This window comes from Trichomycterus rosablanca, chromosome 1 (genome assembly GCF_030014385.1).
Source record: "Trichomycterus rosablanca isolate fTriRos1 chromosome 1, fTriRos1.hap1, whole genome shotgun sequence".
NCBI lineage: Eukaryota > Metazoa > Chordata > Actinopteri > Siluriformes > Trichomycteridae > Trichomycterus > Trichomycterus rosablanca.
Window position 1 is genome coordinate 80,378,305 of NC_085988.1, and position 64,396 is coordinate 80,442,700.

At 40.3% G+C, this 64,396-nt stretch overlaps 2 protein-coding genes across 2 annotated transcripts; one reads left to right on the forward strand and one right to left on the reverse strand.

Annotated features, from left to right (window-relative positions):
• Window positions 1-1,855: 1,855 nt before the first annotated feature.
• On the forward strand, window positions 1,856-38,275 carry LOC134328965 (beta-1,4-N-acetylgalactosaminyltransferase 3-like). Its single transcript, XM_063010240.1, has 20 exons — window positions 1,856-1,891; window positions 4,575-4,610; window positions 4,709-4,804; window positions 5,647-5,737; window positions 7,033-7,133; window positions 9,005-9,072; window positions 9,242-9,317; window positions 10,185-10,251; window positions 10,896-11,021; window positions 11,649-11,758; window positions 12,847-12,950; window positions 13,034-13,086; window positions 14,475-14,673; window positions 15,720-15,949; window positions 17,972-18,125; window positions 18,507-18,579; window positions 18,663-18,816; window positions 19,140-19,266; window positions 26,555-26,733; window positions 38,203-38,275. Exons 1-19 carry the CDS (start codon window positions 1,856-1,858, stop codon window positions 26,646-26,648), a joined length of 1,995 nt encoding a protein of 664 aa, XP_062866310.1. The 3' UTR covers window positions 26,649-26,733; window positions 38,203-38,275.
• Window positions 38,255-40,682, reverse strand: tnni1d (troponin I, skeletal, slow d). The gene is made up of 4 exons (XM_062996503.1): window positions 40,515-40,682; window positions 40,241-40,330; window positions 38,854-39,036; window positions 38,255-38,356 (listed from the first exon to the last, which is right to left on the reverse strand). The coding sequence occupies exons 1-4, from the start codon at window positions 40,644-40,646 to the stop codon at window positions 38,255-38,257; spliced, it is 507 nt and encodes a 168-aa protein (XP_062852573.1). The 5' UTR covers window positions 40,647-40,682.
• Between the last annotated feature and the right edge of the window lie 23,714 nt (window positions 40,683-64,396).

Genomic DNA, 64,396 nt, shown 5'->3' on the forward strand with positions numbered 1-64,396 from the left:
TAATGATGATAAACATGTTCTGTCTGGACAGAGATTTTGGGCTCTGTGTCTTCACACTGAACATGTACAGTACATGTTATGGTTATAGACCCAGGACCTTTTTGATTTGAGGCGACAGTTAAATATCAGATATATATGAATACGTTTTGTCTAGTAACAATTACATTTTGAACTTAAGATATCTACATTGTAAAGATAGCTAATAATTAATAGCATATACACTATATTGCCAAAAGTATTCACTCACCCACCCAAATCCAAACGAGTCGATCAGGAGTTGGGCTCGGCCCCTTAGTTCCAGTAAAAGGAACTCTTAATGCTTCAGCATATCAAGAGATTTTGGACAATTTCATGCTCCCAACTTTGTGGGAACAGTTTGGGGATGGCCCCTTCCTGTTCCAACATGACTGCGCCCCAGTGCACAAAGCAAGGTCCATAAAGACGTGGATGAGCAAGTTTGGTTTGGAAGAACTTGACTGGCCTGCACCTCAGGTGAGTCCTGACCCCAACCCGATAGAACACCTTTGGGGTGAATTAGAGCTGAGACTGTGAGCCAGGCCTTCTCGTTCAACATCAGTGTCTGACCTCACAAATGCGCTTCTGGAAGAATGTTCAAGAATTCCCATAAACACACTCCTAAACCTTGTGGAAAGCCTTCCCAGAAGAGTTGAAGCTGTTATAGCTGCAAAGGGTGGGACAACATCATATTAAAGTACACAAAGAAGATTAGACAATTAGATAAGATTAGATAATAATTAACTGAAAATTGCTCAAGGTAATAAAAGTAATAGAAATAAAATATAACTACAAATGTTTGTTTGTTTATTAGGATTTTAACGTCATGTTTTACACTTTTGTTACATTCATAACAGTTACTCATTACACAAGATTCATCAGTACACAAGGTTATATCAAACACAGTCATGGACAATTTAGTGTCTCCAATTCACCTCACTTGCATGTCTTTGGACTGTGGGAGGAAACCGGAGCTCCTGGAGGAAACCCACGCAGACACCGGGAGAACATGCAAACTCCACACAGAAAGGACCTGGACCACCCCACCTGGGGATCAAACACAGGACCTTCTTGCTGTGAGGCGACAGTGCTACCCACTTAGCCACCGTGCCACCCAACTACAAATACAAAATACCTAAGACAGGCATTTATAAATAATACAATTTAATGATGAACATTACGGTAGAGAGAAGTGTTTAAGCAGTGTTAAGGTACTTTTTGCCTTCACATGTACTAATGTAAGATATAAAGATAAAATTAGGTCTATTATTAAAAGATTTACAACAATGAATGTGATATTTAGATATTAAGAGAATGTTGACAACATAAATCCCATCTGCATTCAATACCTCACTTTTAACCATTCCAAATAGAATACATTCAATTTTCAATTTAAAATTCTGGTTAATGTTCCTATTAATAAAATTATTTTACTGGATTTAAGTCAATCTAAAAGAGTGAACAGAGAGCTTAACACTGACCCTGCCTGTCCAGCCTGTGTTGCGTCACGGCTGCTGGTGACGCTAAAAGGTGTTAGAATGAATGTTGCGCTGGAATGAATGAATGCGGCTGATGTGTGGATTTGATAGCCGGTGTTTGAGTATTCTGATCACTGTAAACGTGTGTAAATAAGATGGATAAACACCTGAATCATCTGAGAGGATTTTTAAACATCAGAATATTTAGATTAGGCTTTTTGGTCTTAATTTCTCTGATTGTTTTTTTCTATTTTGCTGTTACTCGGAATAGCTTGAAGACGTTTTCGGGTCTTGGTAAGTAGTTATTTGTTTACTGCATTTATTTCATTGTCATGAACTGTTTTATACTGATCGGTGTCGCGATGGGTCCGGTGCCACCGGGAAACACTGTGCGCAAGGTAGGAATACCCTGGACAGAGCGCAATCCATCACTGTGGTAGTTAGTTCTATACTGGACATTCGTCTGACATGCGAGTTTCTTTCTTCTTGTTTTCAGTCAATAAACATTTAAAATAGATTAAAACTTGCATAAACCCACTCTACAGTAAACAAGAAAAAACTACAATCAAATACATTTTCTAAGTTCCCCCGTTAATTTGAGTTAACTCTATTATATTTCCTTTTAAATGCGTTGTTTATGGGGTGAAAAATTAAGGGAGCGTCTGAAAAGTGCGTAAAACGCAAAACTGTTAAAACGCGTTAAAGCTTGTAGTAGTTACCTAATGACATGTACCACCTGCTGTACCTGTATTGCAAAATAAAAGTCCTACCATATGGGCAGAGGTGGAAAGAGTACTAAAATATTGTACTCAAGTAAAATTACTATCACGTTAATGAATTTTTACTTAAGTACGAGTAAAATTACTAGTCTAAAAATCTACTCAAGTAAAAAGTAACTCATTTAAAATGTACTCAGAGTAAACGTTACTTAGTTACTTTTTTAACAGCGGAGGGGGGGGGGTGTATCTTCTGTTTAATGCAAACAGGACAAGTGGATATATCTCACAATAGTTGTTTTTAATTCTATAGATTCTACAGAATTCTATAGACCAGCCTTCTTTTCATCACTAACAAATACCAAACAACACTCATACTGCAAATCTCATAACTTAAAACAAGTCACGGTTACAGGTGTTGTGACTTTCACTAAATGACCCAAAGAAAACCTTCAAAATGTATAAGACAAAACTTTGTAATTCTTTGACATCAGACTATGTTATCAAATAACGAAACATCAAACTCCAAACATGTTAAACTTTTTTAAAATCTCCCTTCCCTCCCTACTCTATACCTAGATTACAGCTCCTTTATTTTAGCACCAGTTTATTTTCCATCGCAGAATTCACCGCAGCAGTTTCCCAGACGCGATTTTTAGCGTTTTTTATTTACTCAGTAACGGATGTTATTTAAAATGTAGTGAATTACAATTTTTAATACAAAACATACTTAAGTAAAAGTAAAATTACTGTTTGTAAAATCTACTTTTAAAAGTACAAGTACACAAAAAAACTACTCAATTACAGTAACGCGAGTAAATGTAATTCGTTACTTTCCACCTCTGCATATGGGTACTTTAAAGTTGTGTGGGGAAAAAAATACATTTTGATATAATGTTTATTTATTTATTTATTAGGATTTTAATGTAATTTTTTTACACTTGGTTACATTCATGACAGGAACGGTTGTCACTCATTACACAAGGTTCATTTTTTCACAAGTTTATATCGAACACAGTCATGGACAATTAAGTGTCTCCAATTCACCTCACTTGCACGTCTTTGGACTGTGGGAGGAAACCGATGCACCCGAAGGAAACCCACGCAGACACGAGGAGAACATGCAAACTCCACACAGAAAGGACCCAGACCGCCCCACCTGGGGATCGAACCCAAGACCTTATTGCTGTGAGGCAACAGTGCTACCCACCGAGCCACCGTGCCTTTTTGAAATAATAAAGTTATAGTCATGTAATGACATATTTTGGTACATTTAATTCACCTGTACATTTTAATATAATAAAGCTATAGTTACATAGTGACATGTACCATTTACTACACCTGTATTACAGAATAAAGGTCCTTCTTTATGGGTACTGTAAAATTATGTGTGGGAGTAAAAGTATATTTCAATATAAGTTATATAAGCTACAGTCACGTAATGACAGGTATCATTTAATTCACCTGCTGTATTACAGAATCAAAGTCCCACATAATGGGTACTGCAAAATTAAGTGTGGAAAAAAATGTAAGTTTTAATATAATAGAGTTATAGTTACATAGTGATGTGTACTATTTATAACACCTGGATTACAAAATAAAAGTCCTACCGTATGGGCACTGTAAAATTATGTGTGGGAAAAACATTTACATTTTAATATAATAAAGTTATAGGTGTGCAGTGACATGTATCATTTACTACACCTGTATTACAGAATAAAAGTCCAACATTATGGGGACTGTAAAATTATGTGTGGAAAAAAAATTACATTTTTATATAATAAAACTATAGTTACATAGTGACATGTATCATTTACTACACCTGTATTACAGAATAAAAGCCCCATACTATGGGTACTGTAAAATTATGTGAGTAAAAAAAATTATATTTTAATATAATAAAATTATAGTCACGTAATGACATGTATCATTTACACCTGTATCACAGAATCAAAGTCCTGCCGTATGGGTACTGTAAAATAATATGTGGAAAATATTTCTAAAATGTATCATTTACTACACATGTATTACAGAAGCTCTACATTATGAGAACAGAAAGCAATTATATTATATATTATATTAATGTATTAAATTATATTGTATTAAATGTTGCAGATCATAGCTTTAGGACCACTGCAGTCTAAACTATTAAGGATTTTGAGATGACTTAGATAACTCTTAATTTCTAATTTCTTTTTTGTTTCAGAGTTCTGGGACGTTGATTGGTTCACACAATCACAGGTAAACTAAACCTGACTGTTAAATAAACGACCTTGTTGGTTAGTGTATAATTATGTATTTATCTACACTGCATTTTTTATCTACACTGCTCTTGTTTTCTACTCTATTATTTTCCTTTACTCAGAAACAAGCAGCTGATCAGCCACAGTGGAAACCTGAGGTAAAAAAAAAACACTAGCTGTTCTTCTATTATTCCAGATGTTTACTGTCAAATATTGAAAAAATGTTATGTTTTTTTTTATTTTATTTTGTGAGCAGTTTATGGGTGAAGTTAATATGCATGTTTTTGAGGACTGGTGTGGAGGATCTGTCGATCATCTAAAAAAGAATGAATTGTTCCCTCTTTTACCCCATGTAAGTTATTCTTTCTGTGCACACACACACACACACACCCACACACAAATGGAAAAAAAACATGGGTGTGCTGGAGCCTATCCCACACAGTAATACCCTGGTTTACCAGACACACACACACATGTACCTATAGGGAAATTCAGTGTCTCCAATTAACCTGACTGCATGTTTTTGGACTGTGGGAGGAAATCCACACAGACACAGGGAGAACATGCAAACTTCACACAGAAAGGACCCAGACCACCCCGCCTGGGGATCGAACCCAGGACTTTCTTGCTGTGAGGCGACAGTGCTACCCACTTAGCCACTGTGCCGCCTGCAGAAAATCCTGCTTCACAAAAATAGGATGTTGAAAATAGAAGCAGTGTATTTTTATTGCTTTTGTAGCGATCTCTGGATATTCTGCCTTGATTTTAGATAGGTGCGTGTCAAACGTGTCAAGAGGAACATACAGATATAAAAATAATACATCTTACAGAGTGTGATTGTCAATAATATATATATATATTCTTTCTGTGCTGTAATAATGGTCCATGGCTTGGTGGTTTGGGACCACTGTTGTAAACAACCCCTTTGGAATTTTGGTTGATGTTGATGTGATTTGTAAGCGGCACATTCATCTGCCATTCTGCTACATCACAAAATCACTCTCTTGAATTCAAATTTGTTGATTGTGGAGGGAACTAAAGTACACTTAAACCCATAATTATAATATTTATAAGTTGTTCTTTATAACATGGCATATTAATCATGCTTACAGTAACAATTCAGAAAGGCTGTGACAATCATATGATGCTCAGTTAGTCTCAGTAACGTGTATGTTATGTGTGTCATGATTTTAGACACGCACCACGATAAAGAAGCTTGCTGTTCATCCCAGACGGAGTAACTATGGACTGAGAATCTTTGGATACATTCATCCATCAGTAAGTGGTGGGTAACACACCTTTAATCACATGTTGGACTGCACTTTACACAAAATACAGACTAAAACTGAAAAAAGGTTGCCAGGTCTAATGTTTTTGGATTGTAGGTGGACGAATGATCCACTGTGCCGATCCCTAACAGGAGACTGTTACAGCTGCACTACAAAGCTAACTTTATAATACTGCCCATGGTTTTAAAATGGGATGTCAGACAGCTGTCCACATACTTATTGGTTATATAGTGCCAGGTTGCCACTGTTGGGTCCTTGAGCTAGACCCTTAACCTTCAATTTCTTGGATAATATGTACTGCCATAGTACTGTAAATTGCTTTGGATAAATGCTGAATATGGAAATGGTTATACAGCGATCAGCCATAACATTAAAACCACCTCCTGGTTTCTACACTCACTGTCCATTTTATCAGCTCCACTTACCATAGAGAAGCACTTTATAGTTTTACAATTATTGACTGTAGTCCATCTGTTTCTCTACTTACTTTTTAACCTCCTTTCACCCTGTTCTTCAATGGTCCGGACCCCACAGGACCACTACAGAGCAGGTATTATTTGGGTGGTGGATCATTCTCAGCACTGCAGTGACACTGACATGGTGGTGGTGTGTTAGTGTGTGTTGTGCTGGTATGAGTGGATCAGACACAGCAGCCCTGCTGGAGTTTTTAAATACCGTGTCCACTCACTGTCCATGCACTCTATTAGACACTCCTACCTAGTTGGTCCACCTTGTAGATGTAAAGTCTTGTAGAGTCGATCGCTCATCTATTGCTGCTGTTTGAGTCGGTCATCTTCTAGACTTTCATCAGTGGTCACAGGACGCTGCCCACGGGGCGCTGTTGGCTGGATATATTTTTGGTTGGTGGACTATTCTCAGTCCAGCAGTGACAGTGAGGTGTTTTAAAACTCCATCAGCATTCCTGTGTCTGATCCACTCATACCAGCACAACACACACTAACACACCACCACCATGTCAGTGTCACTGCAGTGCTGAGAATGATCCACCACCTATATAATACCTGCTCTGTGGTGGTCCTGGGGAGTCCTGATCATTGAAGAACAGGGTGAAAGCAGGCTAACAAAGCATGCAGAGTAACAGATGGACTACAGTCAGTAATTGTAGAACTACAAAGTGCTTCTCTATGGTAAGTGGAGCTGATAAAATGGACAGTGAGTGTAGAAACAGGGAGGTGGTTTTAATGTTATGGCTGATCAGTGTATACTGCATTCTAAATCATATTATACGTTAAATGTTGACCCTGATTTCTTCTGTTTGCTCTTTTAACAGGAGAATATATTTTTGCCATTGCCTCTGATAAAAACTCTGAGTTCTGGCTTAGTGATGATGAAAGCATTAAAAATATCAAACTTCTGGCGTACCTGGGCAAGGTAAGAATTATTATCCTTGTATTTGGTAGGTCTTATGCCAGTACGTTTTAACATTCAATATATGTAGACATTAACATTAAACTGTAATTGTTTCATTGTTTAGTTGCAGTCACATATAAATGCTTTTAGCAGTCTCACATCTGATGTATATTGTAACAAGGACTCGCAGGCGGGTTAGGATTCAAGTGCAGGTTTATTCACTAAATATTTCTATATAAGGTGATTTTAAACACATGGGACTGTGCAATTTTACTAACAATGGGACTGTCAATTTTGGACAATGTTTACAAACTGTGCAAATTTTGGACAAATGTTTACAAAGGGTAATGTGCAATTTTCGGGCAATTTTACAATGTTTACAAACGGTAATGTGCAATTTTCCACCAGCTTGTTACTGAACAGAAAGTCTATTTTTGTGTGTTATTGTGTTATTATTGTTATTGTAAATTCTGTAAATTTTGTGTATGCAAATTTTGGTATTTTTGTAAATTCTAGTTTTTCTTTAAATTTATTGTTTATAACACTAAGGTATTGCACCTTAATTTTGTTATACCTGGTATAATGACAATAAAGATATTCTGATTCTGATTCTATACCAAGCAAATAGTCCAAATAGCACAAATAATGGTCAGGAAACAGGCCGAGATAGATTGATTGACAAGGCTTACAGAAAGAGTCAATATAGAAAATGCTTTGGTCAAAATCACAAGACAAAATCACCTAACAAACATTCAGTACAGGCTCAGGTTCAGGTCTAACACCTCGCACTGGTCTGCAAACAAAAAAGGGGTTTAAATAGGGACTGTGGTAGCCAAGTGGGTAGAGCCATGTGTTACCAACTAGAAGATTGTGGTATTGAATTCCGGCTCTGCCATGCAGCCACTGTTGAGCCCTTGAGCAAGGCCCTTAACCGTCTCGGCTTCAGGGGCGCTGTACAATGGCTGTGCCTGCACTCTGACCCCAGCTTCCTCATACATTCCAGAGTAAATAAGCAAATAAAGAATTTCATTGTACTGTACACATGTATCTACAGTATATATGTGCCAAATAAAGGCGTCCAATCTGCCCTGGATTATTATTATTATTATAAATAAGAAACAAACAAGGATGGCATGGTGGCTCGGTGGGTAGCACTGTCGCCTCACAGCAAGAAAGTCCTGGGTTCGATCCCCAGACGGGGCGGTCTGGGTCCTTTCTGTGCAGAGTTTGCATGTTCTCCCCGTGTCTGCTTGGGTTTCCTCCAGTTCCTCCCACAGTCCAAAAAAAAAACATGCAGTCATGTTAAATGGAGACACTGAATTGCCCTATAGGTGAATATGTGTGTGTGTGTGTGTGTGTGTGTGTGTGTGTGTGTGTGTGTGTCTGCCTTGCGATAGACTGGCTCCCCCATCCAGGGGGTCCTGGTAGGTTGTCACAGGTATCTGGAGCCATGCTGACTGCAGTGCGTCTCACAGCTGCAGGAGGGGGCGTTGGGGAAAATCCATAGAGCAAACACTATAATCGAGGTGGTCCCACAGATGCTCAACTGGGTTCAAGTCTGGGGAATTAGGGGGGCAGGGTAATACTTGGAAGTCTTGGTCATGCTCTTCTAGTCATGTGACATATCGCATTATCTTGCCCATCCGCCCCAGGGAAGATAATTGGTGTGTGTAGGTGTACTTGATCTGCAGAGATTCATACCCAAATTGGGTGAGAGTGCCTTGCACACCTCATATACCCACCAAGTCAGCCCACAAAACAAGACTTCCTTTATGAGCCACACGCCCAGCCGTCGAAAGGAGGAAGTGGGCATAATAATGTGAATATCTGTGTATATCTTAATGATAATAATAAGAAGTATGTTTTTCTACCCTCTGCACACTGTTTGTCAGACTGGAACAGAATGGACCGCTCCAGGAGAGTTTGAGAAATTTGCATCCCAGTTGTCTCAGCCTGTACGGTCAGTCACGTCCTCTCTAAAATCCCCCTGTACAGGTTTTACACTGTATGAATTAATGTGCTATAACTGTAATTATTCTGTCACTATCACTGATATTAAAACCTTTAACATTGTATGAATGGAATGTTATGGCCTGTGACTCTGCATGATTCCAATTCATCTTTTTTAGGCTGGCAGAAGACAAGAGATACTTCTTTGAAATCATCTACAAACAAAGTAAAGGAATGGATCACATGGAAGCTGCTGTATGTTTTTATATTATTTGTACTGTATATTTTACTATATTTGTATTTAATTCTTTGATTTAATAATTATATATTGCATTACTTATGTACACTATGTGACCAAAAGTATGTGGACACTCCTAATTAATGATATTAGTGATTTTAGGCCTCAGTATTTGTGCCTGTTTCTGTAAGGCTGCACCCATGTGCACAAAGTGACACTTTGTGGACAAATTCTACAAAGGAAATAATGCAGTTTAGGGAAGGCTCTTTCCTGTTCCAGCATTACTGTGCCCCAGTGCACAAAGCAAGCTCTATAAAGACATGAAGAAAATTTCAGTTTAAAGAAACTCCAGTGTCCTGCACAAAGCCCTGACCTCAGCACCACTGAACAGCTTTGGAATGAACTGGAACATCAATTGAGCTTTCTTTTTTTCTATTTTATTTATGTATTTTCTCCCAGTTTAGCGTAGTCATTTTGTCTTCTGCTGCTGGGCTTGAACCAGCAACCTTCTGATTACTAGTCCTGTACCTTAACCGCTGTGCTACCACTGCCCTTCAGTTCAGAATCTCGGTGCTGGTGTGCTAGGGGAATATCCCAGTGCGCCATCTGGGCTTTTTTGATCAACACCAATGCCCAGCCATACAAATGCTCTTTTGACTGAATTGGCACAAATTCCCTCATACATACTTTAAAGTCTTGTTAGAAGCCTTCTTGTGAATGTTTTTCTTTTGCAAAAACACATCAAGACATTTCAAAATGTCAACACTGTTAGTAACTAAGACAAGATAATGACATGTGAAAGTAGCATAGCATCCATAGCTTTTAATATAGAAATGAACAAATGAGATTTACAAGCTTTTAAATGTTTAACCCATTTTTTCCAGTGGCGCCTCAACAATGACAGCTGTAGTTTTGAAATTATTTCAGCAAACCACCTGTCACTCTACGCTGGTAAGTTTTTCTCATTAATACATTATACTCTATATGCATTACATTAAAGACTGAGCTGAATTTCTCTTCTTTCTGTTTCTTTTAAAGGTCTTAGGTCTTATGCTTGGTAAAAATATACAGTACATAAAGAATGTACTGATTGATATTCTTGCCATGATCATTCGTTTCTTATAGCCACTAACAAGCTTTAGGCACGAATTAAAGTAGCCCACAACTAAAAGTAGACAGTTTAGTCTGCTTTTACTTAAAAAGGTTAAGGTACACATAAACACACAAACATTTGGTGTCCACAAACTTTAGGGCCCTGACTAACCAAGTGCTACAATAGAGAACAGTGTACTGTCTGATAATAATTTATACTAGATATTGTTGCTGCAAAATAGTCCAATCTGCACCTGGTTTCATAATAAAAGCTGTTTTTAATGGTTGTAAAAATGCCAGTCGTGTTAAAGCTGGAATCTTAATGGATTGGCACCCTGTCCAAGGTTTTTGAGTTGGTTTCTGGGTAGTACTGGACCAACCACGACTCTAAACAGAATAAATCAGTTAATAATCAGTATTTAGAAATAAATAATCTTGTAATTGTTCAGCTATAAACTTGAATTCTTTACAATAAATATAAATAATGACTTTTCTGTTTCCAGATGAGACTTTTCTGTTGTCGGGGAACACTGATCACATCCCCCTAACTGCAGCCAATAAGATCACAGGTTCTGATGTGTCTGAGGTGGACATGATCAAAGAAGATCCTCGAGATCTTATCTTCAAGAGTGAGTACTTTATAAGTTCAAATAATGTTAGAATATGGCAGTTACTCATACAGGGCTGTCTGAAGGCTCAAACAACACTGGTTTCCAGCCTTTACCTTCAAGAACTACAGTTTTTTTAAGGAAATCTTCAACTAAAGTGACAATTTTTCACAAAGTTTGGCAAGTGCTGAGCCACCCATCTTTGTTTAAAAAGGCTGAACCTTTGGTGGATCCACCTTTTATAACCAATCATGATTCATCTGTTACCAATTCAACTGCTAAATGTGGATTTTTCTAAAACGCTGTAACTTAATTATTCTATAAATTATTTTGCTCCTGTCCCAAAGTGTGTTGCAGGAATCAAATAAAAAAATTCTATTTACAAAATACAAAATCTATTTTCTAAATTACACATTCTTCTTTTTACTGTACTTTACAAAATGCCACAAACTTTTTCTATAAATAAGGTTAGTACCTTATTTTTTAAAGCTCTTTTAATAATCTTTCAATGTATTTTTTGGTAATATCTTGTATATTTATGATTATTAATGTATATATTTATTATCTTTTGAAAGAATAATTTTATGTATATATATATTTGATCATTTTTACATAGATAGTTGAAACTCATACTTTTTCTGTTATCAGTTCCCCTGGTGAAGGAATCTGATCTGCAGGGTGTGTTTCCTGAATGCAATTACAAGCCACTTTATTTATTTGACAACCCGACCATCGAGAGATACGACGGTATAAATTATGTGAGTGTGATTGCCACTCGTTCCCAAGTTTACTTCACAATATGAATTTATATTCTTTTCTTTTGAAACATTCCCTTAGGGCACATGTGTCAAACTCAAGGCCCGCGGGCCAGATCCGGCCCGCCATGTCATTTGATGTGGCCCGTGAGAGCTTAAAAGACGTATGATTGTCTTAAAATACACTGTAAAATCGTAAAAATACATAAACCGCATCTCCCACAACGCATGCCGATTTTGTGACCCGCAAAGTGACTGCATCCCGCCACTAGATGGCAGTGTTTCCACATCAGCGTTTAACTGCGGCGGTTTTCCAACAAGTGATGTTGAGAAATATTTACAAATAATCCCTAAATGTACAAGAAGAGAAAACTGAAACAGAATGAAGGTAATTTAATAAAAGATGGGAAAGTGAAAACAAGTTTGTGCTTCAAGAAGAGAAACTGGTACAGCTCTTGTGTTATGAGGCCGTGTCTGTGGTAAATGAGTACAATATAAATTTAGACATACATTATAAATATACAGTATAAATTTGTCATTTTGACACCAAACAGAATTTAACCTCCAAGAAAAACAACAAATTGTCCAAGACTTAAAGATTATTAAAAGAGCTTTAAAAAATAAGGTATGTATAGAAAAAGTTTGTGGCATTTTCCTTTCCTGCAATCGCATCAGGATACGATACAATCGGCCCTTTGAGCGCCACCATAATACAGATGTGGCCCTCGGTGAAAATGAGTTTGACACCCCTGTCTTAGGAGAATCTCTACAGTAAAATGATTTATTCACTTTTCCAAAACAAATTACTGAATATAAATAAATTAATAAATGTATGTTGTGCACAGGGGCCTTTTCCAAAACTGTCACTGCAAAGTGTGCAAAGCATATACTTTATTTTATATAATTATATAATTTATACACCTGTTAGCAATGGTTGTTACTGAACAATAAATAACTACAATAAGGGTCCAAATAATTTTGAGTTAATTATAATGCCCAGCCTTGTAAATATTAACCAAACTATTGTAAAATGTTTTGGCGTGTGGGTAAAAAATGCAAATCACCTGACAGTAATAAATTGTATTTTTAAGGTTCGCTACTCTTCAGTGTATCCCAATGACCATACGAGACTATCCGATGATGACATTGGGGCTCAGCTTTGTTTTTACAAAAAGGATGAAACCTATACAGAGAGGTAATGCTAAAAATAATACTTACAGTTACTTTAGTTATTTATGTGTTTATGTGACATGTTTAAAGTTTTTTCTCACTCTACAGTGGTGGATTTGTTTCATATTTGGACCTCGAAGACAAAAGACAAAGAGAAAAAGGTACATTTGTAATATTATGATTTATTTACATTTCAAGTCGAAACACTCATATTGGATTTGTCTTCTTTTTCTGTGTGACTGAATGATTGGGACAAATGTCCAGGAAATATTCCATCACTTTATTGTGGGTTTTATTAAAATATGTTGAAATCTATTTGAAAGATGCATACATCAACTTATTACCTTGGTCGTGTATTATGTTGTCTGTATGACCTAAAGCTGGGTTACAACATGAATAAACCACTGGGACCTAATAACCAGCCTTAATTTGCTTCAGCTATGATATGTACACCGATCAGCCATAATATTAAAACCACCTCCTTGTTTCTACACTCACTGTCCATTTCATCAGCTCCACTTACCATATAGAAGAACTTTGTAGTTCTACAATTACTGACTGTAGTCCATCTTCTCTGAATACTTTGTTAGCCCCCTTTCATGCTGTTCTTCAATGGTCAGGACTCTCCCAGGACCCCCACAGAGCAGGTATTATTTGGGTGGTGGATCATTCTCAGCACTGCAGTGACACTGACATGGTGGTGGTGTGTTAGTGTGTGTTGTGCTGGTATGAGTGGATAGGACACAGCAGCACTGATGGAGTTTTAAAACACCTCACTGTCACTGCTGGACTGAGAATAGTCCACCAACCAAAAATATCCAGCCAACAGTGCCACATGGGCAGATTCCGGTGACCACTGATGAAAGTCTAGAAGATGACCGACTCAAACAGCAGCAATAGATGAGCGATCATCTCTGACTTTACATCTACAAGGTGGACCAACTAGGTAGGAGTGTCTAATAGAGTGGACAGTGAGTGGACATGGTAATTAAAAACTCCATCAGCGCTGCTGTGTCTGATCCACTCATACCAACACAACACACACTAACACACCACCACCATGTTAGTGTCATTGCAGTGCTGAGAATGATCCACCACCTAAATATGACCTACTCTGTGGGGGTCCTGACCATTGAAGAACAGGGTGAAAGCAGGGTATGTAGAGAAGCAGATGGACTACAGTCAGTAATTGTAGAACTACAAAGTGCTTCTATATGGTAAGTGGAGCTGATAAAATGGACAGTGAGTGTAGAAACAAGGTTTTAATGTTATGGCTGATCAGTGTATATGTAACATATAAAACTTATATTATTATGTTTTATTTTATTGATTTATTTATTTATTTATTTTAATTATTAATTATGTGTTCCAGTCATTCAGCTACAAAAGAACATCTGAAGAAAACAATAAAGATTCTAGTACTTTAATAGCATGTCTTTAACTAGTGTATGTTCTCTTTTGCCCTTTACTGATGATCACTGTCTAGCCTGTAAGTGTTTATAAACGCTTTTTCATGATTAATCTTATGTTAATCAATTTCAAACACTAGGCATTGAACCAGAAACACCCGTAACAGGGAGGCCAGACCTCAAACAGATCTTGAATGTCAGACCCGTGGATTTCCATTCAAAGCAGAATGATTTTGTCATTCATACCTGCAACAGAACTGGAAATATAATCATGCTGAGAAAAGAGGTCATGCCTGTGGTCAAAAGCTTTATGAGACGACTTCAATCAAAGCCTGACAAGTAAATACTCATTCTACACTACTACCTCTGATCATTAATAATGTTTTGGGTTGGGAGGGTGACCAGCAGGCAGAGATGTTCACAAGTCACAAAATACGAGTCCGAGTTGAGTCACGAGTCTTTAGGCTAGAGTCCGAGTCAAGTCACGAGTCTGTAGGCTAGAGTCCGAGTCAAGTCACGAGTCAATATAATTAACACAAAACATATATTGGAAATGTAGCGTAGAAATAAACAAATAATATGTAAGTTCAGATAAAAAAACAACAACAGATTAGCGAGTGTATTTTGCTGTTTTACTTTGTGCCTTTACTTTCCTAGGTACCAGTTAAAAGCTTAAACTGACATTTTGTTTTCATTGCAAATTACGGCACAGCGGCCAAAATGCCAAACACAGCAAAAGATCCATAATACTGCTTACCTTACCTTATGTTCTTTAAGATGCTATTACATTTATAATCGTGTGTCCCATTAGGAATAGAATCCGTTATTTTGTAAATGTGCTTATAATTAAAAACCTCCAAACTTTTCCCAGTTGTGAGTAAAACACGAACTCGTTAGGAAGCCAATCAAGCGTTTCACTGACACATCATCTGTGTGACGCTGCAAACTAAATACATAACAGCATTTCTTACTAACAATTAAAATCAGAAGGTCTGACTGGTTCAGAAAGCGGTTCTTACAATCATCAGTGCCAATTCTGTAGGTGCGTTTCATTCACATTATCTGTTACTGTGAAGTGCACTACGTAGGGTATTCCACCATTTTAAGTAGGGAGCGACGCTTCATCACTACACCGGAAGCTGGCTGGAACATTTACCCATTGGTGCGTTAATTGTCACACGTAACTAATGTTGCTGACTTCTGTTGTCCACAAGTCATTTTTTGTGAGTCACGAGTCATGTCTGAGTCATTTGAAATGAGTCAGAGTCGAGTCTGAAGTCGCTGTGTGTGCAACTTACGTGCGACTCGGACTCAAGTCGCAGACTCGAATCCCCATCTCTGCCAGCAGGTATCAGAACTGAACTGGATTTTCTATGTGTATGCAGTGATCTGATCCTGAAGCGAGTGCTCAATGTGGAAAAGAAGGCGAATTCTACTAAAGGCTACAGTCGCTACCTGCTAGAGCTGGAGATGGAAAACGGACAGGGACAAAACGTTCTGATCTCGAAGTATTTCTACGCTACAAGTCAGAAGACAAATGAGAAGCTGCCAGCTCTGTGCAGCCCGAAAGATTTCTCCTGGAACCCAGAAGCAAAAGTTTCTGTTATTATGGCAGGTGAGAACTGGAGCTTTTGCTCCTAACATGAATCAGATTGTAGTTTTAACCAGCTCATGAAGCGTGGTCATCGTTTTTTTAGGAATACAATGGCCACTTGCCACAGATTTTGATTTTAAAAATCAAAACCAAGAGTCTTCACAAGTCTCAGTTAATAATTAATTTTAATTTTTTTATGGGTCCTTAATTGTATATAATCTTATTTTTACAGAGCCCACTACCCGACTTACATATATGATTAGCAGTGCTCCTATTTTGGTCCACATCTATTGAAGAAAAGGTTAGATTGTATGGAAAATATGAGCAAGATACAGCACAATTAAGCCATAACATTATGACCACCCATTTAATATTCAGGGTGAGTCAAAAGTCGCAGGACTCTTTTATTTCAGAAACGAATCGGAAAATGACATATCTGAATACCCCAGCAAGTAATGGGTGAGGGGGCCTATCTTTTAGGCTATGTCTGGAACATGGCCGCCATCTTGAAAGCCGCCATATTGGATCAAGGGCAAGTTTTTCCAATGGGAAGGTGGTCATGTAGCATATCAATGAAGATCGATTGCCGCAATCATATTTGCAATATCTCTTGTAAAGGTTATGGTGTGGTGTGGAATATGGAGCACCCGTGTAATCGGACTAATTTTCATTGACCAGACCCTAAATGCTCAGCGCAACCTGACAATGCCACAGGAAACAGTGTTCCCATCCATTCTGACCAAAGATGGCAGTTTCCCCTGTTATTTCCAACAGGATGGGGCTCCACCACACTACGGAGCAGGTGTTCGTCAGTGGCTGGATATTCAATTGCCTGGTCATTGGATTGGTCGTCGTGGTCCTGTGGAATGGCCGCCCAGATCACCCGACCTCACACCACTCTGGGGTCATCTCAAACAAATTGTTTATGCTAAGAAAATACGCAACAAACACCACCTTCAGCACTGCATCGTGGAGGCTTGTGACAGCATTTCTTCAGCGATTCTCATGCGGGTTCATAACGATTGGATCCAGCGCCTTCAGCTCTGTGTTCAGCACCAGGGACAACACATTGAACACGTCAAATAACTGTGCATCACAGGGAATGTTCCCGGTTGTTGCAACTTTCTGTGTTGATAATTTTTGAACCACAAGAGATATTGCAATCGATTTCTGAGAAAATTCTGGTTTACTTTGATATGCTACATGACCACCTTCCCATTGGAAAAACTTGCCCTTGATCCAATATGGCTGCTTTTTAGGACATAGCCTAAAAGATAGGCCCCCTCACCCATTACTTGCTGGGATATTCAGATATGACATTTTTTAATTTTGTATCTGAAATAAAAGAGTGTCCTGAGACTTTTGACTCACCCTGTACTGTTAAACTTTTCCAATCAACACTGCACAATAAAACGGTGCACCATTTGAGAGTTCTTGAGTTTGAGAGTCCTCCAAATCTGGCCTTGACTTCCTCATTGACCGTAAATGCCATTTCTTAAGGCCTAACAAGTTTATTAACAGTAGATCAGCAGTTTAAAAAATCTACAAAATGACACCCAGGTGGTGCGGCGGGATATTCTGCTAGCACACTAGCACTGAGATTCTGGCCACTAGTCTGCTGGGCGGACTAAAAAGAAGAAGGGTCTTCGACACTGTGTAAGGACCCTGGTTAGTAGCTTGAGGTGCCTGTACAGAAGTGGAGGAACGCAGAGGTCAGCGTGTGAATCTCCCTGCGTGAGACTGGCCTCATGCGTGAATCCGCCGAAGTAGGGGTGAATTAGAAGGGGTCAGTGGGCTGCACACACATAGGAGGGAGCGTGTTTTAGGAAAAAATGCCCTTCTCTGATGTGATCGGGGCCCCAAGCATTGAAAGAATAATTGGCTACACTAAACTGGAAGAGAATGGATGAGAAAATGCATAAATTAAAATAGTAAAGTTTGTGTACAACTGATTAACCTTCAGTCCTTGAGATTTGGTCCTGATGTCCTTCAGTGTTCCCTGTACGCCCATTTAATAAAAGCTGAATGTGTTTAAATCAACAGTGAAAAACCAGGGGAGATGGGTCAAGCATTTTATTAAAGAGATGGAGAACATATACAGAGCCACAGGAGACAAAAACTTTGATGTCATCATTGTGGACTTCAGCAGCATTGACATCAACGTAGAGGAGGAACTAAAAAAGGCGGATCTGCCAAGGTACAAATTGTGTGTGTGTGTTAAATCTAAAACATATTTTAAACTTTTGATAGAGATGTTTGTTATCTGCCGGCACGGTGGCTCGGTTGGTAGCACGGACCTTACAGCAAGAAGGTCCTGGGTTCATTCCAGGAAGTTCCTTTCTGTGCGGAATTCGCATGTTTTCCTCGTGTCTGCGTGGGTTTCCTCCCACAGTCCAAAAACATACAGTCAGGTTAATTGGAGGCACTGAATTGCCCTATAGGTGAATGGGTGTGTGTGTCTGCCCTGCGATGGACTGGCGCCCCGTCCAGGGTGTTACTGTGTGCCTTGCGGCCATTGAGTGTTTCTTATCTGACTACTTGTTTTTGAGTCTGTTCCTGTTTCTGGTCCCATGCACAGCTACAAGTTTAAGAGACTGCACAGAAACTTTGGTAGATCACCTGGACTTCAAGCAGCAATTGAACTTATTGAAGTACTGCACCTATTTTAATATAAATACAAATATTAAAGGTTGATGATCTGCGCTCACTTTCGATTTGCTATTTCCTCTCCCAGGACGACAACAGTATTTTGTTCTTGTGTGACCTGCACCTCCACTTTCCAGTCTCAATAATAGACAGTGTGCGTAAACACTGCGTACCTGGAAAAATGGTGTTTGCTCCTGTTCTGATGAGACTGAACTGTGGAGCCACAATGCAAGACCCTAAAGGTACTGATCTCATATCACATGAAGTTATTCATAGTGTAAAAAAATATCTGTATGGTTTCTACTGCATGTTATATCTACTAGGGCCCAGCTCATCATATACAACCATCCTCAGCTTAGAAACCTTGTAAAAATGAAACAAAGGTACCTGAGATTGACCAAAACACATTCTGATTTGTTAAGTGTGTGTGTCACTAGATTCAGTCTTTAACAAAGATAAAAAATAAGTTTAATTTCATCGAGTTACTACACGCAAATGGCATCCATTCGGTGGATTGGCCCACTTATTAAGTGCACTATCCTAGCATAACATTTTAATGTTACAGGTTTCTGGGAAACTCAAGGTTATGGTCTGGTGGGAATCTACAAAACAGACATCGACCGAATTGGTGGCATGAACACTAAAGAATTTACAGACAAGTGGGGAGGAGAGGACTGGGAGTTGCTGGACCGGTAAGCACTGCCTAAGCCTCCTGAAATTCATTATCATCAAGCGTAGTCCATATTTCTTTGTTAAATTACACAAAAGTATGTGGACACTGCTTCTAATAATTAGGATTAGATGTTTCAGCCACAACCATTGCAGTTTTTTTTGTTGCTGCTTAACTGTCAATATACACAAATCAATTTTATATGAATAATGGTTTGACAAGTTTGGTGTGAAGGAATCAGGCCATGATACTTACCCCTAATTCTTTTAGGCTATATATACCGATGAGGCATAACATTATGACCACCTTCCTAATATTGTGTTGGTCCTACTTTTGCCGCCAAAACAGCCCTGCAACTGTGATGCTCTGTGTATTCTGACACCTTTCTATCAGAACCAGCATTAACTTCTTCAACAATTTGAGCTACAGTAGCTCATCTGTTGGATCGGACCACACGGGCCAGCCTTCGATCCCCACGTGCATCAATGAGCCTTGGCCACCCATGACCCTGTCGCCGGTTTACCACTGTTCCTTCCTTGGACCACTTTTGATAGGTACTGACCACTGCACCCCACAAGAGCTGCAGTTTTGGAGATGCTCTAAACCAGTCGTCTAGCCATCACAATTTGACCCTTGTCAAACTTTGTCTTGCTTCTAACATCAACTTTGAGGATAAAATGTTCACTTGCTGCCTAGAATATCCCACCCACTAACAGGTGCTGAGATGAAGAGATAATCAGTGTTGTTCACTTCACCTGTCAGTGGTCATAATGTTATGTCTGGTCGGTGTTTAGTTCACTGTGTAATTGCTGTTTCTGTGGTTGTAGGTCATCCTGCAACTCGCTTTTTTAGGTGACCACTGACTTTTACCTTTCTTAAAGTATATCATAGTATAGTACAGTATGTTTGATTGTATTGACATCGATGTACAGTATAATGTTAGGGTTAGATAATAACCCACCAAGGACTAGGGGGGAACCCAAAGGCGAGTGCACAAACAACAAAACCCAGAAGTGATAATACGATATTTATTTAAACAAATAATAAATAAACGACCAAAACAAACAACCAAAAAGATAACAGAAAACGAGAGGGGAGCGGCAGGAGCGGTACTGGAAGCGCCGGGGAACTGCAGGGCGGACTGATGACCAGGAGTGATGAACCGGAATGCAGGATGACCAGGAATGGCAGGAGAACCAGGAATGGCAGGAACGCAGGAGAACCAAGAACGGCAGGAATGCAGGATGACCAGGAACGGCAGGAACACAGGGGAACCAGGAACGGCGGAACGGCAGGAAAACCAGGAACGGCAGGAACACAGGAGAACCAGGAACGGCAGGAACACAGGAGAACCAGGAACGGCAGGAACACAGGAAAACCAGGAATGGCAGGAACACAGGAAAACCAGGAACGGCAGGAACACAGGAGAACCAGGAACGGCAGGAACGCAGGAACGGGGGGAAGGTCTAGGAGGCGATGAAAAACAAAATACGTTAAAGAGGAGAAGGTAAAAGAAGAAGACTCACGGTTTAAGGACACAACGAACGGCCGTCTGTGTACCGTATGGCAAGCAGACAATCTGGCGACGAGTGAGAGAAAAGCCGGCGTTTAAATGCAGGAGTTGATGAGATGAGGAATGAGGCGCAGGTGTGTGAGGGGTCCGCCCTCCAGCGATCTATTGGCTGGTACCGCAGCAACCTCCGAAAACAGTACCGCTCCAGGCCGCTAGGGGGAGAAGGGAGCAAAACGGGAAAACAAACGCAAACCACCACCAAGAACAAAAGCGATCGGGGAAACTAAAGAAAACGGAGAAAAACAAAATACAAACCGGAATAAAAACAAAACGCTGGGAAACCCTGAAAATAAAAGGTAAGTGCTGGCGGATCCTAACAGTACCCCCCCCTCAACGGCCACCTCTAGGTGGCCTACCGGGTCTATCGGGATGTAGACGGTGGAACTCACGGACCAGGTTGGAGTCAAGGATGGCAACCCGGGGAACCCACGACCGCTCCTCAGGCCCATAACCCTCCCAATCTACCAGGTATTGGAGGCCCCGACCACGTCTACGGACATCCAGCAACCGGCGAACCGTGTATGCCGGATGCCCATCGATGAGCCGGGGGGGTGGTGGGGGTTCGGTCGGAGGGTTCAAGGGTGAGGAAACCACGGGCTTGAGCTGGGAGACGTGGAATGTGGGGTGGATCCGCATGTGGCGGGGAAGTTTCAGTCGTACCGACGTGGGGTTGATGATCTTCTCGACGGTGTAGGGGCCGATGAAGCGGGGGGAGAGTTTCCGAGACTCGACACGCAAGGGGATGTGAAGGGTGGACAACCAGACAGCTTGACCAGGAGCATAGGGGGGGGCCGGTCTTCTACGACGATCGGCCGACTGCTGGTTGGCGTCCCGAGTGCGCAGGAGGGTGGTCCTGGTGGAGCGCCAGAGTCTTCGGCACCTGCGAAGGTGGTGCCCAACAGAGGGGACTGCCACATCGGCTTCTTGTTCGGGGAACAGTGGTGGCTGGTAGCCTAAGGAGGCCTCGAAGGGGGACAATCCTGTGGCAGATGACACCAGAGAGTTGTGGGCATACTCGACCCAGGCCAGGTGGGAGCTCCAGGCCTTGGGGTTGCGAGCAGCCATGCACCGTAAGGCCGACTCCAGGCCCTGGTTGGTCCTCTCCGCCTGACCGTTGGACTGTGGGTGGAAGCCGGAGGACAAGCTGACTGTGGCGCCCAGTGCCCTGCAGAAGGCCTTCCAAACCTGGGAGGTGAATTGGGGCCCTCGGTCCGACACAATGTCCAACGGGATACCGTGCACGCGGAAAACTAAATTAACTAAAATTTCTGCTGTTTGGAAGGCTGTGGGAAGCTTCGGCAGAGCGGCAAAGTGCACGGCCTTGGAAAACCGGTCCACAATGGTGAGGATAACTGTGTTCCCGTTGGAGTCCGGAAGGCCCGTGACGAAGTCCAAAGCAATATGGGACCACGGGCGACTCGGGATAGGAAGAGGCTGGAGTAGCCCCGCAGGAGACTGATGGGAAGCTTTGTTGCGTGCACAGATGGTACAGGCCGCCACAAATTCCCTAACATCCTTCTCCAAGGATGGCCACCAGAAATGCCTCTTTAGGAAGGATAAGGTACGACTAGTCCCGGGATGGCAGGCGACGCGGGACTCATGGGCCCATCGAAGGACCGGCGAGCGAGCTGTGGCCGGGACGAAGAGATGGGTTTGGGTTCCTGTCCTGGGGTCTGGTTCCTGGGCCTGGGCTTCGGTGACTAGACGACGAACGTCCCAAGTGAGGAGCCCAACAAGTCGACTCGGCGGGAGGATAGTCTCGGAAGAGGTGAGGGCTTCCTTCGGGGCAAACTGGCGAGAGAGGGCGTCCGGTTTGATGTTCCGGGATCCAGGCCGGTAGGTCAAAGTAAAATCAAAACGGGCGAAGAACAGTGCCCATCTGGCTTGCCTGGCGTTCAGCCTCTTTGCCGTCTGGACGTAAGACAAATTCTTGTGATCCGTCCAGACGACAAAGGGCTGAGCGGCCCCCTCCAGCCAGTGCCTCCACTCCTCCAAGGCCAGTTTCACTGCCAGTAGCTCACGGTCCCCGACATCGTAATTGGCCTCAGCTGAAGAAAGGCGACGTGAAAAAAAAGCACAAGGGTGCAGAGGGTTCTCGGGACTCGCCCGCTGGGAGAGCACAGCCCCTACCCCAGTATCGGATGCATCCACCTCCACCACGAACTGCTTGTCGGGGTCGGGCTGGATGAGGATGGGGGCGGAAGTGAACAAGGTCTTGAGCCGGAGAAAAGCTTCCTCTGCCTCCCGGGGCCAGGTGAAGGAAATCTTAGTCGAGGTGAGGCGAGTGAGGGGTGCTGCCACGTGGCTGTAGTTTCGGATGAATCGTCGGTAGAAGTTAGCGAAACCCAGGAAGCGTTGGAGCTCCTTCCGAGTGGTAGGGGTAGGCCACTCTGTGACCGCTCGGATCTTGTGTGGGTCGGCTCTAACCTGGCCGCTCTCCAGAACGACCCCGAGGAATTCCACAGAGTCGACGTGGAACTCGCACTTCTCGACCTTGACGAACAATCTGTTCTCTAATAACCGAGAGAGGACCCTCCGGACATGCGCTCCGTGTTCTTCCCGGGACTTGGAAAAAATCAAGATGTCGTCAAGGTAGACGAACACGAACCGGTTGAGGAAGTCTCTGAGCACATCGTTGGCCAAGGCTTGGAAGACTGCTGGGGCGTTACAAAGCCCGAAGGGCATCACGAGGTACTCGAAGTGGCCGAGCGGGGTGTTGAACGCCGTCTTCCACTCGTCGCCTTCTCGGATCCGCACCAGGTGATACGCGTTACGTAGGTCCAACTTTGTGAAGATGGTAGCACTGTGCAGGGGTTCAAAGGCCGACGACATCAACGGCAGGGGATACCGGTTCTTGACCGTGATCTGGTTGAGGCCCCGGTAGTCGATGCATGGCCGCAGGGTCTTATCCTTCTTTTCGACAAAAAAGAAACCAGCTCCTAAGGGAGATGATGAGGGGCGGATGATTCCGGCGGCCAGAGACTCCGAGATGTAGCTCTCCATCGTGCTCCTCTCAGCACGAGAGAGGTTATAGAGCCGACTGGTAGGCAGTGGGGCACCAGGCAGCAAGTCGATGGCACAATCGTAGGGTCGGTGAGGGGGTAGAGACTGGGCCCGGTACTTGCTGAACACCTCGCGGAGGAAGTGGTACTCCCGGGGCACCTTGGACAGGTCAGGGGATGCTGCAGAGGGGGTGGTGCTTGTCCCGTTCCCCGGCTGAGGGATGGCGGAGACCAGACAGTTGGCGTGGCAAAAGTCGCTCCAAGCCACAACTTGTCCACGAGCCCAGTCGATGTGGGGGTTGTGACGTGCCAACCAGGGGTAGCCTAGGACCAGGGGGGTCTGAGGAGCTTTGATAACTACGAAGGAGAGGGTCTCCCGGTGGTTTCCTGAGAGGAGCAGGGACAAAGGCGCGGTACGGTGGGTCACCCGGGCAATGATCCGTCCATCCAGGGCTCGCGCAGTGATAGGAGGGTCCAGGGGCTCCAGGGTCCCCCCCAGCTGACTTGCCAGCCCTTCGTCCAACAGGTTGTCCTCCGCACCCGAGTCCACTAAGGCCTGGAGAGGGACCGAGCAGCCATGGCAACAAAGGGTTGCCTGCATGCGGAGGTGGCGTTGCTGGGAGGATTGGGATAGTTGTGGGAGGGGGGATAGCTGAGAGTCGCCCGCCAGTACCCCCACGGCTACTGACGGGCGCCCTCTTTTGGCCGGACAGGGCATGCCCGGAGAATATGGCCTGCCTGACCACAATAAAGGCATTGCCCGGCCCTGAAGCGGTTAGCCCGCTCCTGGGGGGTTAACCGGGCATGCCCCAACTGCATGGGTTCAGGCATTGGTACTAAGGGTATAGGGGCAACACTGGAGGCACCTGAGGGCTCTGAGGGGCTCGAACAGGTCAAAGGGGAAGGTAGCCTGGAACCGGTTCTGGTCGCCCTTTCATGGCGGCGGCTGCGGAGGCGGTTATCCAAGCGGATGGCCAGAGCTACCAGGGAGTGGAGGTCGGGGCTCTCGTCCCTTGCCGCCAACTCATCCCTCAGGGAGTCGATGAGACCTTGCCGGAAAGCCTCCCGGAGGGCCTCGTCGTTCCACCCTGAGTCGGCGGCCAAGGTCCAGAACTCAATAGAATAATCAGCCACGGACCGGGAACCTTGGCGCAGGGAAAATAGTCGGGAAGAGGCACTCCCCGAATAATCCGGGTGGTCAAACACTGTCCTGAACCGGGCGAGGAAATCAACAAACGAGCCCTCTCGAGGGTCCGTCTGTGACTGTACCGCTTCGGCCCAGGTCAGGGCCCTGCCTCTCAGGTGACCAATAATAAAGGCCACCTTACTGGCCTCGGTGGCAAAGGTAGTGGGACGCTGACGGAAAATGGATTCGCATTGGAACAAAAACCCTCTGCACCTCTCCAGGTCTCCACAGAAGGGCTCGGGGTTGGGGACAGGTGTTTCCACGGAGGACCCTGGAACCACGGGACCCGTCGGAGGTACGACCGGAACCTGGGAAGGAGCAAGAGGTACAGGGTTAGGAGGTATTAGACGTACTACTTGCTGGGTCAAGCCAGCGAGCTGCTGGCTGAGTGTCCCCAGCATCTGGTTATGGCGGATAAGGATCTCCTCAACGGTCAGGTCCCCACCCGTTTGTGCACCCGTGGGTTCCATGGTGGCCAGATTGTACTGTTAGGGTTAGATAATAACCCACCAAGGACTAGGGGGGAACCCAAAGGCGAGTGCACAAACAACAAAACCCAGAAGTGATAATACGATATTTATTTAAACAAATAATAAATAAACGACCAAAACAAACAACCAAAAAGATAACAGAAAACGAGAGGGGAGCGGCAGGAGCGGTACTGGAAGCGCCGGGGAACTGCAGGGCGGACTGATGACCAGGAGTGATGAACCGGAATGCAGGATGACCAGGAATGGCAGGAGAACCAGGAATGGCAGGAACGCAGGAGAACCAAGAACGGCAGGAATGCAGGATGACCAGGAACGGCAGGAACACAGGGGAACCAGGAACGGCGGAACGGCAGGAAAACCAGGAACGGCAGGAACACAGGAGAACCAGGAACGGCAGGAACACAGGAGAACCAGGAACGGCAGGAACACAGGAAAACCAGGAATGGCAGGAACACAGGAAAACCAGGAACGGCAGGAACACAGGAGAACCAGGAACGGCAGGAACGCAGGAACGGGGGGAAGGTCTAGGAGGCGATGAAAAACAAAATACGTTAAAGAGGAGAAGGTAAAAGAAGAAGACTCACGGTTTAAGGACACAACGAACGGCCGTCTGTGTACCGTATGGCAAGCAGACAATCTGGCGACGAGTGAGAGAAAAGCCGGCGTTTAAATGCAGGAGTTGATGAGATGAGGAATGAGGCGCAGGTGTGTGAGGGGTCCGCCCTCCAGCGATCTATTGGCTGGTACCGCAGCAACCTCCGAAAACAGTACCGCTCCAGGCCGCTAGGGGGAGAAGGGAGCAAAACGGGAAAACAAACGCAAACCACCACCAAGAACAAAAGCGATCGGGGAAACTAAAGAAAACGGAGAAAAACAAAATACAAACCGGAATAAAAACAAAACGCTGGGAAACCCTGAAAATAAAAGGTAAGTGCTGGCGGATCCTAACAGTATAATGGGTTTGAAGCCGAATCAGTATGCTATGACTCCATTTTAATTCAAGTGTTTATTAATTTATATATTTTTTTCCTCTTATTCTCTCTCACATTCTCCTACAGAATCGTACTGCACAAGCTGGAGGTGGAACGACTGAGTATTAGGAATTTTTTACACTTCTTCCATTCAAAACAGGGCATGTGGAACACAGCTTAAGGAACAGACGGTGAATGGGTGAATGTTCAGGCTGTAGATACTTACAGCCACGCTCAATACCCTACATGCACAGTGCCAGTTTAAGGTCTGAACACAATGATGCACCTTTACCACTGTAATAACAGTACAGACAATCAATGTTTTATGCACTACCAAAGCTTTCTGTGTTTTTCACTGGATTTTTGGCCATGAATTTACCCAGTATATTCATTTACGTACAGTGGGGTCAAAAAGTATTTAGTCAGCCACTGATTGTGCAGGTTCTCCTACTTAGAAAGATGAGAGAGGTCTGTAATTTTCATCATAGACACACTTCAACTATGAGAGACAAAATGAGAAAAAAAAATCCAGGAAATCACATTGTAGGATTTTTAAAGAATTTATTTGTAAATTATGGTGGAAAATAAGTATTTGGTCAATAACAAACAAGCAAGATTTCTGGCTCTCACAGACCTGTAACTTCTTCTTTAAGAAGCTCTTCTGTCCTCCACTCGTTACCTGTATTAATGGCACCTGTTTGACCTCGTTATCTGTATAAAAGACACCTGTCAACAGCCTCAAATAGTCAGACTCCAAACTCAACCATGGCCAAGACCAAAGAGCTGTCGAAGGACACCAGGAAGAAAATTGTAGACCTGCACCAGGCTGGGAAGAGTGAATCTACAATAGGCAAGCAGGTTGGTGTGAATAAATCAACTGTGGGAGCAATTGTAAGAAAATGGAAGACATACAAGACCACTGATAATCTCCCTTGGGGTCAAGATCTCATCCTGTGGGGTCAAAATGATCATGAGAACGGTGAGCAAAAATCCCAGAACTACACAGAGGGACCTAATGAATGACCTGCAGAGAGCTGGGACCAAAGTACAAAGGCTACCATCAGTAACACACTACGCCGAGAGGGACTCAAATCCTGCATTGCCATGCGTGTCCCCCTGCTTAAGCCAGTACATGTCCAGGCCCGTCTGAAGTTTTCCAGAGAGCATATGGATGATCCAGAAGAGGATTGGGAGAATATCATGTGGTCAGATGAAACCAAAATGGAACTTTTTGGTAAAAACTCAACTCGTCGTGTTTGGAGGAAGAAGAAAAACCCAAGAACACCATACCTACTGTGAAGCATGGGGGTGGAAACATCATGCTTTGGGGCTGTTTTTCTGCAAAGGGGACAGGGCGACTGATCCGTGTTAAGGGAAGAATGAACGGGGCCATGTATCGTGAGATTTTAAGCCAAAACCTCCTTCTATCAGTGAGAGCATTGAAGATGGAACGTGGCTGGGTCTTCCAGCATGACAATGATCCCAAACACACCGCTCGGGCAACGAAGGAGTGGCTCCGTTTAAAGCATTTCAAGGTCCTGGAGTGGCCTAGCCAGTCTCCAGACCTCAACCCCATAGAAAATTTGTGGAGTCCGTGTTGCCCAGCGACAGCCCCAAAACATCACTGCTGTAGAGGAGATCTGCATGGAGGAATGGGCCAAAATACCAGCTACAGTGTGTGCAAACCTGGTGAAGACTTACAGGAAACGTTTGACCTCCGTCATTGCCAACAAAGGTTATGTTACAAAGTATTGAGTTGAACTTTTGTTATTGACCAAATACTTATTTTCCACCGTAATTTACAAATAAATTCTTTAAAAATCCTACAATGTGATTTCCTGGATTTTTTTTTTCTCATTTTGTCTCTCATAGTTGAAGTGTAGCTATGATGAAAATTACAGACCTCTCTCATCTTTCTAAGTAGGAGAACCTGCACAATCAGTGGCTGACTAAATACTTTTTGACCCCACTGTACATTATTTATGTTTATGTATAGATTTACTGGTAAATTAAATACTGATTGTGCCTGCCTGGTTTTCTCTATATTCTCACACATTTCCAAATTGTGTCTGTAGGAATTTGTGCCCATTTAGTCAAACAGCATCATGCCCTTATGGGCCTGCTTATGAAAAAGGGTTTACCAAACTGTTGCCACAGAGTTAGTATGGGGCACACACTCTGAGCCATATAGTCCGATTTATGGTGTTGTGTTTAAATATAGTTTTTCTTGTGCAAACCAGAAGCTTTTTTCTTTTCCCATGTGATCAGAAATAAACTTTAGCTGAGATTGTAAAGCTGGAACTTCTTACTTATATGTTTTAAATCCTGTAGCAACACACACCAACGAGGCATAACATTATGACCACTGACAGGTGAAGTAAATAACACTGGTAATCTCTTCATCATGGCACCTGTTAGTGGGTGGAATATATTAGGCAGCAAGTGAACATTTTATCCTCAGAGTTGATGTTAGAAGCAGGAAAAATGATCAAGCGTGAGGATTTAAGCAGGTTTGACGAGGACCAAATTGTGACGGCTAGATGACTGGGTCAGAGCATCTCCAAAACTGCAGCTCTTGTGGGGTGTTCCCGGTCTGCAGTGATCAGTATCTATCAAAAGTGGTCCAAGGAAGGAACAGTGGTAAACCGGCGACAGGGTCATTGACCAAGGCTCATTGATGCACGTGGGGAGCGAAGGCTGGCCCGTGTGGTCCGATCCAACAGACGAGCTACTGTAGCTTAAATTGCTGAAGAAGTTAATGCTGGTTCTGATAGAAAGGTGTCAATACACAGTGCAGCACAGTTTGTTGCATATGGGGTAGCAAAAGGGAGACCAACACAATATTAGAAATTCATAAGGTCATAATGTTATGCCTGATCAGTGTAAATCCTGATTGATTGTGGGCTTTAAAATGATTAGATGTTAACAAACTATAATATAGAAAGCTGTTTATGAAATCTGCTTTATATGTAAGCAATTTATGCAACAAATCTTGACGAACAGGTCATTTTACCCATAATTTGTTATATAAAAATTCCAGTGGGTCAGAAGTTAACATACACCAAGTTGACTGTGCCTTTAAATAGCTTGGAAAGTTCCAGAAAATTATATCATGGCTTTAGAAGCTTTTGTTAGGCTATTTGGCTTAATTAAAGTTATAGGTGTAACTATAGTAGTATTTTAAGGCCTACCTACATCATGGAAAAATCACAAGAAATCAGCCAAGACATCAGGAAAAGTATTGTGGATCTCCTTAAGTCTGGTACATCCTTGGGAACAACACCTGAAGGAACAAAGTTCATCTTCCCAAATTATAGTATGCAAGTTTAAAAACCATGGGATAATTTTATTTAGTCATAAGTCATTTTCAATAAAAGTGTCCGCTTCTTTATGGAGAAATAACCCAAATGCAACTGTTTGGCAATAATGACCCTTGATACATATGGAGGAAAAAGGGGGAGACTTGCAGGCCAACAAACACCAAATGATTGTTCAAAAGATTGTACGTGGTTTACAGTAATTATTAGAGCTCTGTACAGTACCCAAGCACGCTAATTAAAACGCGCCCAATAATCAGACGTGACACCTTCAGATAGAAGAAGATTGGTGTAAATCTAGTAAAACAGGAACTTCAAGATTTCTGCTATTTAAAGTTGCTGCACATTTTCTAAACTACATGGTGTTTTACTGTAATTAACATGGTTGTGTTGTGCCCTGTGGAACAAAAAAATCTCGGTTGATATACTGTATATTTCAGGTGTCACGGATCCAGCCTCTGCGTGCCTCTGCTGGAGCTCCTGTGCTTTTATGAGCCACACCCCTTTTTTTTAATTTGTATCCAGCTAATTAGAGACAGCTGTACCTCGTTTGAGCTCGGGGCATATAAGGAAGAAGCTGGGGAACATGTGGTGGAGATTATTTTGGATTTTGATTTCAATTGGTTTGCACCTGTTATTTTGATTTGATTAGCTTGGCCTTTGCCCTGTCTGTTTGTTTGTTTCTTTCTGTTTAGCTCCGTTTGTTCCTGTCAGGTTTGTCTCTTGTTCTAGTCAAGTTCATGTTTAGCTTTGTTCATTTGTAGTTAGCATTTAGCATAGGGTGTGTGTTTGTCTTGTGTAACCTTGTTGTGTCTTGTTAGTAATAAACTTTAGTTAAAACGTCTCTGCATGTTTGTCCGCCCCCTTGTCTTGTCATAGCCCATAAAGCGTTACACCAGGAAATGTTCCAGTTCATTGCAAAGCGGTTACAGGCAAGTTCATTTCCTCCACCAAATTTAGCTGTCAATCTATTACAACCACTAATAATCATAGCAGTAATGATGATGCTCGGGTGGTGCAGTGGTCTAGTGCACTAACCCATCACAAATTTCCAATTTTATATTATTTATCAATAATGAAAATAATCAGAACATATAAAATAAGTGTTTAATTAAGGTATAAAACTTCTCATTTAGCTCTATATAGTTACAGAATGATGAGTAGTTACGTGTATTTATAAATATGTTGTATGCCTAATCAGTAACATGGGTACTGTAACAAATTGGACTAAGACGTGTCGCACACGCAGAGATGTTTTAACAAAGAAATAACAAAAGACAAGACAAGAGTACGCAAGACATACTAACACAAGACCTAAGCTAAATGCTAATGCTAAACACATGCAACATGAACCTAAACAAACCTAAACCCTAAGCTAAATTCTACACTAACTGCTAAGGCTAATCTAAACGCACATAAAACCTGACTAACCTATACTACATTCTAAGCGAAGCTACAACATGAACAAGATTACCAAAAGCATGACGGTTAAAGCCAAAATAGTCTCCAATGTTTGGGCCACAACTGCTTTCTTATATGTCCTACATTACACCTTAAACAAGGTGCAGCTGTGTGTTACTAGCAGCAGGAGCCCAATCATAATGAAGGGCGTCGCCTTGAGACCTGAGTTCCAGGAGCACATAGAGGCTGGAATCGTGACAGGTACATGTAATGTAATAAAATACATTCTGCAAAGTCACCTGTTGATTAATTAACACTTTTAAATAGTGAGGTGGTAAAATTATTACCTTTTACATTTAGGATTATGATTTACGAGGCTTTATTTTTACATTTATAGCTTTTAGCAGCCGATTTTATCCTAAATGACCTACAATTATTACTGATACAATTTAAGCATTTAAGGGTTAAGCGCTTTGCTTTGTTAAGGCCCAACAACGCTGGGTCGCTCCAAGCATGGTGGGTTCTGCGAGAGGAGTGACTGCGCGCCCTCTCCTCCAGTCGCCACACTGTGCCAAATCCACCAGCAAGCACTGTGTCACAAAGCAGTTTAGTGGGATTCTGTTAGTCGTTGTGTCTTGTGTTTATTTCATTAAAGCTAATGCTCTTAACCACAGACAGTTTAGGAATTATTGTCTGAGCTAAATGCTGCTTACGAAGATGTGCTTTACCACACTGAGATCCGCTGGCTGGGTCGGGGACGAGTTTTAAAACGCTTTATTGACCTGCTCCCCGAGATCGACTGTCCCAAAGCAAAACTCAAGCACTTTCTATGCTTCTCTCCCGATTGAGAGCTACCCCAATCTCGTAAAACATGCACTCAAAATGACAACCATTTTTGAAAGCACCTATATCTGTGAGCAGACTTTTTCCAAGTTGAAACACTGTATGAGGTAGGATAATGGAAATGATTAAAAATAAGTAACATGTCCGCATTATCACTATGAAATACAAACATACATAACACAAACAAAAATACATCCATTATATATGGTAAATAGTTTTTTTTGAGTGTGTGTGTGTGTGTGTATGTGTATGTTTACTTTGGTCTAAGGTTTGTATAGCAGTCAATATATGTCAATAATTGACAATATAATCACTGAATGAACAAGTTAATAATTCTACTGTGTTGACGACAATAGTGAAATCCTGCTGATAAATGACGATGTATGTTGGTTGTGTTCACAGATGCTCACCATCCAGTTTGGTGGAGCTTGTAAAGATTTGCCATAAAGAATGTGACTAAACTCTAAACACATATTTTCACTTCGTCATTACAGGTGACTGAGTGTAGACTGATTGGAAAACATTGCAATTCTATCTATTAAAAATTAAATACACAAACACAAAAAGTCACTCACTCACTTTCTTAACCGATTATCCAATCAGGGTCTATCCCAGCTTCTTAATAAGCGCAAGACACACAGTAACACCCTGGGCGGGGTGCCAGTCCATCGCAGGGCAGACACGCATACACATTCACTCATTCACCTATAGGGCAATTCAGTGTCTCCAATTAACCTGACCTGCATGTTTTTGGACTGTGGGAGGAAACCCTTATAGACACCGGGAGAACATGCAAACTCCACACAGAAAGGACCCTGACCGCCCTTCCTGGGGATCAAACCCAGGACCTTCTTGGTGTGAGGTGACAGTGCTACCCACCGAGCCACTGTGCTGCCCTCTGCAAAAAGTCAAGGGGTGTAAATACTTTCTGAATCTATTATATAACAGAGTTTCACATTAAGCATGTATAACTTATTGTAAAAAATAAAAACTAATCTGTTCTCTTCTAGTTTTATTTGTGTGTTCATGACAAGGTACAGTGTATCACAAAAGTGAGTACACCCCTCACATTTCTGCAAATATTTGATTATATCTTTTCATGGGACAACACTATAGACATGAAACTTGGATATAACTTAGAGTAGTCAGTGTACAGCTTGTATAGCAGTGTAGATTTACTGTCTTCTGAAAATAACTCAACACACAGCCATTAATGTCTAAATAGCTGGCAACATAAGTGAGTACACCCCACAGTGAACATGTCCAAATTGTGCCCAAATGTGTCGTTGTCCCTCCCTGGTGTCATGTGTCAAGGTCCCAGGTGTAAATGGGGAGCAGGGCTGTTAAATTTGGTGTTTTGGGTACAATTCTCTCATACTGGCCACTGGATATTCAACATGGCACCTCATGGCAAAGAACTCTCTGAGGATGTGAGAAATAGAATTGTTGCTCTCCACAAAGATGGCCTGGGCTATAAGAAGATTGCTAACACCCTGAAACTGAGCTACAGCATGGTGGCCAAGGTCATACAGCGGTTTTCCAGGACAGGTTCCACTCGGAACAGGCTTCGCCAGGGTCGACCAAAGAAGTTGAGTCCACGTGTTCGGCGTCATATCCAGAGGTTGGCTTTAAAAAATAGACACATGAGTGCTGCCAGCATTGCTGCAGAGGTTGAAGACGTGGGAGGTCAGCCTGTCAGTGCTCAGACCATACGCCGCACACTGCATCAACTCGGTCTGCATGGTCGTCATCACAGAAGGAAGCTGACGCACAAGAAAGCCAGCAAACAGTTTGCTGAAGACAAGCAGTCCAAGAACATGGATTACTGGAATGCCCTGTGGTCTGACGAGACCAAGATAAACTTGTTTGGCTCAGATGGTGTCCAGCATGTGTGGCGGCGCCCTGGTGAGAAGTACCAAGACAACTGTATCTTGCCTACAGTCAAGCATGGTGGTGGTAGCATCATGGTCTTGGGCTGCATGAGTGTTGCTGGCACTGGGGAGCTGCAGTTCATTGAGGGAAACATGAATTCCAACATGTACTATGACATTCTGAAACAGAGCATGATCCCCTCCCTTCGAAAACTGGGCCTCATGGCAGTTTTCCAACAGGATAACGACCCCAAACACAACCTCCAAGATGACAACTGCCTTGCTGAGGAAGCTGAAGGTAAAGGTGATGGACTAAACCCAATTGAGCACCTGTGGCGCATCCTCAAGTGGAAGGTGGAGGAGTTCAAGGTGTCTAACATCCACCAGCTCCGTGATGTCATCATGGAGGAGTGGAAGAGGATTCCAGTAGCAACCTGTGCAGCTCTGGTGAATTCCATGCCCAGGAGGGTTAAGGCAGTGCTGGATAATAATGGTGGTCACACAAAATATTGACACTTTGGGCACAATTTGGACATGTTCACTGTGGGGTGTACTCACTTATGTTGCCAGCCATTTAGACATTAATGGCTGTGTGTTGAGTTATTTTCAGAAGACAGTAAATCTACACTGCTATACAAGTTGTACACTGACTACTCTAAGTTATATTCAAGTTTTATTTCTATAGTGTTGTCCCATGAAAAGATATAATAAAATATTTGCAGAAATGTGAGGGGTGTACTCACTTTTGTGATACACTGTAGGTGTGTAAGAACCAAAAAGTGTAGTTTTCTCTTAGAACTATACTTCAAAGCATTCCCTACTAATTATAAGCATTGCCTGCTACATCTAGGCGCAGGGTTTGTCGGTGTGTGTGTGTGTGTGTGTGTGTGTGAGTTTGCCCTGTGATGTACTGGTGACATGTCTAGGTGTTTCCTGCGACTCTGATCAGGATAAAGCAGTGGCAAAACAGAAAATGAATAAATGAATGATTAAAACTCACAGTAACCCACTGTTTTTATCACTGCTGAAAACATCACTGCTTTTCGGGCTGCATCCGGTGATCAGATGCTGATATTCTGTATATTATGGTTTTATTATATATTATATTTCCTAGAACTGTTACCTCAAAGTTAGTAGAATATACTGTAATAGTTTTTATATAATGATTGTATGCACGAAATATGGCTAAAACACTTGAACTCAATAATTAGGAGGGGTGTCCAAATACTTTTGGTCATGTAGAGACTTGAATCCATTATAAAAGGCCAGTGTTTGTAATGTGTGCACAATCAGTGTGATTGACAGAAGCCATTTTTCTCTCTAATCCTGGATTAAACGTTTGCCTCTCCAAGGTTGTGGTGTGAATAGATCCGGTTAAGTGTACCGCTATAAATACTGCATTAGCATTGTTGTGGCGAATAACGGGGCAGCTGTTAAGTCACGACCTCGCCCCTTTATATCGCTGCTCAAATTGCAGGGGATCTGGTCATCTCCTTACCCAACCGTTCAGCTGTTCAGCTCAAGTTACAGCATCAAGGTTAATCACAGGCTGTTGAACCCTGAATTTCTACAGATTTAGTAACTGAACCTGACGTCGGACATATTTAACCAATTCCAAAAAAGTTGGGACAGTAGGTATAATGTAATGTAGTATATATTGTAAAATAGTAATAATTTGTAACTGTCATTTATAGGCAGGTCCCTACTAAATTTATGGGAAAATGCTAAAATACACAGCACAGCCTATCTTAATAGATGCATTTAAACCTAGAACATTCAGCGACGGTTCAAGGCTTCATGAGAAAATTCTCGTCCGTGTTTAGACACCCCCCCCCCCCCCCCCCCCCCCCCTCCTGCGTCCACAGAACTGGTTGTGAGTTTTCCAAACTCAGTTACCTGAGTCGTGTTTTTAGCTGCTTAACACTTCTACATCTTGGTCATTTTGACTAAGCGATTGCTAACTGAATTGCCGTAGGATTGCTAGGACCACCTCATAGTGCAAATTAAACAGTAAACGCTAGACACTTGAACGCTACGTCGGAGAAAAATGTTAAATCGCTAAATACAAACCTTCAAATTTGAATATCACATTAAATTGCTTATTACACAGGAAAAGGCTCATTTTGTAGCACAAATAAGTGATATTTATTGTTTTTAGCAACTCTATTGCTTTTTGTAAAGATCCTGATATCTGCATCACATTTTAAAACAGCTGGAATGGAGGCACGTAGAAGGAATGTAGAACTGGACTGTTCATAGGTGATGCTGTCATGATGAGCTAAAATAGAAGCATTAACAACAGGCTCGAATGTTTTATGAGCAACAGTGGGTCATGGTTTGCCACCTTGCAAAAAACTGCATGAGCAAATAGTCCAGCAGTTTAAAAACTAAACATTAGCTTACAAGGAATTTAAAGCTTGCACCATTTACAGTTTGTGACATTATTAAAAGATTCATAGAACCCAGAGAAATGTGTCAAAGCTTGGTAAAAAACCAGTATTAAACATCCATGACCTTAAATCCCTCAGCGCTGCATTGGAAACTGACTTGCTTCTGTAGAGAATATAACCACATGAGCCAGGGACTTGAAAAAGCTGAGGGGTACGTACACATCTAACAGCAACATATGCTGCCACCTATACATCTCTTTCAGTGATGTCTTGGCTCGTTTCAGCAAGACAACGCCTAATTCTGCATGTGTTACAACAGCATAGGATGGTAGTATGAGAGTGCAGGTGCTAAACTTGCCTGACTGTAGTCCAAACATGTTGTGTATTAAAAACTGATGGTGTCTTATATAGCACAAAACATGTCAAAAGTGTCTCCGAACCGCTGGGCAGCCAAACTGGGTTTGACCCCGAATTTTTACTTACCTATGACTTGTATTTTATTTATTAATTTGTGTAAATTAAGATGTTTTAAAGTAATTAAAATTAATCCTAATTAAGAAAAGTACAAGTTACAGTAAAGAGGCTCATCAGTGCCTGTTTTAGTACCATGCAACAGTTTAATAAATCACACTTGGAGCAGCTGATGTCTTGATCTGTTATTGATCTGTATGTGCTTGTTTTACACATCTATCTACATGGTTTTATATATATATATATATATATATATATATATATATATATATTTATATATATATATATATATTATTATTTTTTTTTTTTTTTTTTTTTTTCCCATCTCGGTCAGTGGATTGAACAGAGATACTGGTGTGACCTGGACAATAATTTATACATATGCACAGCTGTACACAACACCATTAATTAAGAATAACTCAAGGTGGCGCAGCGGTAAAATACACACCAGAGCTGGGATTTCGAAAACATCATTTTGAATCTCAGCTCTGTCATCTGACTGGGCTGGGAGGCTACATGAACCACGATTAGCTGTTGTTCACAGGGTGGGATGAGCCAGACCAGAGTTCCTCATAACTGGTGCAATTGCGACCGCTGCTGGCGCCTGCGCAGAGTTGGGGAATATTGCTGATCAGGGTGTGGCTCTCCGAATACAAGGCTAATCTGCATATAAACTCGCCTCGTGCAGGTGAAAAGAGGCAGTCGGTACTGCATACGTGTTGGAGGGAGCGTGTGTCAGTTGCAAAGCTCCTCAGTCAGAAGTGGAGGGTTGTATCAGTACAGGTGATACAGTCAGGGTAATTGGATACGACTAGATTAGGGGAGTAAAATTAAAAAATTAAAAAAAACTCAATGCTAATGGTTACCATTTTTACCATGTCACAGTAGCTTTTCAACTCCACGGCTTGACCAAGTTGTGCAAGTGTGGTGGTACAAAGTGCTGTTTGTGTAATGAGCTACAGCTTTAGTAAGCTAAATGATGTCAGACACAAAGTGAGTGCAGATTGTAATGACACTTTATTAGCTTCAAATATTCAGCCAACAAGATTTCTGTAGTTCTTAAAGCAGCAGATGTTGTTAAAAAATCTAAAACAATCTGATTGTTCAGCCTCGGTTAATAAATACTACATATTTTAAGACTTTTTGCCCTTTTTCTCTTACTAAATCTATCAGCTTTGTTATTGGGTTTTAATAAATCAGTAACTACACACTTAGACATGCCCCAATCTTTACATATATCAAAAACATTTATTACTTGTATGTTATTATAACACTTTAGATTATAACATTACTTCCAGAACTTAACCAGGGTTCAGATTGTTGTTACTCTAAAACACCAGAACAGAAGTGACTTTAAGCCAATTCAACACCTTAATTATTAAACTAGACTTAGTCTGATAAATATCAGAGGTTTCATCTTTTTTTCCATTTCATTTTATCAGCCATCTTTGTCCAGGTACATGTTAGAGGATAACATGAGTTTCAGGATTCAGTTTACTGGCCTCCACCAGCAGCATCAAACATCTTCTTCCTGCCTTCCATACCAGACATGGCCTCCACGTTCTTACGCCAGTCGCCTACCTCCGTAGTGAGGACCTGATGAGATGAGCAGACTGGTTATTTCAGGTAACAGTTCACACAATCAAGTCTACTGTGTATGTGTAATAAAGCTGCCTGTATTTCATTAAGCAGATATGGTTCCGGGCCAGCATGTGCTTCCTCCCAGGCACACCACAGTTTCTTAGACCACTTTTGATGAAACATCTTAGGACAACTGAATGCTACCTGAGAGAAATACCAATATTCACCTGGCTATAAGTGGCTATGTCGTTGCCAGTTTGATCCCTCACAATATGCTCCATGCAGTGAATGTTTTTACTATTGCACAAGTTGGAGCCCCAGACAGTAGAATAGGATTGGTGAGGTTATTGGATTATAACTAGGATGTTTTTAGAAAGTGGGAGAGGATAATAGCAGGAAGAACGTATCAAACTGCACAAAGGCAGTAACACAGCATCTGCACCACCTAATGCTGCCATAGAAGGTTACATTTATTACACTAAACATCTCTTTTAAAAACAGAAAACTCCTACCTTCTCTTGTTTGATATCCTCTTTCTTGACAGACTTGAGGTTTGCTCGAAGGTCCATGGAGCCCTTGTGCTTGGAGCCCAGCAGAGCTCGCATCATCTCATCAGCGGAGACTCTGACCTTCCTCAGGGCCGGCTTCTTAAATTTACCACCCAGGTCCTGAACCTTTAGCTTCAGCTCATGAATCTAGGATGAGGGGAAAGATACAGAACATGGCACCATCAGCATTTTAGCAAACTTGGTGAACTGATGAATCTTGTGTAATGAGTAACTACCGTTTCTGTCATGAATGTAACCAAAAAGTGTAAAACATGACGTTAAAATCCTAATAAACAAGCAAACAAACCCCTTTTTCATGGATTTTCCTAGTATTGCCTTACAATTGTAACACTTTTGTAAGTGAGTATGAAACATAGAGCATGTTTTATTTCAAAAACTACACTAAATGGACAAAAGTATTGGGATACCCCTTCTAAATTTTGAACATATGTGTTTTAGCTACAGCAGTTGCTAGGTGGAATAAATCATTTATATAAAGAAAATTATATGCCTCCAACTTTGCAGCAAGCTTAGGGAGGGCCCTTTCCTGTTCCAGCATGACTTTGCATAAAACAATCTTTATAGAGACATGAAGAAAACTCCAGTGTCCTGCACAGACCGCTGACCTCAGCCTCACTCAACAACTTTGGAATGAACTGGAAAATCAACCAAGACTTTCTTGACCAACATCAAGGTCCAGTCTTACAACTGCTGTGGCTCAAAATCCCACAGACATACTTTAAAGTCTTGTGAGAAGCCTTCTTAGAGGCGTGGCTGAAAAAAGAGGTCACACAGAGGTCACTCTCTTTTAATTTGTTTTTGAAATGGGATGTCCATGAAGCTTCTGGTCAGGTGTCCAGATACTTTCGCCATTTAGTGTAAGTACATCAGGGTGTATTACATATACAGTATTATTAAGGTGTGACGGTTGCAAATCATATTGTAGCGTCGCCACTAGGGGGCCGTCACGGGCTTTACCCAGAAACCCTTGCGGCCATGCTATCCAGGCTTACCGTAGCCGTGTAGCCCAGTGTTGGGGATGGGGTGGCTGCGGTAAGGGCTGGATAGGCAGCTTTTATGTTTGTCTGTTGTATGAATGTCTATGTGTATGAATGAGTGTCTGGCCCAAACCTCTGAGTGAACTGCCAAGGGCAGCTCACTTGCGGTCCCGACGGTCTCCTTCCTACTCGCCGGTGCCACAATATATAAATAAGAGAACTAGCTAAAAAGCCACTGATATTTATTTCTGTCATTTCTTTTTCATATTTAGGTCAGATTATTATACAGAGATATTGATGTGACCTGTGCAATAATTTACATATGTGTGCAGACATAGTAGAACAATACTCACATCATTATTGTGTTTAGCCCATTTAGACTCGTAGTCATACCGCTCTTCATCCACAATGGTGATCTTTGAATAAAGCTCTTTACACATCACCTGAAAGTCATGTATTTAATTTTGATTACTGTCAGGTTGAACACCTAGTACCACTTTGCTTCCCACGGGGTTTAAGAAGTAGTCAGCTCTTTGAGTCTAAAATTTTGAGAAGTCTTTTTTTAAAATTCCTACTCTACTGAGACAGTTACGGGCCAATTTATTACTGGTGTATCCCAAAATATACCTGTAACTGATCCATTGAGAGCCCAGAGAGCTGTAGTGGAATCAATTTCTCGCTCAGGTAGCGTTCTTTCTCCTCCTCTTTTTCCAGCTTTTCCTTCTCCAGTTCCTCGATTGCTCTGTTGAGGAGCAGCATCTAAACAAACACAGTCATGTTCTACATGTTCAGGTCGCTTCATGTTTATTGAACATTTTTCCTGTAATAATTAGCACCAGAAAGAAATGTAATTTTTTTTATGTTTATTATTACAATTATTATTATTGTTCTAAACTTTCTGTAGCTATAAAAATATGTACCATCTAAACTAGAGATCCAAAAACCTCACCAGGTAATGAAAGTACAGAGTACAAAATGTATGTTTTTGTATTTAGTCCACAATATTAACAGGCATGTATTTTAGTAATCTTAGGATTTCAGTAGTCACTGTTACTGCTATTTCTTTGTGATTAAAAGTATATACCCTGCCTTCCTTTATATTGTGGGTCAAAAAATTACATGTACTATAAAAAACATACAGTATTAAATAATATACTGCACAATAAACTGTGGTCTCCGCCATATTTCTTTCTAAAAAATGCTGGCGCTGAGGATATTCCACTAGCGCACCAGCGCTTGGATTCTGAATTTGGAGTTTGAATCTCAGCTCTGCTACCAGAAAATTGCATAAATGAAATAGTCAAAAATGTAACCTTATGCTAAAAATATTTCATCAGAATGATAGAGTGTAATCCAAAAAGCCAAGAAAAAAACAGGATTGCCATAAATACAAAGCTGGTGTAACATGAATAACACTGTTCACAAATAAGTGCGCTTAACATTCCTACTGGTTTAGAGGCCAGTATGCATGACAGAATCCCATCTTCTTTCTTTTTGTCCAACAACATACTTTAGCTGAGGTTTAAGCAAGGTGTCAATTTTGGAGCAGGGACACCCCACACTGATGTAAAGCTTATTTGGCCTTGGAGAGTGTCAAGACATTTATCATAAACTTTAAATAACAAAATCAGGTTAAAATAGACTTTTGCAATAGTTTCACTCTAGTTCTGAACCTAAATTTATTAGGAATATGCAGACTCAAAAGTCAAGTCTTTTCTATGAAGCTAAAAAATTGGGTTAAACTTCTCAAAGGTCAAAGATCCTTTCAGAGATATGATAGACGTTTGAGTTGAAAAGTATTATTTTGAAAAGAGTCTTATTTAACAAATCAATAATAAATTAAAGATCAAGAGTACAGAACACTGCGTTCGTTCTTTTGTTCTTTTACAATTTTCGCACCAAGGCTGGTAAACAATAATGGTAACAGCAACAATAAAAATAACAGAATCAGAATCCCTGGTGTGTAACTGGTTAATGCATGTAGAAACAAACCTTGAGAGAGAGTTTTCTGGATGCTGAAATCTTGCATTTTGGCTGTAAGGATAAAAGATGTACATTCAATAAGTTTAACACATAATACTTTCTACTAATTATGTAATATAATGTAAACGTACATAATATAAGCATTATTGTTATGATTTTTATAAATACCTTGTCAAAAGCTTTGGGGTTTCCTTTTGCACGTGACTAGAGCATCAGAATAACAGAAAAATCCCACAAGAACAATCATGAACTGGACTGTCAGTTTTTACAGCATCAAATTATAACCAAGTGTTTCACTGGCATGAAATATACTGAATTAAAAAAAATACAATATAATGTATTTCATACAGTTAATCATGCTATAGAGAAAATATGCAAAAATGTACTTACCAGGCTGAAATAATCAGTTGATGTAGTAAATAAAGAAAACATAAAGACAGTTCAAGCAGACAAATCTTGTTATTTAAATTCACTGTCATTATTAATAATGCATGTTTTAATAAACATGGAAATAAATAAGCTCAGCTCAAAGGTTCAATCATTGTATTGAAAATGTCAAATTCCTGTATAAAGTGTAAGACTGTTACTTGTTAAACAAACAAACAAAAAAAATCTATCTAAAAGTAAAAACGAGGTACTTACTTTGACATTGTGGCACCTTTAAACAGAAAGAAACACAAATCTGTGATTACATACCATATTTCTTTTAAATTAAGTACAAACATTTAAACTATTAATAAATTTAATTTAATTTACTAATGCATTTAAATGTTATCATCATCATCATAGTAATTAATACTTTATAATTAATTATTATTAGTAGTAGTAGTAGTAGTAGTATTAACATTTACCTGGGTGCTGGTGAGCAGATGACCACTTGACCGCTCGGTGGCTGAAACAAAGGCAGCTTATATGCACTGTTAGCAAATATAGCCCAGCGTTTTGTCCTCAGGAATGGGCTGGCAGACCATCGCAGATTAAATATCAGTCACTGTGAAGCCCAGGCAAGAGGGCCAATACATAAGAATACACCATGAGTAAGTCTGCAATGAATTGTGTTGACACCCACTTTATTTATTTGTTTGTTTATTTATTTATTCATGCATTTATGCAAAACCAAACTGTGGCTTATGAAACTGACAGCTGGTCAAATATCAAACTAGTGTGTATGCATAAAAATATGTGTGGTAATGCACAAATTATGAACAAATTAAAGAAATAAAGTAGGTTAAGTTTGTAAGTGTAAAGTAAATATTAGTAGTGGTAGTAACGTACTAGTAGTTGTAGTAGTTTTATCATCATTAGTACTATTATTAAAATAAATACTGCTCTGATTTCATTGTTTTGTTTTTTCTTTTCCACTTCTCCTGTTTATATTTAGGGGTTGCCACAGCGGATGTGGTCCGCATACCAAACTTGGCAGAGTTTTTTTACGCCGGATGCCCTACTTGATGCAACCCTCCCATTTTGATCTCGGCTTAAAGCTGGCATTGAGAGAGCACTGATAAGTTCGCCTTCCAATGGATGACCTGTTTTGGTCATCAGTCTGCCCTTAGATATCAGATGGATTGATGGATGGGTGGGATTGGGGTGGGTGGGTGTTATGGATGGATGGATGGATGGACGGGTGGATGGATGCTAGGTGGGTGGGTGTATAGATGGATGGATGGATGGATGGACAGATAGACAGATAGAAAGATAGACAGACAGACAGACAGACAGACAGACAGACAGACAGACAGACAGACAGACAGACAGACAGACAGATGTTTAGGTGGTCTAAAAGATTCTATTATGTAATTTAGCAGGGGCACCACGGTGGCTCAGAAGGTCTCAGGCGGGGTGGTCCAGGTCCTTTCTGTGTGGAGTTTGCATGTTCTCCCCGTGTCTGTGTGGGTTTCCTCTGAGAGCTCCGGTTTCCTCCCACAGTCCAAAGACATGCAGTCGGGTAAACTGGAAATTCTAAATTGCTCTAGGTATGAGTGTGTGTGTGTGTGTGTGTGTTTGCCCTTGATGGACTGACGACCTGTCTGGGGTGTTTCCTGCCGTTTGCCAAGTGAATTGCCCATCGCCATCCTAAATCAGATAAAGTGGTGATAAAACAAACAATAAATGAATGATTAAGCATGGCTGCATTTCTTCTTAGTGACTTTAACTGCAATAATAAATTTGTTAAATTACAGATACAGGTGGCACGGTGGCTCAGTGGGTAGCACTGTCACCTTACAGCAAGAAGGTCTTGGGTTCGATTCCCAGGTGGAGCAATCCGGGTGCATTCTGGGTGGAGTTTGCATGTTCTCTTCGTGTCTGTGTGGGTTTCCTCCCACAGTCCAAAGACGTGCAGTCAGGTGAACTGGAGATACAAAATTGTCCAAGACTGTGTTTGATATTAAACTTAAACTGATGAATCTTGTGTAACCTGTCATGAACATAACCAAAGTGTGTAAAACTCACAAACATGTTTATATCATATTTATATCTCTTTCTCCATATGCAACGTTCAGCTAAGCTCATCCAGCCCGGTCCTTGAATCCTGCAACATATTTATTTCAGACCAATAAACACACAAACGTTGAAAGCCTTCAAAATGTGACCCGAAAGAGACCTGGTCATTAAAATGAATAGTTGACCCTAAATGGAAAAGCTGTTGTCAACCAGTAAATTACCAGCACATAAGTAGGCATGCCGTCTGTCAGTAGGTCCCAATCATGAAGAGCATGTCCCATATCCACATTCCAAATGCACCACTCATCTGCAAATCCTGTCTGTGAGCATCAACACAAAGGCCAGTCATAAAATCTCGCCATGAGTTTGCGTCAAACAGCTTATTGGTGTGCTAAGAAAAATATATTTATATAACGTTGGGGTAATTTATATAATCATTTGTGTAGTTAGGTTTTTAGAGTCGGGCTTACAAAGTAACTACAGATAATGATCTGCTTAGTGTATATTTAAGGTCCTACCTAATTAACAACTGTGAAAATCGTGTCACGATTTAATCGATTTAACATTTTTCATTCTGTAGTGTATTAAATATTAGGGTGTCCACATATATATAAATATGCAGTAATTAAGTTAGTGTAACAGACTTGTCTTGTGTGCTGACAATGGTTGATGTACTGTATGTGTTTACATATTGAGTGCATTTTGTGCTTTTGGGGATTCCATGATCGAAGAAAAGTGTGCTTCTCAACACACGTGATCATCTCTGTGTAGTCTGTGCTGCACCTCAAAAGAACAAACCAGCAAAACTTAGCTAGAAACTCAGCTCTGCCATCCGGCTGGGCTGGGCGCCAACACGAACAATAATTGGCTTGTTGTTCATACAGGGTGGGAGCCGGACGGGACCTCATAACTGATGCAATTACGACCTCCGCTGGCTGATTGATGGCGCCTGCACAGAGTCGAGGGATAATGCATTGATCAGGGTGTGGCTCTCTGTGCACAAAGATGATCCGCATATGAACTCGCCTCATGCAGGCGAAAAGATGCAGTCGGTACTGCACGTGTGATGGAGGGGGCGTTGTGTCAGTCTCGCTCTCCTCAGTCAGGAGTGGAGATCAGCATCAGTAGAGAGGAAGCATAATGCAATCGGGTAATTGGATACGACTAGATTGGGAGGATAGTTGTAGCCTAGCGGTGAAGGTACTGGATTAGTAATCTAATCACAGTACATCAGTAATCTGTCACAGTACTGTAAGTCGCTTTGGATAAAAATATCTGCTAAATGCCATAAATGTAAATGTGTTCTGCTCCCGACAGTTTGTCTATGTACTATGTATTTCTTTCTTTATTAACTCGGCAAACTCTAAAGCACTCTAAAGCAGCTAAAAATACAACACGGGTAACTGAGTTTAGAAAACTCACAGCCAATTCTGTGGACACAGTGGGAGGGGCGTGTCAAAACACGGACATCATTCGGTTTATGAATGTTATTGAATGACTGCCATTAAATGTGGCACTTTTCTTTAAGTGGTATGTAAAATTAAGCACATTTTCCCATGAATTAAGCAGCGCCCTATTTATAGATGATCAGCTCAACCTTTCAGAAAGTAAAGAATAATAATGTGGTCTAGACTGCCACAATAGAGCGAGCAAGTGCCATGTGCATATGTATCCATGCAGGTCCCACTGGACAGAGCGATAGAGACGATAATCCATGTTCTCAGATGTCAGACACACAATGAGGGGCACAAAGGCGGTGCAGTCAAACATTCCTGTGTAAAGCCACTTTTTATCCTGAACAGGTGACTCTGCTATTTATTCAGAAACATGATGCTAGCGCCGTCGCCGGGCCTCATACATCACACACTTTTTGACATATCACACCTCTTTACTAATCCACTGTAGAGTGCTAAAATTGTAGAGTACTGAAATTAATGCTAAAACAAAGACCTGCATTTTTCCTTACACATTAAAACTTAATGAGGACCACAGCGACCCACTGGGGACTCAGTTTTATCTTAATGCATTTAATAGGGTCACAACTTGCTTTGATTAATAATGGATGACACTTGGCCCTAATTCATAGAATATATTTGTTTTTAATACATGAATTTGGGTTCCAGTTCATCCCAAAAGTGTCCACTGAAATTCATCCAACCAGACTTGGCTGATCATGTTATGCAGGAACAATAAAGAACCCTTTCACAAACTGTAGCCACAAATTGTCACAATTCTTAGCATTTATTTTATATAATTGATGTTATGCGACTTTTTAATTGCATGTGGCTTAGACATCTCTTTAGACAGGGTGTGGAGCAAAGGAGAAAATCAAACCCACTTCCCATAGGCCCATGTTGCTGTCTGCACCCACTGATCCACCCTGGTGGTAAAATAAAATATAAAATTCAAAATAAAATTGTAGAGTGCTGAAATTAAAGCTAAAACAACGACCTGCATTAAAACTTAAAAAGGACCACAGCGACCCACTGGGGGCTCAGTTTTATCTTAACGCATTTAATGAGGTCACAAAACTTGCTTTGATCAATAATTGATGCCACTTGGCCGTAATTCGTAGAATATATTTGTTTTTAATACATGAATTTGAGTTCCAGTTCATCCCAAAAGTGTCCACTGGAATTCCTCCAACCAGACTTGGCTGACCATGTTATGCTGGAACAGTTAGGGATCCTTTCCCAAACTGTTGCCACATTTAAATTTTCAGCACCTAGCAGACGCTTTTATCCAAAGCAACTTACAGTATACAGTCCAAGCAACTAGGGTTTTTCAAACTTTTTTAAGCTACCCAGATTTTGTCCATGTTTTTTTTGCAACCCAGGCAACACAAACAATGCATCAAAATGAAACAAAACAAAATATACCTAATTAATAGAAAAATGGTGGCAATCTGGTCCCACTGTGGTTTACAAGACGCAACATAAAGCCTCCACAAGGGGGTGTTTGCATGCAAGTTTGTTTAATTTTTTTTTTTTTTTTCTGCGACCCATTTTTTGGGCTCACGGCCCACCTAAGGGCTGCAACCCAGGGTTTGAAAAATAAAAATAAAATACCACAAAACAGTTGAACTAAAAATACTAAAAAAAATTATAATTACTTAAAAAAAAGTAATGTTTAATAAAATAATTAAATTTAATAAAGTTTAATACATTTAATAAATTAATAAAATAAAAAAATAATCAATCAAATACATTTTAAATGTCACAATCAACAGCATTTCTTTTATTTTGGTAATTCATTAAAAAAGTGCACAAGATTATATAAAAAGAAGATGCTACATCTTACAATCATTCTACAAGTGTGGTCAGTTTTAAAAGTGAAAAAGTGAATTGTGTCTTTTGAGTATTTACAATAAAGCCTCTTGAACTTGAACTTAAACTTAAAGTACAAGACTGTTAAGCCTCTGGAAAATTTACAAACACACTTACTGCACTTATCTGGATTTACAGAAAGCTAGATCATCCTGATCTAATTATGCCATTAGATAAAAACGAGGGTTCTTCAAAAAGTTTCCACACTTTTTCAACTTCATTTATTAGAAATAAAAAAAATAAAAAAAACTATATCACTTTTCTACATAATCACCTTCTGATGCATTTTTTCAGTGTCGTACCAACGTTTTAATGCCATCAGCAAAGAATTATTTTGTTTTAGCCACTGATGCTGCTTTCACATCATCATCACATGAAAATCTTCTTCCCCTTGAAGCTTCTTTGAGCATCTAAAAAGGTGGAAATCAGGTGGTGCTAAATCCGGACTATAAGCAGACACGACCGATTATACCGTTTATAACCACAATATAAAAGTGCTGAAACTTTTTGAAGATCCCTCGTACATTTATACTGTATTTAAATATTTTAAAGGCTTACAGTCACATAGCTTTTGGAATATGGAATTGTGGACTTATACTGTATATACATATATTATATTATATACTGTGTAAATATTACATCAAATTTATCAAAAAAGTCCAAGCAAACTGAAGGTCATTTAAAGTGCCTTTATTTTTTTAAGACAAAACCTAAAGAAGTTATGAGCATAGTACCTGAGCTATTAACATTCAGTGTCATTCAGTATCTTAAGTAAGGGGTAAGCGTGCATACAAGCATACAAGCAGTTAAGCGTACTTATGGAATAAAGGTTCATATACTGAATCTCTATGTTAAATTAAACAAAACACGGAAAAAAATATTACATATAATGTTGCTCTACAGTGCAAATCCTATAGAGGTCATTGTATCATTATTTATTTAAACCATTTAAAAACTGGACCAATGATGTCACTGTGTCTGTACACAACAAAGCTTACATCAAGTTATTTCTTTATACTTCTGGCCAAAAGCATAAAAATGTTCAACCGACAGCATGTTTTTATTTTGATAATCTGTTACAAAAGGGTGCAAGGTAAAAGGTTTTGTAAAATACATGAGCTTTACTATTTAAAGAAAATACCACATCTTACATATATTCCACAAGTGTGGTCAATTTCAGTATTTACTTGTATTTTTAATTTAATTTTAATTTAACCTTTATTTACCCAGGGAAGTCATTAAGAACAGCTTCTTATTTACAATGGCGGCCTGGCAAAAGGCAAAGCCTCCTGAGGAACATGCATTCTTACAAACTAAATCACATGAGACAACACTAATCTCAATACAATAACAACAAGTATAAAGCTGAAATTACAAAGCCTCTTGACTAACTAAATCAACTAAATGAACTATCTCAAATAAATAACAATAGCAACAGTCTGAGGGTGAAGCTTTATTGTAATCTGATAAAGTAGGTGTGAAGAGTCATCAGCGCCTGATCTTACAAATAAGCAAAAATGCACCGTATTAAATAACCGCTTCCCACAGAAATAAAAGCTGTGATAGCTGCAGACATGAAGCTAAGTTCAATTTGGTTTATTTTTGGAATGGAAGAATTAAATAAAAATGTTTATTATATAAAGCGGCACGGTGGCTCGGTGGGTTCGATCCCCAGGCGTGGCGGTCTGTGTCCTTTCTGTGTGGAGTTTGCATGTTCTCCCCATGTCTGCGTGGGTTTCCTCTGGTTTCCTCCCACAGTCCAAAGACATGCAGCCAGGTTAATTGGAGACAGTGAATTGCCTGCGATTGCCTGCGACTGGCGCCCTGTCCAGGGTGTTACTGTGTGCCTTGCGCCCATTGAAAAGCTAGGATAGGCTCCAGCACCCGCCCCCCCCCCCCCCCCCCTTGACCCTAATTGGATAAGCAGTTAAGAAAGTAAGTGTGTGAGTGTTTCTTATATAAATTTTTTGGCTTTTGTCTACAATTTGTGAGTGATTAATAAATATAATTTAGAATTAGCATGAATCATGTGAAGTTTTTCTTTTGTATTGTTTTGTTTTGGTCAATAACGACTTTATTTTGCTGAGCAGTATGAATGCCACGTCATCCTAAATAAAAGTCATTTCCGCCACATCAAATGCTGACATTTGAAGCAGCCACATTACACTTTAAAAGTAAGTAAAATTATTTAATAGCTTTTATGTATGTAGTCTTCTGGTTGAGCTGTTATAGTTGCAGACATGGAGCCAAGTTCATCTTGGTTTATTTTGGAATGGGATGTCCGACAAGCTCGTGGTTGAGTGTCCACATACTTTTGGTCATATAAAGCCATTTCTTTATAATTTATGAGGAAAAAAAGATCATCGATTCATGGGAATTTATCTAGTTTACGATTTGTTGGTCCTGCTGCAAAGTGTTTTTTAGATTAGATAAAAGATTAGCATGCAGACGTTTCTCACACAGCTCGGCTTTTCTTCTGTCCTGCTTGGGTCTTGATTGTAGTCAACGTCTTCACCTTTAAAAAACTTTAAATTAGTTTTGGTTTACTTCGTCAAAGATCTCTTTGCTGTGCACATTGTTAATGTAATTGATGTTATTAAATGCAGGTATTGGAAGATTGGACAGATTGGAAGTTACTTACACTGTTTGGTGGTAGCACATGAAGTACATCTTCTCATTGCAGTCTTTGTTTTCCCAGACGTCAGATCCAACCTTCTGAGCACCACAAAGGAAAGGACTGTTGAGTATCTAAGTTTGATGAGTATCTAAGTTTAAATGAAGCATCTCCTCCGGGTTACAGTTATGAACATAAGCCACGTCTTAGCGGTCGTGGTGGAGGAATAGCCGCAATTTATGATAAAGACATAGGTCTTACTGTAAAATCATCTCCCATAACAAACTCGTTTGAAGTTCTTATCTCTGACATAACCAATAAATGTTCATCTGATAAAAATAGTATGTTTAAACTGGTTACTGTTTATCGACCCCCTGGTCCTTACTCAGAATTTCTTAACGAATTTGCCGATTTTCTTTCTAAATTAGTCTTATCAACTAAGAAAGCTTTAATTGTTGGTGACTTTAATATTCATTATGAGGATAAGTGTAATCCACTCAAAATTGCGTTTGATTCTATTTTAGAATCCTTAGGCATCACCCAAAATGTAACAGGACCCACTCACCGCTGTAAACATACCTTAGATTTAATACTTACTTATGGTATAAACATAGACAACCTGGAAATTATACCACAGAATGACTTAATCTCTGATCACTCCCTACTAATATATGAAGTGTCCCTGTCCAATAATATACAGCAACCACATCGTTTTAAATATAAGCGCACTATTACATCTGCAACTGCAGCAGCGTTCATAAACTGCCTACCAGAATTACCAAATATATCAGCATCAGAACCTAAAGAACTAGATCAGGCAACTCAAAACCTAGAGACCGTACTGCGCACAACCTTAGATAACATAGCCCCACTCAAAACTAAACTGATTAGGGAGAAAAAACTTGCTCCTTGGTACAATGACCACACATGCGCACTTAAACAAGCAGCACGGAAATTAGAACGTAAGTGGCGTCACACTACACTGGAGGTGTATAAGATTGCTTGGAAAGATGCTCTAACTGAGTATAAACATGCACTTATAAAAGCTAAATCTTTATATTATTCATCCCTAATAGAGAAAAATAAAAACAATCCTAGATTCCTTTTTGAGACAGTGTCCAAATTAACTAAAAACGTCAATGAAACTGAATCTAATATACCGCCCGACTGTACCAGTGATGATTTTTTAAAATTCTTTAATGACAAGATAGAAAAAATACGACTTCAGAGTCAGAGTGTGTCACTTGCCAATGTTAAGTATGGACTCACTCCGAGCAGCATTGGTGATAATAGTAACGAGTTAATCCAACTAAATTCCTTTAATCCAATCTCCCAAAATGAACTAACTGTGTTGATTAAATCATCGAAGTCATCATCGTGTATACTCGATCCTGTTCCAACTCGTTTACTTAAAGATTTACTCCCAGCTATTGTAGAGCCCCTGCTTACATTAATCAATGCATCCCTTAGCCTTGGGTATGTACCTAAATTGTTTAAAAGTGCTGTTATTAAACCCCTGATTAAAAAACCTAATCTTGATCCACATGTTTTATCTAATTATAGGCCAATTTCAAACCTTCCTTTTGTCTCAAAGATATTAGAAAAAGTCGTTTCCAAACAGCTATGTTCTTATTTGAATGAAAATTGTATTCATGAAAAATTTCAATCAGGATTTAGACCCAACCATAGTACCGAAACCGCATTAATTAGAGTAGTTAACGAGTTGTTAATGTCTTCTGATAATGGATGTGTCTCTTTTCTTGTTCTATTAGATCTTAGTGCAGCGTTTGATACGGTCGATCATAACATTTTACTGGAGAGGCTAGAAAATACAGTAGGTGTTAAAGGACTCGCACTCTCTTGGTTTCAATCATATTTGACTGACCGCTCTCAATTCGTTTATGTAAATAATAAATGCTCAGAAACTACAAAAGTAAAGTGTGGTGTTCCACAGGGGTCGGTACTTGGACCGCTATTATTTACACTCTATATGCTTCCACTAGGTGAAATTATTCATAAACATGGCATAAACTTTCACTGCTATGCAGATGACACACAGCTGTATATATCAGCCAAACCAAATGATACTGACACAATCAGTAAGATAGAAGATTGTGTAAACGACATAAAAAACTGGATGTCGTGTAATTTTCTTTTACTTAATTCAGATAAAACTGAGGTTTTACTTGTTGGCTCTAAAGCTGCAAGAGACAAGTTGTCTAACCTGGTGCTAAACTTAAACACGTTCTCTGTTACTCCCAGCCCAGATGTAAAAAACTTAGGTGTCACAATAGATTCAGATCTCTCCTTTGATACACACATTAATAATATTACTAGAGTTGCTTTCTATCATTTGCGTAATATCTCTAAAATAAGAAATATACTATCTGTTAATGACGCCGAAAAACTGATCCATGCGTTTATAACTTCTCGGTTAGATTATTGTAATGCTCTTCTAACTGGATGCTCTGGTAGATCCTTAAACAAACTCCAGTTAGTTCAAAATGCAGCAGCTCGAGTGCTAACTAGAACTAAAAAATTTGATCATATCACTCCTGTTCTATCATCTCTACACTGGCTGCCAGTTAAATTTCGCATTGATTACAAAATACTTTTACTAACCTATAAAGCGCTACATGGTCTGGCTCCACAGTATCTGAGTGAACTTATTAATTACTACAGCCCAGCACGTCCACTTCGTTCACAAGATGCAGGGTTACTTATAGTTCCTAAAATTAAAAAGACCAAAGCTGGTGGAAGAGCATTTTCTTACAAAGCTCCACAACTCTGGAATAATCTTCCTGCCTCTGTTCGGTATTCGGACACAGTCTCAATGTTTAAGTCTAAACTGAAAACATATTTATTTTCTCAGGCTTTTGATTAGTATAGACAAAGGCGCAGAGCTTGGGGGTTCTTGGTCATAGAAACTTGTGGTGATCAGGGATGTTGGGTCGCTGTCGTTCTGCCTCTCTTGTCCAATCACTCTGGTTTGGGTAGGAGAGGTGGGCGCTGATGTCCTGTGAAAGCCTTCATGACCTTGTTACCTGCTCGCTCTCCCTTTTAGTTATGCTGTAATAATTAGGGCTGCCGGAGTCTAAAACTCTCTGTAAAACTGTTTGTCAACTAGCATTGTACATTATTAACTACATTCTCTGTTGTTTTACCCCGAGGGCATTCTGATGGAAACCTGTTTACCCGCCGAGGTTAAGGATTAAAGTCGAGACTGCCGGGACAACGATGCTGCTCCTGTCAGATGTGACGGGTCTGGAGTAATTGCAACGACAAGAAATCACTACAGACTTTATTGAAGACTAGAGCGGATAACAACTCTATTATTATTTAATTGTTTATTTATCTATTTATTACCACTGTATGACTTTTAGATCATTCAATTCTGTGTTTGTATGATTTGTGTAAATCGTGTATTTATTTAAAGTATCCTCCAGACCACCCAAGAAGGATGGGGCCCTGCTGAGTCTGGTTCCTCTCAAGGTTTCTTCCTGTAATTTTCAGGGAGTTTTTCCTTGCCACAGTCGCCCTCGGCTTGCTCAACAGGGGTTTTTGTATCTGTTGGTCCTGGATTTTGTAAAGTTGCTTTGAGACAATGTATATTGTAAAAAGCGCTATATAAATAAAGTTGACTTGACTTGACTTGACTGTTAGGGCATGAAGTTGGCAAGACCAGGTTCCTTAGAGTCGCATTGTTCACCGAGATCCACAAACCATCCAGGAATCGCAGACCTATCCAGAAGCTGGTCATCTGAATGCCCTTGATTGTTTTTTGAACAGAAAACAGGTCAGACTGAGTAGTCAGGCTCATCAGATCAGTGTAGTACGTTCTGCAGTGCTCCAACGCTTCCTCCCAGGTCTTCATCTCCTGCACCATGATCAGCTGAGGCTCACATGTGTAGCAGTAGAATGTATTCAGGTCATCACAGTAATAAGAAGTCCACTCAGCATCTTTTGTGAAAACACAATGACATATGTTTAAGAAACTTGGTTCGTCTGAAGACCAGTAGGAAAAATCTGATACAACACCATCGGACCACTGAGTAAAAACCGTCTCGTTAGGTGCCTTGCTGAGGCCAATCCAGCTCCACAGTGAAAGGGTCTCTGCTGTATCCTCTGTAAACCTTCTTAGCTCTTCCTTCGTGTCAATCGTCGACAGATCTACGTAATTATTCCTGCAGTACGTCTGAGCGTCAGTCCAGTTCATTGTTATGTCCACAAAAATGTGTTTTCTGATGACCGAAACATTTGCTGCTCTGGTCAAAGCTGCCAGGAGGACGATTAAATGGACAGCCCTCATCTCTCGGTGTGTTTGAATGCTGCTTTGATGGTGTTTCTGGAGTAGAATCAGCTTAAAAAGCAGTAGTTTGTAAATGCAAACCATGTTTTACATCTTTGAATCATGTAAAGAAAAAACGTGACATGCAAACTCAATTTTACTACCAAACGCTCGTCAGTGTGACCTGGCTCTGTCTGAATTATAAACTTGCATTTTTCAGCATGGACGGGACGGTGGCTCGGTGGCTAGCATCGTCACCTAACAGCAAGCAGTGTTCCTTTGTGTTCTTTTTGGTCAGCAGGGGTTTGCACCTTGCAACTCTTCCTGTGGATGCCATGGATCTTTACCCAGTGTCTTCTTTCTATTTATTTATGCATTTTCTCTATTTTTCTCCCAATTTAGTGTAGTCAATTTGTCTTCCGCTGCTGGGGATCCCTGATTGCATTCGAGGAGGATATATTGCTGCTCGTGTGCCTTGGACAACTCATATCCAGATATTTAGCAAACTAGATAATTATCTTCAGTCGCTCGGATCGAGTCGTTGAGCAGTTCACACATAGCGATTGAGAGCCGAGTTTTGATTCGCCGAGCGATCTCCGATTTGCTTCCGCGCCAGCACATCTAGCGGCGACCAGTCGGCGAGCGAAAATCAGGGCAAAAATCGTGTAGTGTGAACTAGGCATAAAGAGTTCAGTTTTATCTCATAAGGTCAGAGAATCGTTTCCATGTTGGCAGATTTCTTCACATGCCATTTAACCAACTTCAAGCAGGCGGTCGTTTGCCTTGTAGTCAACAATTACATAATTGCCAGTCTGCCGTCTGATTCACTTCTCTACACAGGAGTCTTGGAGTTCCTACAGAGTGACCATTGAGTTGTTTTTACTGACATGACCAAGGCCCTTCTTGCTTGTCCACCCAAATTGGCCAGACAGCCAGCTGGTCAAGGTTGTGCCAAACTTTTTCCATTTCAAAATTGATCAATAATTGATGCCACTTTGATGCCATAATTTATATAAACTATTTGTTTTTAATACATGAATTTGAGTTCCAGATCATCCCAAAGGTGTCTACTGGAATTCATCCAGTCAGATTTGCCACACCATGTTATGCTGGTACAGTAAAGAACTCTTCCCATACTGTTGTCAAGAAATTAAATTCTTATCATTTGTTTTATATGACTGATGTTATGTGCCTTTTTATTTGCATGTGGCTAAAACATCTCTTTTAAAAGGGTGTGTAGAGAAGAAGAAAATCAAAATTACTTCCCAAGGGCCCTTGTTGCTGTCTGCACCCACTGATCCACCCTGGTGGTGATATAAAATTCTAAATAAAACTGACTAGCCTGACTGAATGTCTTTGAACTTGTGGGAGAAAACCAGAGCACCCAGAGGAAACCCATGCAGACAAAATTTGGACAGACAGCCAGCTGTTCAAGGTTGTGCCAAACTTCTCACTCACTGTCTGTGAGGCTGTGGTCTCTTTCAGCAGGATAATGCGCCCTGCCACAAAGCAAAAATGCTTCAGGGATGGTTTGAGGAGCACAACGAGTTTGAGGTCTTGACTTGGCCTCCAAAGTCCCCAGATCTCAATCCAATCGAGCATCTGTGGGATGTGCTGGACACACAAGTCTGATCCATGGAGGCCCCACCTTACTTTACAGGAGTTAAAGGATCTGCTGCTAACTTGTCAGATACCAAAGCATACTTTGGTCAGGGTCAGGGCTGTTTTGCCAGCAAAAGGAAGGTGGTCATAATGTTATGCCTAATCGGTGTAAAGCAAACAGGACACACCTGACCACAATCTGGAAAGCCACAGCAAATCGTCTGATTCCTTTTGCAAATAAGAGATATTGTTTTTTGATTATAATTAATTTTCTTAAATGATCATCATTATGAGGAATCAAATATATAATACAAAATCAAATATATAAAAAAAGAGTCTACGTTAGGAACTGTGCCTACTGGCATCTCTGCTTTTATTGTGGTAATGGATTGGCAATGGAAATTAGCTTCCCATCCATCATATTAATTAGAATTCCCATCCCTAATTTAAGTCATGTTTGATATATTTCATAGAAACACACTTGTCTACTTTTTCCACAAATAAAATCAACCCTAAATAAAATAAAAGCTTTAGCATTACTGGTGTCTGTGCACATGACCAAAAAAACTGAACTAGATGAAATGAGGTGTGGCTTATTTGCTTGTTTAGGCAAATATACTTTATTTTCCTTTCAGACCAGGATTCCGATTTGCTTCTTGTTTGCCATTGACGCAGATTTTCTCTTTAACCAACATTTACTGGCTTTTATACTTTACTTGAATTTTTGCTGAAATAAATGGAATCAGTGTTTTGCTTTGATAAATAAAGGAGGTGGAAATCTACCTCACAGTCTCACAATGTTTTTCTTTTTTACATTTTGTTTTGTTTTGGTCAATAAACACTTTATTCTGCTGAGCATAAGTGTTTGTTGTTTCTTTAATTGCTGATATTTGATATGTAATAACTTGTATGTGGGTAGTCTTCTGGTTAAGCCTGGTCAAGAAATGGCAAGTTATGACTCTTTAACTACACATAAGTCTAATTGTTCATCCAGAACCAGGAAGGAAACTGTCGCTCTGTGTCTGACTGTTCTTGTTTATAAAGCTAAACTAAATCAAATAAGTCATGTGAGCATAATGTGATTAGACAATTACCTGGCAGAGAACATTTAGACTATGGTGTCTGGTACGGGCAAATAGAAAGGTTGCAGCAGTAATCATCAATTTTAAATTAAAATGTAAAAATGTAACATTTATTTAAATAAAATAACTAATTAGATCATAATGGGGTTTTTTTCTCAAAGGTCCAGGTTGTTTGCTACTTATTGTTAAATTACGATTCTTTATTCGTTGACATTTAAAATAATGAGCTTTTATTTGAATGAAATTCAGTTTTGCAAATTGCACTTTAAACACTTATATCTTAAAAATAACATTTTTAAACACTTGTAATACCACCACATCTTTTCTTTGTAATAAAGTGTTAAAAACAATCGATAAAGATAATAATAGATAATAATCTAACATTATTTGCTTTGACAGTAAGAAGCTCATGTCAATCTCGAGTTTGGGCCGGTTGGGAAAAATAATTTTGACACATCTGTCACTTTTCTATTTTTCTTCTTGCATTCATTCATCTGACAGCACAGCCCCTACACTACATCACAGTAGATCCGATGGGTTCTACCATCATCCCCCCCCTCCCAAAGTTTAAGTTAGTTTGGCCCACGAAGCGTCTTTTCTGGAGCGCCGGTTAAAGTAAATAGCGCAAACCATCAGTCGGACTCGGTGGTGATGGAGGGCAGGAAGAGGCCAGGTGAAGCCGAAAAAGACAGTTAAAAAAAAGGGGGGTTGGAAGAAGATGCTGCCAAATGTGCCAAATTAACAGACATGTTTTCCAGAGGACAGACCCCATGCAGCCGGTAAAGAGAGATATGGACATTTGCAATGTCAACTTAGTGTAGTTTATTTTGTAGAACCCAATACACAGCATTAATCACAAATATCCAGTTTCAAGCTGAAAATAATAAACATAATATGAAGTGTAATATATTAAATAGCCTAACTCATTAATGGAATGTTTTTGTTCCGACGCTGCTGTACTGATGATCCATGACTACTGAAGGGACAGGTAGAGGACAGTCTCACAGGCATTGTAAGAGCTAGCTGCTGTTTCATTTATTCAAATTTCTCCTCCATGGAAAAAGTGGGCCGGGTTTAGGCATACAACTCCCGGGCTGAAAAAGGGGCCCACTCCGGCCCTGGATGTTAATGCACTTCCCCGGTCACCACTGTCCACCACAGAGACACAGTACTGACTGGTTAATAGTGGATTTGATGTCCTTTTAATTATCACCACCAGGCGGCGGCAGATCTTCGTCATCGGCGAGTGCACAGAATTATATTATAATTAAACAATGATATAATACATTTTTTCATGTAATATATTATATTATATCATATTATCCTTGCATTACATTACATTATATTGTATTGTATTGTATTGTATTATATTACAACCACAAATCAGAAAAAGTTGGGACAGCATGGAAAATGCAAATAATAAAAAAGAGTTTCTTACATTTACTTTGACTTTTATTTGATTGCAGACAGGATGAACCTGAGATATTTCATGTTTTATCTTCTCAACTTCATTTCATTTATTAATAAACATCCATTCCTGCATTTCAGGCCTGCAACACGTTCCCAAAAAAGTTGGGACAGTAAAGCATTTACCACTTTGTAATGTCTCCATTCCTTTTCACCACACTTAAGACGTGTTTGCAGGAAGAATGGGACAAAATAAAACCTGAAACACTAAATCACTTGGCATCCTTGGTGCCAAAACGTCTTTTAAGTACGGGGTCATCATCGTCACATTTTTCGTTTCAAAATTCTCTACACATTCTCTATTGGGGACAGGTCAGGACTGCAGGCAGGCCAGTCCAGTACCCGTACCCTCTGCTTCCGCAGCCATGCCTTTGTAATGTGTGCAGCAGATTTAGAATTTGATGTCTGCAACCCACTCAAAAGAGTTGGGACAGAGGCGTGTTTGCCGCTGTGTTACAAGCCAGAAACCACTGTTAAACGTGTGTGACCTTTGAGCCCTCAGACAGCATTTCTTGAGAAACTGTTTTGCTAATGTGATAAATGTAGCCACATGGGTTCAAGAACCATTCAGAAAAACATTGTCACTTCTACCACTTTATCAAGAAATACAATCCTGTAACTTTATTACACAAAGAGAAAGTTGTACATCAATGTATTGCAGAAGAGCTGTCAAGTTCTCTGGGCCTGAGCTCACCTCAGATGGTCCGAAAGAAAGTGGAAATGTGCTCCTACTGTGCTAATATGCAGTTAGTGTCCTCAATTAGGTCTGAATTTCTAGAGAAACATAAAATAAGTACTGTATACAGGATATTTATTGGTTTCAAAACCCACCGCTACCCTGACCAGGATAAAATTAAAAGAAATGAATAGTAAAATGACGGCAGAAGGCAGTGGCAGTGTATGATTTCATAAGTGTTATCGCCTCTTTTTATCTACAAGTGTTCAGTCTGTACATGACAGTGAGACAGTAGAGACTGGTAAAATATTACAGTTTTTCTCAGTCGATTTGATACATTTCTCACATCATGATTTACATTGGCATCACAACAAGTGCATTTCTCAAAACGGTTAGTGCAAACTGCAAAATTCAATGAAATTCCTGCAAAAGCATGTACCTCGCTCAGAATTCTTTGTTTTTGCCACAAAAGCAAATATTTATGTCAATCAACTTGTCAGTGCCATCAGAATGTCTAGTCTGTGTGTCATTGCCTATGAACAAGGCAGTCAAAATACTTAGTCATGTTGTCAGTGCATGCTGATCTGGTGACGTTTCAGAACCCGGTCAATGGTGGAGATGCTTACTGACTGAATATTTTAAAAAACATTGTTGTCCTGTATAATGGCTTGGTGGATCTCCCTCAGCCTTATGGCATTATTTGCTATGACCATAGCACATATAGCCTCCTCTTGTTGAGGTGTGAAAATGGGACCTCTGCCACCCCATGAGCTAGTTTTGCAGTCCTATATGGTATAAGAATGCAAAAATGCAAAACATAAGGTTAAATAACATTTCCGAATTTATGTCAATGTGCAGCATTACAGCAGAGTGCACATTTCTGAATTACATACCTGTTTTCTCTACGAAACGTTTGAACGATTGAAGACACAGTTGTTCTTCCAATATTCGGCTGCACCCGGCGACCAGCTTCAGCCATTGTAAGACCATGATTTAAAACATGGTCCACAATTGTTGCCCTTATTTCATCTGGGACAAACCTATGGGCATGGACTCTTCTACCTTTTCCTCTGTTTTGTCCCCTCAGCCTTCCACCACGCAGCCTTACCCCTCTTCTTAGCTGTTCACCCTGCACACGGCCTTGTCTTTCCATTGTGAGACTTTGTGACACTGCAATGTTTTGTGTCTATATATGTTTGTCAATTGAAGGTTCATGAGATGCACCTCTGACCTATGGTTGAGAGCTGTTTGACCATTGGTTGATCTAAACCTTAACAAATTCCCCTTCTTAACTGAAAGCCAAGATTCACCTGAGAACAATTTAATCAATTTAGGATAAATTACCAAAATTTACCAAAAAAGTTTCATAGAAATGTACAAATTATGCCTGAGAGATTATGACAACATGTTCAGCACTTTTGCATGTAATGACCTAGGGCAATGACCAAAATCCTAAATGTTTTGGAGGGTAAGACAATTTAACAGACAATCAGTAGAACACATTTTGATAAACATGACATAAGCAGTTGATAATGCAAAAAACAGCAGACAATTGTACATGACCATTTGCACGAATGTACAAAAGCATTTGCAAAATGTGAAACACAATGAGAAATGCTATTATGATGTGCACAAGTGACAAGGAGATGTGGAGATTGAATGAAAATTTTTGAGAATTTCAATTCTGATCTGAGAAATGAACCAAATCGACTGAGAAAAACTGTAATATGATGCGCTTCACTGTTTACCACCAGGCGGAGGCAGATCTTCATCACCACCGAGAGCATGATTTTGGAGTAGTACAACGTTGAAAACTAGAAACCCAAACAATAAAATAAGACTTAGAATCATAAATGTGTGTGTGTGTGTGTGTGTGTGTGTGTGTGTGTTTAAGGCAAATTACAACTCGCAAGTAAAAAAAAATGTAGAAATGTGTTCGTTACAAAAAAAAAAAAAAAACCATGAAATGGGTGTGAATTTTAAAAAATTCCATTCTTTTGCATTGTTTCTTTTATTTTAATGTAAATAATAATATATTATAAATGTAAATACTGACAGTAGTATATAACTGAAAGCAATATAGATCATTTATAATAGTAATAACAACGTAGCGCAGTGGGATATTCCGCTAGCACACCATTGCTGAGATTCTGCTAGGGCGGGAAGACCGGACTATGTGGGTGGGGTCTTCAAACGCTGTGTAGAGACCCTGATTAGCAGATAGAGAGGCGTCTGTGCAGAATGCATGGGTGGGAAAGGGTTGCGCGCAGGTCAGAGGAGGCCTCCCACCATAAAAAAAAACTGCACTGCACTTTATATTGGATGTACAATTGGCTCATCAATAAAGCTGCTTCTTTATGACATTATGAAATTCCCCTAATGAATCCTTTTTTCGTATTTTTGTAATTCTACCCCAGCATAAAGAGATGTGTCAGAAAGCTTAGCTTGCATTCATTAAAGGTTTAATAATCTAGAGCACACTGAGCTTCAGCAGCATTGTTTATTCAACATTTATTTTTGTTTGGTGGAAAAATGAAATGAAAAAAATTATAACAAAGACAGAAAGACAGAGAGACAGACAGACAGAGAGAGAGATAGATAGATAGATAGATAGATAGATAGATAGATAGATAGATAGATAGATAGATAGATAGATAGATAGATAGATAGATAGATAGATAGATAGATAGATAGATAGATAGATAGATAGATAGATAGATAGACAGACAGACATATAGATAGATTAAATAGACAGACAGAAGACAGACAGTTAGACAGACAGACACACTGACAGATAGATAGATAGATAGATAGATAGATAGATAGATAGATAGATAGATAGATAGATAGATAGATAGATAGATAGATAGATAGATAGATAGATAGATAGATAGATAGATAGATAGACAGACAGACAGACATATAGATAGATTAAATAGACAGACAGAAGACAGACAGTTAGACAGACAGACACACTGACAGATAGATAGATAGATAGATAGATAGATAGATAGATAGATAGATAGATAGATAGATAGATAGATAGATAGATAGATAGATAGATAGATAGATAGATAGAAGACAGACAGACAGTTAGACAGACAGACACACTGACAGACAGACAGATAGATAGATAGATAGATAGATAGATAGATAGATAGATAGATAGATAGATAGATAGATAGATAGATAGATAGATAGACAGTTAGACAGACAGACACACTGACAGACAGACAGATAGATAGATAGATAGATAGATAGATAGATAGATAGATAGATAGATAGATAGATAGATAGATAGATAGATAGATAGATAGATAGATAGATAGATTAAATAGACAGCCAGAAGACAGACAGACACACTGACAGATAGATAGATAGATAGATAGATAGATAGATAGATAGATAGATAGATAGATAGATAGATAGATAGATAGATAGATAGATAGATAGATAGATAGATAGATAGATAGATAGACAGACAGATGTGATCAGACATGCCTTTTGAATGGATATTAAACAAACTCTATTTCATGAAAAGCTGAGGCATAAGAAGTTTGTCTGTATTTTTATGACAGAAATTCATGGAATATTCAAATTCTACCATTTTGAAACATCCCACAATAAGCAGGTGAATTAGTAACAGGTGAGGGAATAATGATTGGGTGTAAAAGGAGGATCCACCAAAGGATCAGTCTTTATAAGCAGTGATAGTTTGTGGCTCACAGCTTTGTGCCAAAGTTTGTGGGATAATTGTATCTTACTTTAAAAAGAACATTTCTCAACAAATGATTGTAAATAATTTAGGTTTTACCATCTACCATCCATAATATTGTCAGAAGATTTAGAATATCTGGAGATATTTCAGTCTGTGTATGGCCACTGGTAAACGTATGTGACCTTTGAGCCCCCAGACAGGATTTCTTAAGAAACTGTTTTGCTACTGTGATAGAAGTAGTCACATGGGCTCAGAAATCCTTCACAAAACCATTGTCACTGAAGACATTGTAACACTGCATCAAGAAATACAATCCTGTAACTTTATTACACAAAGAGAAACTTGTACATCAATGTATTGCAGAAGAGCTGTCGAGTTCTCTGGGCCTGAGCTCACCTCAGATGGTCCGAAAGAAGGTGAAAATGTGCTCCTACTGCGCTAATGTGCAACTGGTGTCTTCAATTAGGTCTGAATTTCTAGAGAAACGTATAATAACTACTGTATACAGGATGTTTATTGGTTTCAAAAGGATTGTTGGTTTTTGTTTAAAGTGCAGAAGTGTTCTCTGTGGTTATAGAGTGCTACAGCTCCGGGAAAAAGTGTTTAGCATGTCCCGTTTGCTAGATTTGATGGCCTTAAATCTTCATTATCAATAATCTACTAATCAAATAACCTTAAGCCATCTACCCTCATTGTTGGCACCCCTAAATCTTGCCACTGGATGCTTTCTGTAAAGAGTTTGGCATGTTCTCCTCAATAATGTGTGGATTTCTATCAGGTACTGTGTTTATCCTAAAACATCTCTCCAGAAGATGGACTGGTTGCTTTATTGTGTATTATTTATTATTATTAATTGTGTATTATTTTTGCTGTGTAGATTATTGTGTGTTGCTCTATGACGGATTGGTGTCTCTTTTTAAAGAGTTGTGCTGACCCCACCATGACCCTGACCAGGATGAAGCAGCCAATAAAGATTAATAAATAATTTAATCATTTATCTTGAGTAACTGCTGCAGAGTGTTAATGATTATAACACTAAAGCGTTTACCTATTAACACCCGTGTGCAGTTTCATGCAGTCAGATTTCTCATGCATTTTGAAGGTGCGAGCAAGGAAACCGGACTGTCTGGAGGAAACCCATACAGACAATGAACAAAAGCCAGGATCAAACCCAGATCCAGGGACCTTTGTGCTCTCCGGCGTCCACACTACCTGCTGGACTTAACACAGTATGTGCCAAATAATATGCCAAAAACAACGTGCCAACCATCCTCACATGCATCCTCAGATGAAAATAAGGCGTGGTCG

Coding starts and splice junctions, on each gene's coding strand:
- LOC134328965 (XM_063010240.1), top strand. CDS start 1,856: ATGGGTCCGGTGCCACCGGGAAACACTGTGCGCAAG. Junction 7,134..9,004: donor TTCTGGCGTACCTGGGCAAG/GTAAGAATTATT, acceptor ACTGTTTGTCAG/ACTGGAACAGAATGGACCGC. Junction 18,580..18,662: donor CAGCAATTGAACTTATTGAA/GTACTGCACCTA, acceptor TTCCTCTCCCAG/GACGACAACAGTATTTTGTT.
- tnni1d (XM_062996503.1), bottom strand. CDS start 40,646: ATGCTGCTCCTCAACAGAGCAATCGAGGAACTGGAGAAGGAAAAGCTG. Junction 40,331..40,514: donor TCTCAATGGATCAGTTACAG/GTATATTTTGGG, acceptor CATGACTTTCAG/GTGATGTGTAAAGAGCTTTA. Junction 38,357..38,853: donor AGGATATCAAACAAGAGAAG/GTAGGAGTTTTC, acceptor TCATCTCATCAG/GTCCTCACTACGGAGGTAGG.